The following is a 72,089-nucleotide window of genomic DNA, read 5'->3' as shown; positions in this document are numbered from 1 at the left end:
GCGTATCAATAACTATCACTACACATATCGTCTTTCTAGTTTAATTATTACCCACAACGAACGGGGGTCCGGGGGCAGCGCCCCTGGCAGCGGGGTTCTAGGGGCGGCAGCCCCCAGCGGGGTCCAAGGGGCAGAGCCCCTGGCTGGGGTTAACATTTTGAATCGTTAATTAATTTGCTACTTAAAAGTTCAAGGGCCTAATTGTAATCAAATCATTCTTTTCTAAGTCCAGGGACTGTTATTGTCATTCAGTTAAACTTCAAATTCGTTATTGGTTCATAGCGAATTGGATTATCCTAGCGAACTGGTTCTTATAACGAATTGAACCCTTAACGAACTGGACTTCTTAACGAATCAGTCCATATAGCGAATTGGACCTTCTAATTCGTTATTTCTTTTAATTAACTAATCATAACGAATCAAGGGTAATTCGTTACCCTTTTCCCTTAACGAATCGGAGACGAATCATAGACGAACTAGAGCTAGTTCGTTGTGCTCCCTTAAGCGAATTAACTAACGAATCACCTTCAATTCGTTAAGCCCCCATAGCGAACTAGGGTTAGGTCAGGGAATGTCAGAACATTCCCTGACATTCCTTATCCTCGTACCACTATTCCGGCGCCGCCTTTCCGGCGCCGCCTTTGCCGGAAAGCCGCCGGAAAACCGCGAACACATCGGAAAAACGAGTTTTAACTCGTTTTCCACCGTTTTTCGTCCCGTTCGATCCAGATCTGAGCTAGGGTGACCCCTAAGCTCATCATAGGTTCGGTTTATACCCGATTCCACCCGGATCTCGTGACTTTAACGGTTTAACGGTGTCGGCTCGTCGTTTAGTGACCATAACTAACGGATTTAAGCTCATACAACAAAATACTATCATACCTTGGGTCGGGATCCGATTCTTCTTCTATATTTCGGCTAGAGAGGCTAGAGAGAGAGAGAGCTTAAGTGTGTGTGTTTGAGAGGTGTAAGGGATATGTGTAAATGAATTAAATGGAGGATTAAGGGTATATATATTTTTTTGATCATGGGCTTAAGCCCATGGTCTTTCCTTCATTCCTCCATAACCCAAGTCCATAACCCATATCCATTTACCCAACACAAGTCCATCTCGTATTCTATTCAACTAACCCGATAACGACCCGCTATAAAATAAACGAACTTTATTTTATTAACCGAAAGTAGGATGTTACATACTTCAATCACCGAGTCTTCAAAGGTTGTTATGTCTTCAACCGGGTCTAAACTTTCAACTTCATGACCTAAAAAATTTGAACTCTCTCTCTTTATATCATCATCTTCAATCACAACCATTGCAGTTTTTTACTCCTCAATGATTGATAGAGTTGGTGTGGTATTAATCTCCACAACCTCTTCCTCCACTTCTTTCTCTGATTGATCAAGATCCTCCTCTTCCATGTCTCATTCAATTTGAGCCACCTCTTCTAAAAGTTGACTCACCAATATATCTTGAGCATCATTAAACGTTTCTCGGAGTTCTAACATCTGATTTAAAGCCTGATTCTGAGCTTCTTGATCTCTCTTCATCTCCTTAAGAAAATCCATAACGTCTTTCCAAGACTTTTCTTTGTTACCCGAGGATTCTTCTTGATCTTGCTGATAATTACATTGATATGTACAACCATGATAATAATATTGAGGGACTTCCTCGTATATTGGTTGAGGATGTTCATGGTAGTAGTAGTCCTCCTCCTCTTGATAGCTTACAAAAGTTGGCATCTCGGGCCCATCACTATCCTACTCTGAATCATCCTCAAACTGGTAACCATTAATTCTCTTCTCAGATTGATAACTGCTTTGATACGACTTTTCTTGGTTACGTATATTGTTGACCCAATATAATCAGATTCAGGAGATGAATAATTTTGGTACTGCATGTTACGACCATGCTGGTTGAAGCTCCTTTTGATATCTGACTCATAGAAGCCATGAGAGTTTGCTGAAGGTGGGCCATGATATGAATGTGTATGGTACGAGTCTTCTTCTATATTTCGGCTAGAGAGGCTAGAGAGAGAAAGAAATTAAGTGTGTGTGTTTGAGAGGTGTAAGGGATATGTGTAAATGAATTAAATGGAGGATTAAGGGTATATATATTTTTTTTTATCATGGGCTTAAGCCCATGGTCTTTCCTTCATTCCTCCATAACCCAAGTCCATAACCCATATCCATTTACCCAACACAAGTCCATCTCGTATTCTATTCAACTAACCCGATAACGACCCGCTATAAAATAAACGAACTTTATTTTATTAATATTACCGAAAGTATGATGTTACATACTTCAATCACCGAGTCTTCGAAGGTTGTTATGTCTTCAACCGGGTCTAAACTTTCAACTTCATGACCTAAAAAATTTGAACTCTCTCTCTTTATATCATCATCTTCAATCACAACCATTGCAGTTTTTGACTCCTCAATGATTGACAAAGTTGGTGTGGTATTAATCTCCACAACCTCTTCCTCCACTTCTTTCTCTGATTGATCAAGATGATCCTCTTCCATGTCTCATTCAATTTGAGCCACCTCTTCTAATAGTTGACTCACCAATTTATCTTGAGCATCATTAAACGTTTCTCGGAGTTCTAACATCTGATTTAAAGCCTGATTCTGAGCTTCTTGATCTCTCTTCATCTCCTTAAGAAAATCCATAACGTCTTTCCAAGACTTTTCTTTGTTACCTGAGGATTCTTCTTGATCTTGCTGATAATTACATTGATATGTACAACCATGATAATAATATTGAGGGACTTCCTCGTATATTGGTTGAGGATGTTCATGGTAGTAGTAGTCCTCCTCCTCTTGATAGCTTACAAAAGTTGGCATCTCGGGCCCATCACTATCCTACTCTGAATCATCCTCAAACTGGTAACCATTAATTCTCTTCTCAGATTGATAACTGCTTTGATACGACTTTTCTTGGTTACCTATATTGTTGACCCAATATAATCAGATTCAGGAGATGAATAATTTTGGTACTGCATGTTACGACCATGCTGGTTGAAGCTCCTTTAATTATCTGACTCATAGAAGCCATGAGAGTTTGCTGAAGGTGGGCCATGATATGAATGTGTATGGTACGAGTCATCGTCCTTCACGGCCTTATATCCTTCATGTGGGTCATTGACCCAACTCCACGTCATCCTGAGTTACCTACACACATAATACACACAAATACCAAGCGTAAAACTGACAAAAATAAAGTAAAAGTAAAAGTAAAAAAAACACTAAACTAGCACTTTGTGCGTTGAATCCCCGACAACGGCGCCATTTTGATCGATGTCGAAAGGACAATCAAAAACATTTATAAAATACATTTACTAGCAAGGGCAAGTAAGGTGTCGAATCCACAAGAAATCAGTGGAAAAGTGCTAATAAAGTTCAATACTTAATACCTAATTATGCTAGGCGGACAAACGATGTCAAGCAGATTAAATGTTGATTTGGTTGTAAAACAATTAGAGAAAAAGTAACCAACTCCGGGTTTCACATTGTGAAGAAAACTATACCAATTGACTATACCTCTTTGGAAAACTCGTTTGATTACACATATAATCAAATGACTATATATTTGACCTTGTTGATCGTCAGAACTTAATCCGAACAATTGACTTAGTTGAATAATAACCTAATTGATTACTAGTATTAGGGTTTGATAAATATACGTGATTTAACGGCTAAAGATAAACGGGTCAATGACTCAAAGAACATATTCCTAATAATTGTTGACCACAAATCAATAAACTGATAAAATCATAAAGCATTCAACTACGAAAAATTGTTGAAGTCATAAACAAACATACAAGGTTAATCAACTGAATGATTGATCAACTCTAGTTCCAATATAATGATTCAAATACCAAAAGTTCTTGCTTACAAACACAACCCTACTCCCGAAGATGGTCAAGAAAGGTTTAGCCTTGCATCTTGATCTTGAATAGCTTCATTGATTGTTGCAAGGATGATAACATCGATGATTATGATGATTGGAAGGTGTTATAATGGTGGAGAATGGCCCTAAAATCGCCCAAGGAAGTCAAGGTATGAAGCATAATCGATTTAGGGTTTAATTGGGCTTAAATATGGAAGAAAAACAAGAAAAAACGATTTTCCATAAGACCCAGTCGTAGCTTACGGCCTGGCCACCGTAGCTTACGACCTGGGCATAGCCTACGGCCTCTGGTCACTCATTGCCTTACGGCGGCTACAACACCAAAACACCATTTTCTTCATAAAATCTTCATTTCTACTGCGTTTTCCTCCCCATTTGCGGCGACGTCTTCGTATTTCAATTCTCTATCATATCATATTTCATTAATTTCATTTACACTCCATAATGAATGCTCCAAATTAGCTCCTTTAAGCTCCTTTAAGCTCTTTTAAGCTCTGATCACCTGCAAACATAAAACCAATCAAAGTACTTGTGTTCGATACATATAAACAAGTAAAACACACAATATAAAACACTTAAAGCACGTTCTGTCATCCTTACATCACTCCACCTTTGTGATGGGTTGCATAGATCAGAAGCTAATTTGGGTTGGTTTTGTCTAAATAGGAATTGGTGTTTGTCGGTTCAAGGGTTTAGGTTAACGAGGATGAGGATGGTAAATACAAATTATACCGATTGTCGGGAATTTTAAGATGTGTTCAATGGTTAGCTTCTTTTTCTCCTGATTTTTTTCAGAAAACTAGTGACTCTTTTAGGGTCAGATCGTCAAGACCAGTTTTGTCGAGGATGTGGATCAGTTCTTCATCAATCCTGCTCTGAACATAACTCCCAACTCTAATGGATCATTAGGCTTTGATCCTAATAGCCCCCACCCTCATTAATTTGGTATATTCATGTTGATACTGGGTTTGACTTTTTCTACATCTTCTTTTGTGGGACCAGTTTCCGCATCCTAAGCATCGTTCGTATCTTTTTGCTCATCTTTTTATCGCGCTTTTGGAAACTCCACAAAATGATGGCCTTTGTTCGTCTTAGCGGCACTTTTCCTCACCTTATTGCTAAAGAGAAATATTCTCACCCTAAGTTCTAGAGGCAACCTAGGTTTTGTGAAATATATGCAGCTGAGGAAATTGAAATCGAAATAATGCATTTCCAGTTCTTTAGGGTCTGCCGGTAAAAGACCAGTGTTGTATTTTACCAGTGAGATGGATAAATTGGTAAGGTTTTTGGAAGGTTTTTTTGGGGTTTTGTAATTTGGAGAATGGTTTGAGGGAATTGTGATAATATTACCTTCTTATTTATACAACGCTTCGTGCGGTTTTGAAATGAACACATGTGACAAGTTCTAAATCATACGAACCATATGACTCACTTACAGCTTCGGAAAAAAATATTTATATGATATGAGGTTTATCTCACAGTAACGGAGGAATTGGGTATAAACGCCATATTTTGCATAAAGTTATTCTCAATATTACAAAACTTCTTTTTATTTCTTCACTTTTAGTTTATAATAGATTTTTAGTTGGTTATTTGCAAAAAAAAAAAAAAAAAAAAAAAAAAAAAAAAAATTCTTAGATTCTTTTTATTTTGTTATAAAAATAGTTTTTGTTTGCTACAAAAAATTTATTTAAGAGAATCCTATAATTATTTGAGCAAACAATTGGTCAAGTAATTCCTCTCCCCACACTTAAATCTCACATTGTCCTCAATGTGAAAAGATTCATAATAAGATTCGAATGATGTATGGTGGGTGATGTGCTAAAAGTAGTCAAATAATTATTAACTAAATTACGCTAATCTAGACACTAACTAATAATCTAGACTCTTGGAACTCGACTAAACTACTAACCGACAAGTGAACCGATCGACTCTAGTATAGCAAAGTAAGTATGGATATCGAACCCACGAGACTCTTTAAATTACGAAACTAGAAAATTAGACTCGACTAAAAGACACGACTATTTAATAATATTGTTTAAGGGGGAATTTTAAACTAAATACTAATAAACTATAAACTAAACCCTAACAGGTTAAATAATAATAAAGCATAATGATTACTTAAACCTAATTAATTCATATATCATTAAACTTAACCCTAATTAATTAAAATATAATAAACTATTAAAGCACTAAGATTAATTCAGATAATGGAAGTAACTACCTAGGCTAGAATCCCCTAAGTTATTGCTATCAATTAACTGTGAAACTTAAGTTATGGAACTGGGATCGTAAGATGAACCCTCGACAGAAAACCCGAACAGGATCCTTGACCTTCAAGAAGACACCTATGGATTTCTAACAAGTTTTAAGACTCACCAGCTTTGTATATTAAACTTCCTTATGGTTATTTAATTATTTATGTTTAGGTATCTTTATGGTGAAATCCTACCTTACAGCGTGGAAATCAAAGATAGCTAAGTAGACTCAGTTGACTTAATTGACTAAGCTGACAATCAAACCTAGACAGACTCCTTACTAAGAACTAAATCTAGCAATCCTGACGAACAAAGATCTATTAATAACCTATCGCCTTACAGCTTTCTAGGCTAGCAGCTCACTTTTGTATATTTGATTCGTTCTATTGTTTCTATGATTATAATTAATATCAATCATAAACTAGTCAAGAACACACAGTAAATGACCTAACAAAACCCTATCCTATGAAACAATCAACAAGGGTGATGTGAAACAATAAACTTAAGCAAATAAAACTAAGTAATCATATGCGTCAGTTAAATCAAACTCAACAATTTACTTAAACCATAAAATCCATAACCAAAAGTAATCCCAATCAAAATCAAACCAAACAAAAGTTGATCACGACCTAGGTAGTTTATTAAGTTTAGCCAAGCATCATGTAATCAAAATTAAACAAAGTAAATAAATCCGAAAACATGGTGAAAATATGAGAAACGAAAGATTAAAGGCGATAAAACCCGTAGTCTTCGATCTTGAACGTAAAGCTCTTCATCGGATGCTCTCTTGCCTTCAAAACCGCCAAGAATATCGAATAATAGCTCAAGTAAACTCTACATTCATCTAGTGGCAGCATGGTATGTTCAGTTTAAGGTTAAGAATGTTTATATACCAAAAACAGCGCCCAAAACTGAACAAAAACAAACTGAAAATAACAGCTAGTATCCCTAGGCACCGCGCGTCCATGAAGTGCCCCCATGGTTGTGTGGCGCGGCGCATGGGGGGGGTAGGCCGTTCAGACCGGCCTGGTTTGACCGGTTCTCTGTCCGGATCCTTCCTGACGCGCTACGGATCCTCGTTTTGGCTCTTTTTAACTCGTTTTTCGCCCTTTTTAATCACGATCAACTCTCGGAACCTACGAAACATAAAAATGTTAGTAGTATACAAATCTCGAATAAAAACGAACAGAACTATTAAAATATTAAATAAAATATACACGGGAAACATATATATTTAGCTTTATATCAGTGGGTAAAATGGAAAGGAACTTCCCTACAGGTTAAAGAAATTTCGACAGAGCGTCCTCTATTTTTCATCCGTTTTCCTGTATTGTACCTAAATAATAAAAACTTCAAACAACCACAAACAACCAAATCATAATACTACTGAAAATTGGGTATGAGATCATTCATATTCTGCCCACACGGGCTAAATAAGTACCTGCTGAAATTTCTTGGCACCCACGACCATAAAAAGTACCAAACTAACAAACAACACAGTGTAAACTGTTTCAACAAACATCATATAATGTCATAAAAGTACTACCACCCATACCCATGCCCATACCAGACCTACCAGTGCCGCTGCTTGTCAGTTACCCGTGTAATCCGGGTCAAAGGTTCCCCACTGCCTATCCATACACTCACTCAAACAGTTTATCTCTCGTATCGCCCTTGCATAGTCTGCAGCCCTTTGTGGGTTTGAGTCCGCAATATGTCCTTATAACCTGTCAAAAGAGGCAGTAGTGTGAGTCTGGAACTGGTCAACGAGCCCTATAGGCCCTCAAAAGAGTACCGGCTGTGGTACGACTAGCTGGAGCTGGCGTCTGATGATGATGGGCCGCCCTGCTGAGAGTAAGTGCGGCGGCGTGTCTGTCGGGGTGGTGATCCTCCTATCGTCTCGGCTATGTCCTGGAGGGGCATCTCAGTGGGGTCCGCAGGATCCCAAACTTAATTTGAGGGTATCCTGAAACCTCCACTGGTTCGGGTTTCTGCCTATTTGCTGGACCATCTGCATACTGATACAGTAGTTAAGATCAAGTACGATTGGGTTTGGGCTTCGTGTTCCTTTTGTGTCGACACGATAAGCTTTGTAAAGCTTATAAATTCATGCACCACCAAAGATCGGGGTATTCGGGCTCTTTGAATTTGCATTGGCTCTGAATAGTTGACAGAACAGGAATGTGATGTTACAAGGTATATCATTCTTGATGCAGTATAGGGCCCATAAATCCTTTAAAGTCATGAACCCTCGCTCTGACCACGTGCAGTGATTGTGTGGCTCAGCAAGCGGTGAATGTATATCATGAATGGGTCACGTAAAGCGGTGCTTTTGGTGCTGCTTTCACAATATATTTCTTCATCAAAACTCAATTGTTCCCATGCTTGCACTCTGATGTCACCTGCTTCTACTTACTCATCAACATCTTCATCTGCAAATGTGGTCATGGAGTCGTACCAAATGGGTGTGTCGGTTTCATCACTCGTATATATACCCAAATCAATCCTGAGTTGTGTGACCAATGTTTTGTACCATTCTCCCCCACACCTAAACTCAACGGTATCTTCATCCCACATATAAAAATCCCTCGTCTTGATAGCGAATGAGGCCAAAAACTCCTTGGTTTGTTCAATAACTGCTTTTCCCTTTTGGTTTAGAACACGCGTCCATGGCTCTTTGACAAGCTCCTTGTATCTCCTCCATTGGTTTACTCTCTTTAAAGTTTCCTTACAATCATAAAAATTTGGTTCTGGGAGCCGATTGTTCAGGTAGCCCATTCTTTGTCGGGCGCGTTCGTCTCTTTCTGTGTCCTAGTGAAAGATTAAGAATGCATGCTCATCCTCCACATATTCAGCCATATTTTGTTGGAAATCGAAGATTTGAAGCAAATATTTAAGTAATTGGTTAAGGGGCGCCGGTTTTTTATGTTGTAGGCGGAGTTGGTTTTAGGGTTAAGTTATGAGGAAAAATTTTATTTTATTAGAAAGCTTGTAACTGTACTGTTGAGTGTGGCACGACCCCGTGCTTCATGAAGCTTGGCCCCGTGCTGCATGTAGCATTCAGGTTCCATTTTGTTTGTTGTTTATTTAACGTGCTTGTCTGTTTTTAACTGATTTTCTTTGAAGATTATTGTTAAAAAGAAAATTCAAAGTCCTGAGATTTCATTAATATGCCAGACATTACAACGAAAATTGAAAACACATGAACCGAGAAACACGAAACTAGCCTAAACGAGAACAAATCCTAACAAGACAAGAAAAAGCCTGAGCTATTAACGACCACCATTCCTGAATAAGTCTTGATTGTGTGGTGGGGCTCTTTTGGCTTCCAAGAGCTCGGAAAACTTTTTGTCAAGCTTCGCGATTTCTCGGTTAAGGTAGTTGAGCTTGAAATCCACAACCTTGTTGTAAATTTCAACGATGTGGAAATTCTCAAACCTTAGCAGCTCGACTTTGTTTGTCAACTCGATCAAGGAGCATCAGTTTGGATGTTGCTTTCGACTTGATCTCTCACAATGCTTTGAAGCCTAATGATTTTTTCCTCAAGTTTTAAGGAAGAATCACCATTTTTACATTTTCTCACTGGTTTCCATCCCATAATTTTGCTTTCCATTTTAGTAATTTTTAGTTCAGTATGATTGGAATAGTGAGTTGTACATGCATTATGTTGAGACTGGATAGTCAACCACGACCCCGTGCTGCTCAGGAAAATATATGTTTCTGATTTAGAGAATTGTACGGAGTCAGCACGTATCATATTGGAGATTCTATGGTCATCACGGCCCCGTGTAAGATGAAGAACGACCCTGTGTTTTTATCACTAAGATGTTTTCTTTCTTGTTTCAGCAAAACGCGAGAACAAGAATTTTTAGAATGATATTTAAGATATTAACTGAACATTTTAAACATCCTAAGATTACATTTTCATAAATAAAAGGTCCATTTTTTGTGAGGGAGTTGGAAATTTAAATGGTTGTCGGGTTAGTTGGGTGGTTTGTTTGATTAGTTTGATTAAACGAGTTGTGTCGGTTATGCTAAACAAAGTAACGAGTCGGGTTTTTAAGTTCAAAACTTTAAAATCATTAATTTATTATTATTTTAATGATAGTGATGTTTCGAAATTAAACAATCTTTTTGAACTTGATTTAAGAATATTTTAGTAATATGTTATATTCTAAACCCAACTTGTCACATAATTCGTTGTTTACCGGCATGGGATTTGTTTGTTTGCAAATTAATCGAGACAATCAGTCAGTTCGTCTATTTTGATCGCGCCAGTTTGTTAATAGTCGCCCGTTCATTAATAGTTAGAGTCGAGTCTTTGTTGAGTTTGTTAATCTATTTGTGGGGATACGTGCTGGTTTCGGATTTGAATTGAAAATTGATTGACCGCTCGTACTCAATCTCCAATCGGGCGGGACAATCAGGTTTTATAAAATATTGAACAGAGTATCCCCGATTTTTTCATTTTTATTTTATCATTTTATTATTATTCTAATGTTATTTTATTATATGGGACGGTCGCGACCGAAATGCTATTCGGTCGTCGCCACAGTTTATTGTTGACATATCTAATTTCAAGGTTTTGATTTTGCAGATATGTCTGATATTCCTGAGTCAGCGGGCGTCACCGAGCGCAAGAGGCTAAGGACTCGGCCTGAGGGTACGGGCCGCCGTGGTCCCGTTGCTGCTCCTCGGGGTGATCCCGAGCCACACTTCCCTATACAGCGGAGGCCACCTTGCATCATCTAGTATGAGGATCAGGAGTTTCCGATCACTCCGGATATTGAGCGTGAGGATATCGTTGGTGATGGTCGCCGTACCAACCACATGGTACTCAGGTTCGGCATTCTCACCGATGAGTACACTAGGCTGACTAGGATTCGAGATATGCAGCTCATACATTACCGTTCTTTTGATTGGACGCTGCTGCGGAGTTTGGGTGTCGACACCCAGGTACGTGCGTATTTGACTGATCGGTGGACCTAGGTGCTTGTGTGTGACTCGATCCCATATGTCGAGCTCACACGTGAGTTTTATTCGACTTTTACCTACGCGTCCACTGATTTTCTTGAACCACATGCGATATTGGGACGACATATGTATGAGATGTCGGTTCCCGACTTCGCTGTGGCCACAGGATTTTATACTCCGGAGGAGGTCCAGGCTCCAGAGTTCCTGCATAGCTTTCGTGGCTACACGCAGCGAGCTCAGCGGGACCGAGAGCACTGGTTCACAGAGGACCAGCTTTGGCAATTTTGGGCAGAGATTGCCGACGGGGCCCCTCCAGCATCGTTGTTGAGTTGTCCATTAGGGACCTCGTCCATCGCAATATTCACAGGATCGTTGCATGTACTATCATGAGCCGTCATTCGAGCCACGAGAAGTGTAGCAACCTTGATCTGTTGTGTCTTCTATCTATCATTAGTCGCTGAGAGGCCAATGTGGCGATGTTGCTGCTCTTTTCGTTCGCACGAGGTCGCAGCCTATAGGGATCCTCGGCACGCTTGTCATTGGGGCCTTATATCACGAGGATCGCTGAGCGATTTGGGGCATTCGACCGATATCCAGTTGAGTATTTTACTCCGGGACCGGCTACGGGAGCATATGGACTGAAGGAGGCTCGTCGGTCCGGGATTTCTGAGCTTCACAATCCACCTGCGTCACTGCAGCATACGTGGCTATGCTGATGGGGATTCCTACTCATCAGCAGCACGTGCTGATCCTGCGTATGATGTAACCTCAGCAGCAGTATCCACTGAGGCAGCCAGCATCTTCATCATCACAGCCGCCACTGCAGCAGCAGCAGTAGCCTGTCACACTTGAGATGATATATCAGTAGCTGTTGGCGATGCAGCAGGAGACACGGGCCCACCTGGCCCGACATGATGATTATTTTCGACTACTATTTGTTAGTTTGCAGGTACCGCTCCCACCTTCACTGATCATTACATTAGAGAAGCATGCAGACCCACAGGATGGTGCCGAGGACACACCTCTAGCACGATAGACTTTGGTTACCCTTTTTTCTTAATTTTATATTTTATTTTGTTTTTATTCTCATGGTTTGTATATATTAATATTATATTGGGAATATTGTATGGGTTACTGGTTGGGCTTATATGTATATATTTATTTTGATGTCTGTTGAGTTTTATTTGTTGTATATTGTGTTGTATTTGGAAATTTGTGGGTGTAGTTCACTAGAAACCCTCACGAGACCTCACTCGTCCACCTGGGCTACCAGGGGTTTAAAGGGCTTGTTGCATATGCAATCGTGATTCCTATGAAAGTGAGTTAAGTTTTTTAACGTTTGTAACTTGTTTAACAAAATTTATTATGAAACGACTTAATTCGGCTCGGTAATTGTTTTAATATAATTAACAGAAAATCATTTTTGTAACTCTTAAAAGACATGTGTCTTACACTTGTGAGAAGCTTGCTTCTACACGTCTCGAGATTTTGCAGGTTTGGTTGTCAGTTTTTGGTATTTGGTTGAGACAAGTGTGTATGAGTGGTTACGAGAGTTCGCGAGCCAATTGTTCCATTCTATTGTCGTTGATATCAGGTGATTTCAGTTTCATAATCTATTTTGTTTTTATTAGTTTGAATGTTAAAAGTGTAATTGTATAATTGTTTAGTAGAACTATCACATTTGAGCCACGAGTTTTTAAATTGTAAAACAGTCAATTTCAACCCCGTCCCTCAAATGTTCATTAATTGTTTAAATATTTTAAACATTGAGGACAATGTAAACCTCAAGTGTGGGGATGGGGGAAATTTGAAAATTTTAGCCCGATAATACCTCGAAGAGTGTTCGGATTCCAAAGTTGTTAACTGTTAATTATTATCATTAATCCCAAGTTATAGGTTTCTGGTCATGGTTGGTTTTTTAGCTTCTCGATAGTTTTACACACAAATGTTTTCAAAAAGAGAAGTTGAAAATAAGGTTGTTTAGGCGAGGATAACGAGTCAAGGGGACGGATATACATGTTTCATATCAGGAACCCATAATTCCAGACATATTGTGAGATAGCCCCAATACTTAATACACATATTATATAATAAATATAAAACATATCTTAACATTTATTGAGGGAAACCGGTATGTTTACAGAGTTAGAACTTGCTTGTCACATGCTTATCTAGATCTTAATACCACCACCTGTATGGAGATTAGGATTTTAGAAAACCCTTACATACCTTTTTCCTCCACTAAATAATTTTCCTTACCCAACTTTATCCCCCTAGGAGCCCGTTTGGACCTTATTCCTTTTTATTTACTAAACCGAACATTACACACCATTTCAGCCTTGGCCTTCATTTTATTTAACCCCTGTGTGATGAAATCCAGTTCGTTATCGAGTTGTAATTAGTCATTTGTAGAGCATAGTACACAACGCACGTATGTGTCGGTTGAGTTGTAAATATGTGTTTGTCAGAGTTGTATATATTTATTTTTGTGTATCTCTTATTGATGCAAAAAAAAATCCAAAAAGAAGTTATCAGTTTTTGATCAGTTTGTGTAATTAGCAGTTTGTTTGTTTCTGATTAGTTGTGTATGTATTTGTTAAACTGGGTTTCATCCACTTTAGTCACTAAATATGCCTAACACATACCCGAACCTAAGCCTCAGAAAAACCTTAGTCTGAGTCTTTATGAAACCGATGGGTAATGGGTGGAGATAAGACTGGCTTGCAAGCTTATTAAGTTGTGACTCATATTTAGTATTTAAGGGCAGAGACATATACATGCACATCTTTTGCTAGTCCAGATATTTTACCGAGAGGAGTGTTGATAGCGTGAGGGGTATGAACATGTATGCCTTAACCGGAAACAAAGTACACTGGTCTGGGCGGCTCTATTGTTTATATGGTAACATTTAACCTTATTTGTGGGATGTTAATCTAGAAAGTGTCAGTTTGGAAAACTAGGTATGATCTTAAACCTTACTAGTATTAATGGCGATAATTCACACACCTATGATGGAGGTTAATGTTTACTTTAGAGTTTGCTTGAGGGCAAGCAAGATAAGTGTGGGGATGTGATGGTTGGTTAATTTGTATATATTTTAGCTCATTTATTTGCTAGTTTTAACTGTTTATTGTGGGAACTTCAATACTTCATACGTGTTTATTGTATTTCAGGTCATAGACGTTAAAGTACTTAATTTGGACCTGTTGATTCACTAGATGAAGACCCGGGACATCCAGCACGCGAAACGAGAAAAAAATATAAAAATCCTGCTGAGAAGGCCCATCGCGATACGCGATGGGCAGGCCTAAGGACCCATCGCGTATCACGATGGGAGTTAAAAGTGATGTTGACCAATGGTCCATCGTGATACCCAATGGACCACAAAAGACCCCATCCCGTATCGCGATGGGTGACGCAGACGGGGAAGTTAGGGTTTTATGTTATTTTCCAAAGACATGACCCTATCTTCCATTATCTTATTCCAGGCGATTTCCAGAGCAAAAGGAGGGCGATTCTTCCATTCTGGATCATACCAAGGCCACGTTTATGTTCCATATCATCACTATTGAAGATTACATGATGTAGAGGCTCGGCTAATCTCTCTGATTCATTCCCGGGATGTAAAGTTTGTATTTCATTCAATTTTTAATGTAACCAAGAACAAACTATTTGTAATTATTGTTGATTGATCTATGAGCATTGATATTTAGTATTGTTGTGCATTCAATCGGTTTAGGTTTACAATGATCAAAACGATTAGTTTGTTAGTTGCTATAGTAATTGCTCATAGGGTTGTTTGACTAGATTGAATACAATAAAGCACACAATTTCCCTTAGTTGAGTCACACTGGCCATGTGTTAGCGATTGTTGGTGCCTAAGGTTTAATTCGTTAATCAGTCTTTAGTCAGTCTGTGATAATTAATTGGTTAGGTTGCATGAGAAACTGTTAAATTACATTCTTGAACCCTGGGGATGATTCAACTTTGTTAACTGCTTGAATTTGTAAATTTTCTTAATTATTATTAAAAACCAACTACTTGCTTGTGCGATCAACATAAAAACATATTACTTCATAATATTGAAACTTGTTTGCACCATTTACATTGACCACATACTCCTTGTGTTCGACACCCTACTTACCCTAGCTTGCTTAGGTGATTAGGAACTGATTTTAATTGTTTTTGACTATATAGAGACAGTCTAGCATCAAATTACACAGCACTGGAGACTTTGTGTCGGCGTCGATTAAAGCCCCCAACTTGTTTATAAACCCTACCGGGAATCAGTTTTGATTTTGATTCCAATTTAGAGTGGAATCAGTTGAAGGTGTCAATCTCATTTAAACAGAACTCGTCGCCTGCAAGTACAACTAAATAACCCCACCACCTCACCACCCCCTTCAGCCCATAAATAACCCCTTTATGGACAAGTCTACATTTCAACTGAAAGAAGGGGATCTAGAAAGATTAGAGATGTTACAAACCTCAAATCTATCTGGATTCCACCACCACCATCGCGCCACGACTCTACCCTTGTTTAGATTTGAGTCATAATCGATCTATCTTCTGCCACCACCACTGACTAGCCGTCGCTGACCACCACTTGACGACACCACTGTCGGCTAGATATAGGTCGTAATCTATGGTGGTGGTTGTGGTTGGTGGACTTGATGGTGATGATGATGGTGGCCAGATTTATGGTGCTCGTGTTCATACATAATGAGGTTGTGATAGGCTTGGCAGTGATTATTGGCGGTTACATGGTGGTTTATACTAGTTAGATGGTGGGGGTTGGTGGTGGTGGATAAGAGAGATAAAGAGTGGTCTGAATTCTGAGAGATAATTTTGAGAAGAAAGAAAAAGAGGGGGAGAGAGAGTGTGTGTTTATAATCTTTTATATATATATATGGTTATTTATCTATTTTTTTTAAATAAATAAGTAAAATTACCAACTTACCCTTATATGCAAGGCACATGACCTAACTTAACGATAAAATTTAACGAGGCTAGCGCTAAATGATAAACACTGTTAGATTTGGAAACGTTAAGGACAAAACAAATCAATGTTGAAGATAAATGACAACGAGTGAAATTTGGTACAAACGTAAAGGAAAATTTTGGTAATTCTGTCTAATTAATATTTTAAGTTGTTAGGAAGTCACTTGGCATCATTCATATTTGCAATATAATGACTACCTGAAACACAAAACCCGAACATAATATGAATATTTTGGGTTTCACACGACACGACACAACACAACACAAATAAGCATATAAGTCGAATTAGTTTTGAGTAATTAAATCCTTTTGACTTTTCAAATTCCTATGGTAGACTGGAATTCACTACTTTGATATAACAATCTTCATAAATAACCCATGCCATCAAGAGGAGGACCATTGGACCATTTTTGGTCTTTTGCTGAGTAGTAGGTGTCTTATTACTATTTAGGATAAAATTGACCTGGATGTTGATACCGAACCCACATCGATTGTTCTATCTCCTGAAAATGGCATTTAACGCATTAATTACCATGATCAGAAAATGAACAATAATAAATTCGTTAGGCTATGGACCAAAATGTCTATACCAATAACACGCTATCCACATTAGACTTTATTTATCAATATATTCCACATTAGACTTTAAATATCAACGAAAGAAAAAAAATTTGTTATGCTATGGACAAAAATGTCAATACACTAGATGTTCCGTCTTTTTCGTGCCAGAACAAAAAACCCCGTTTGGGGTTTACATGCCAATCGTCTAACTCCTCTTCAACGGTATTGTGACCATTCAACTGCTACTTTTTATTAATAAAAATAAACACATAAAATATATAAATAATTAACATTTCACACACCTAAATCTTCTAATAATAAAAGGATGAATCATTCACGCAAAGTTAGAGGTTCGAATAAACTGAGAATCAATAGTTCTCTTAATCCCAAATAAAATCAACAAATATTGTCCCAATTACAAAACATAACACAACACATTGAACTCCACCGAACCAACCTCCGGGATTCATACTTTTGGGTAACTCTTTGTTGTACATGTATTAACTACAACAATTCCAAAAATCTCAACTGTTCCAACACCTGCAACAATTCCAAAACCAACTAGGATTCCAAAACCCGCTGTAGGGTCCCATTTTGTATGTATTAGTCTTTTGTATTTACTTGTTCTATTCACGTTGCATATTAGTTAGCTTGTCGGTTTCGTATTGTATGTTTGGGCCCGAGGCCTTGTAATGTTGAGCGCATTGGGTTGTTTATAATACAAAGAAGCATGACATGAATCTCCTATAAATAGGAAGCCATGCTTATGCACTCACCAACCTTTTGCAAATTATCTTATCCTCTCACCTACTCTCCTCTCCCTCTCAACCTTCTACCATCGGGTAATAATAAAGCCAAGCAAGATCCAAGATCTCAGTTCTCTACTAGTGATTTCCGCTAGCTAGTAGTGAGATTGATACAAGAACACTAGTTATTTGTTGTTGGATCCGTTCATAGGACCTACAATGGGTATCAGAGCTTTCTGCTTTACTAGTTGTGGATCTTGGGTCAAAACATTGGATTTTGGTCTTGTTTGTGTGCTGAAAACTTGTATTCAAGAGTTTAAGTAGGTCTATGGGTTCAACTGTTAATAAAAATTGTGTTAGCAAGCTTAAAAGACGTGTGTTCTTAGCTTCGGGTTTGTGAAAAAGGGTGTTTGGGTGTTTTGATGTTGATTAAAAGTGTTAAAATTCAAGAAGATTAAGTTATTTGAGCTCAAAAGATTGTGTTTCTAGATCTAGTAGTGTTGAAGTGGTTCCATTCGAGTTTCTAAAAGTGGATAAAAATGTACTTTTGTGAAAAGAAGTGCAAAAAGTGCAATCCGTACTTTCCTGAAAACAAATCTGATCGAACTACAAACCATTCGAATCGAGTTGTAAAACCAATTGAATCGAATACAAAAACCATTCAAATCGAGTTAAAAAACCATTCGAATCGAATCCCAATTCGATTCGATTCAATTGAAATCCTATTCGATTCGTTTATCAATTGAATTTCAATCGTTTCAAATTCAATTGGTTTGTACTTAAAGCTTTCAACAAAGCCTGTTTGTGAACTGTTTAAAGTAGAAACTGATTGAAATGATGGCCAATGATACTAAGACCAATTATACTGATTGACATGATGGACAACATGCTCTTCTTAGATCAATTGAGATTGGTCCTCACTTTCCCACCACCAATATTACTGATGGACGAGTTCCCAAACCTATGACGGCCTATGATGATGATGATGATGATGATGATGATGATGATGATGATGATGATGATGATGATGATGATAAAAAGATTCTAAGTGATGATCAAAAGGTCTATGGTGTCCTAAATGTGTGCCTTTCTCTTGAAATTGCTCAAACTTTAAGAGAACACACCACTGCTAAAGGTCTATAGGATTCCCTGGTTAACAAGTTTGAACGGAATGTTGAGATGAGGCACAACAAGAAAGCCATGTTGAATGGTGAATTCAATATGTTCAACCATGTACAAGGAGAAACGATTGGAAATCTTATTCATAGGTTTGAAACATTAATCACCAAGATGAAGAGTTCTGGCATTAATTATGATCAGATTGAAATTAATGATAAGTTGTTGAACTCCTTACCATACACCAGGAACAGTAGTGTGATCACTATCAAGAGAACAACGAACTTACAAATCACCTCTCTTTCTGATTTGACATCCACCATCAAGTCATTTGAAATGGATGACAAACTCAGAATGGGTAACCACATCAGTTCTTTAAATCATGCTGGAATCTCTACTGGGTCTGGAGCTATTACAAATTTTCTTAGCGAAGCACATCCCACCATTCATCTAGTTAACGGGGTGAAGATGTTTTCAGTACAACCAACACAGAACTCCATATTCAAGTCTACCGCAAGTCCACAAGCACCGTCCGGTTCAAGCTCTTTTTCAGGAATGCGCGACACACACAAAAAGGTCTTAAAAAAAACAACACCTAAGACTTGCAACACCCCGACCAAAGGCAGCGGAACATGACGAGGTGCAACGGATTGCTCAAGAACGCGATGACACTATTAAAGTGACAATATTTACTCAACTTGTTTATTTCATTCAATAATCACAAATACAATCTTGTTCACAATAAAATACAAACAAATATATCAACACAGCATGCGTCAAAGTATCCTAAAGGTATGATCTACGTGATGAGTCTTCAATCTTCACAAGCAATCAAATAGTAAACCTGTAGCATGCATAAAGATAGATTTGATCAACACGAATGTTGGTGAGAAATACATTAATTTTGATGTATGTATATATATTGAGGCAAAAGTCACAATTCATATGTGTACATCGAATAAAGTAAACAAGCATTGTAAATGTAAAGTAAATAGGTGTGGCTCCTTTCTATTTGGTAACAACCAAAATACTCGAAGAATGAGGCCCTATTCTATCCGCACTTAAGGTAGGATACTTAGGGGAGCATATGATCATACTTATTGAGGCTCAACAACAACATAAAAGTAAACACTCGTGCACATAATCAAATTGAGACATAAACAATGATCAAGAAAATATTCGTACGAACACAGAATGTTGAATTGTGGATTTGATAATGAGATCATAAAACAAGTAAGTTTGAATATGGTATGCATGCCACCCCCAAAAGTATAAAAGCGTAAAAAGGGGGAGTGTGATTACTCACGTGAAATAAATAACTTGAAGGGTTGTTTGTGATACACCGGGATAATAAGTTCAACGAGTGAGGTCAAGGTTAAAATGGTTTCGATTTAGAAGATGGTCTTGAAAGACTTTAAAGTAAAATAAAATGACAAGTTAAATAATTAATCAAAGTTTGAGGTTTAAAAATGTAAATCCTTGAGAAATTAAAGTAACGGTTTTTGAAAAGTAAGTTTGCTCGAAACCGGGTATCGGTATTCTATTCATTAGTTTTACTTAACCATTGTTAAGTAAATATATAGGTTATAGTTGCCATAATGCAAGACCCTTTATTAAATAGATACTAAAATGAGATTTTTACGAGTGTTCGGTTTAGTCGGTTCGGGTCTTGATAAATTGTCAAACCCAAACCCGATATTTCCAAAGTGATACATGTCATGAGATAACTCAATAAAATCAAAAGTAAACTTAACCAAGTTTGTTGTTCTATTGAGAAGAACCTTAACGCCTGTTAAGCGATTGTTTGGCTATGTCGGTCCAACCTTGTTATAAGATCAAGTTGGATCCGACATACCAAGTATTTTGAGAAAACAATTAAAATTAGTTTTATAATATAATCTTAAAGAAAAATGAGATTCGGTGGCCCAAAACACATTTAGTGTGTCTTAAGCGGATGAACCCGGTTTAGTTTGGTCTTGGTTCGGTCCTTGACTCGGTATAAGAACGATGATGGTTGCCACATACCCAAATACCATTGAACTATTTAAAATGATTTGGAAATTAAAATGGTTAGGACCTAAACAATAATAATAAGCTTAAATGTAATTTAATTTGTTAACAAAGACATAATAAACTGTTTAAACTAGAGTTCGGTTTTGGTTCGGTTATCAACTCGGAATAAGACCGAAGATGGTTACCGCATACCCAATTACCATAGAACTATAAAAATGATTTTAGAAATTATAATATTCAAATCTTTTATTTAACTATTTAAACAAAACTTGTAAACAAGAGTTCGGTTTCGGTTTGGTTCTCAACTCGGGATAAAACCGAGGCTATTTACCACATACCTAATACCATGGAACTTATTTAACATGAATTAGAAACTAAACTACTTATAATTTAAACAAGACTGGTAAGCATTTAATGAAATATAGTATAATCAAGAACTTTAATGAGTCCTCCATGTTGCATTGTCTTGTAGCGTATCACCTCAACCGACCATGGCCGGAGAAGGTGAAAGCCGAAGGAAAACAAGGGGTGCATATTATATATATGTTGTACAACAAGCTTCAATTGCCATGCAACAAATTAAAATTAAAGAATGTTTCTTGTTTGACTTCAAAGAGTCAAACTAGTAAGAAACTTGAAGATGTGAAGTTATGATCATTAATTGAGAGGGAAAGAAAATGAATTAACAAGTTGAAATGATGGAAATGAGCTTGTTTATATATGGTAATGGTCAAAGTTTATTTATATGTTTTATTTGCATGTGTTTTGATTGGTAAAACAAGTCAAATAATGCAACAAAACAACATAAAAACCACTATCTTTATTAATATCAAAGAATCCGATTTATAAAAAGGGTCGGGTTTATCGTACAAAAACGAATAAAATTAAACCGAAAATGACGAATATCACAGACTACATATACTACACATGGTCTAAACCACAAGTGCTTACACCATCATTCAATCCTTTGACTTCAAATTTCCACCGTTGACTGAAAGTAATCGTTTGTCAAATTAAGATTATTTTATCAAGAGGACCACGGGGCCCTTTTTGCTCAATTAGTGAGTAGTTGTAGTCTTGTTGACGTACGGTGAAGGGTGTATGTTTTGCATTTGTGGTTAACGTTTATTGTTTAAACACCTACTAAGGGTGATGTTAAATATTTAATATGAAATATAACACGAAATATCTTAATACAATTGAGAGAGAAATTGGACCGGATCTTGAAACCAAACACACATCCATTGTTTTATGACATGATGATGACAGTTTGTTTCCAAAGATGATGGCCACGCGATGAATAACCCCCTTTTGTCGCGGTACAGAAGTGACTAGATTAAACACAAGATTTCTATAATTAACAAACAAAATGTCATAATTTTTTACCATGAGATGTCACATTTAGACGCTCGTCATTTTCCAAACAAACACACATTGATGTTTGGAAAATTTGGGTCAAGTTACAAATAAGACCTTAAAAAGATTTTTTCTACCTCTAATGCAGGGCCGCCTCTAAGGAGGGCCTTGGTTGACGGACCCTGGCCCGACACCCCGATAGTCTTGGATTTTTTTCATAAAAATATTATATATATATTTTTATGAATAACAATACATATATATAATGTTTAAACAAAATTACACAACCACTGGCTTGCTTTAGTGACAAAGGGGTATGACTTTTAATCAAAATGTTGTAGGTTCTAAACTCATTTGAAACATTTTAAACCTATTTTTATATAAAAAAATGTTTTTTACACTACCAAATCATAAGGCCAAAAAAATTAATGCTCATTTAAAAATTAAATTGTTTAAACCCAACAAGATACCTCTTTTTATTAAGACCCAAAAAAATTTCGCCTTCGGCCCAAAAAGTTTTAACAGTTCTCGTAGTCGGGTCTGCTCTAATGGACGACTAGTAGTTAACGTAAACAAACACAAATAAATAATCCATATATGAACCTTATGTGAACCCTTATTCATTAAATTACTCTTTGATTCATGCCCATAATGAATGTTGAGTTTATGAGATCATATGACGTGAACAATCGAGTTCACTAAGCCACTAAAATACATAATTAGGGAAGCCAATTATTATTTTCACTATAAGAGAAATGAGTATAGCTGACACTAGCTTATTCACTTACAGATTAGATTACTGGCGAAAACCCGATGTGGTAAGTCCGGCTCTAGTCGTTATCTGTGGGAACTGGTTTCCAAAGAACGATTCCTCAATGATTTTACGAAAATCCAACATGGTTAGTCCGGCTCCAATATTTTTTAACGAGGACGTGCATTAGTGATCATCCATCATTAATTTGAGGAGAATATTTTGAGTAAGTCTCCCACACAAATTTTAATTGTTTGTGTTGAACCTGTCAAAGGACTAATGGCAAAAAGACCAAACAACTATTAATATAAGGTGTTCTCCTCTATGGTAAAAAAATGAAGTCAGCTCCCAAATTGCTAGCATCAAACAACATATCAAGATTACCTAAGACACAACAATCTGCAATATATTGAAGATCAAAGCACAGAAGACTTACAACTGAATCAACAATTGTTTTAAAAGATTAGTAGTTTAAGATATTATTTTTGTTTATCAATTGTTTGTAACATAATTATGTTAGTCACATACACCTGTATATAATGAAGAATAGAGTCACTTCTTCAAAAACACTTTTTTTCACACAAATCTACCTAATAAGAGTGTTTTCTAATACTGAAAATTAGTAGATCCTGATGAGCTAAGGTTAAGGGAGCAATACGTGTAGTAATATTTTGATTATAAATGAAAATGTTGTTCTTCCATATAATTTCTTCCAAAAGCTTATCAGTTTGATTTAATTATGCTGCAAATTGCTTTGATAATGCTAATTGATTCATTGTTCAATACGAATTTAGTTAATGAAAATCTTATCAGTTCAAATGATTAGATCAATTGTTTACTGTTTCATTGATTAAGTGTTCAAACCTGATCCCAATAGTTTGTCAATGTGAGCAATTCGGAATGAGGAATGGACGATAATCGGCACATATGCGTGTGTGTGTTTGTGTAAGGTAAACTGAAGAAACACTAAGTGACCCCGACAGATTAAGGATAATCTTAGGGTTAAGTAGATGTTTCCCACGAGGGTTAGGTCCGGCAAAGATGGCTATTCTTCTCAACCTGCAAAACAGACACCGTAAGCTCGTCACTGGGAAGGGGGGGGGGGGGGTTCCTCCTTGTGACCACCCTCCGGCGTGAGAATCAGACTAGGTTGCTCTGAATATAAGTGTATATAGAGAGAAATAGCTAGAGAGAAGATGATGATACCGTTCCAAGGTGTTGGAGTATTTATAGCCGAAGGTAGGTTTCCAAGCAGGTACGGCCAGCTGTATATAATATTCCTTTTCCACCAACTATGGGCTACGTTTGTGCCACGATGGGAGTTGGTGGGTAGGCAGCGGCTGATAGTGACATTTTGTACTGGAGCGTGCTCCTCCTCGTACTATTGTCAGTGAGCTGTCACCCTGTGATTGGTTCATGGGTTGCTTTTGTCAGATCTTGTCTATTTGTCCATACCTTGGTATGTATAGTACAAAAGATCTTCTAGAAGCGTACGGACTGGCTCTTTTGGGCGGGAATATTCCCGCCCTGCTCATTCCTTCTTCAGGTGACATTGCTGAAGTATAAGATTTAGTGCCTTATGCGTGTAGCCTTACTGTTAGTGCGGGTAGCCTTCCTTCTTGGCTTGTACCCACAGCTGCGGGGACAGGCAGGGTACTGTACCAAGGGAGGCTTTCCTGCGGGGACAGCTGGCTTATTGCGTGTAAGGTCTTCATCTCTAAGCATGGTGGGTCCTGCGGATCCAGTTGGTCTTTGCGCAGACGTACCTCTTCAAGGTGAGTCTTGCGGGTCCAACTGGGCTTTGCGGGGACCTACCTCTTCAAGTCCCCCCAGTCCATTGTTCTTCTCATGAATTGTTAATAAGTGAGGGGAACTTTTGGACTTTAAGCAAGGGGTTTTAAGAGGGGTTTTCGTTTTTTAAGGTTCTCCGTGGGGATTCTTCCCGCAGTTTTCCTAATGTCACTTGCCGAAAATTCCCGACTTTTCTGCCTGATCTTTGGGTATGATGCGGGTAGGTGTGTAACCTCTTCGCAGGTCGGGAGCGTTGAGTTTCACTTGTGTAGATTCTCCACGAGGTTTTGGTAGTTTTAGACATAGTGATCAGTTATGTTAAACAACCAATTCCACCTTGAAGCTTCAAACAATCTAGTTCTCAACGTTCCCGCCATGCGGGGATGTTATTTCTCTTTCCGCAAGCATGGCCCATAAGATCGATCTTCTTGGCTTCAATTCCCTGCAAGTGCTAAGTATGTGAAGGGTTTCGCCTTGACACTGTACCCGCACTTGTCTTATGGTTTCTTGCTTTCTAAGGTAAGGGGGTATATTCCCTCTTATTTTTGAATCTTTTTGAAATTCGGAGAGTTGGTGAAAGGATAAGGACAGTCCAAACGGTGGAAAGGACGTTGGCGTCTTCTGACGGTTTCAGGATGTGCAAGAATTTATGACGACGTGACAGCATGTGGTCAATCAGAACGCTTTTTCAGGCGCGTGGGCGCGAGTTTCATTGCACGCGCCATTCTGACATCTGTTGCCAGCTTGCATTCATTGCGATGAGTATATAAGGTGGAGAGGGTGTATTTCGTCCATTATCCTCACTTCACTCTTCTTCTCCTTTTAAGCTATTTCCGGGAAATACTCATCTTTTCCGGCGAGCATTCTCCTGAAACCGCTTTCTTTCCTCCTTAACATTAAAAAATGTCTTCTCATGACCCAGAGGTTAATGTCGAGGAGTCCGACGTTTACCCCGAGAACCCGACGTCAACGTCCGATAAGGACGATAAGAGTACTGCTGGTGAGTGTCAGTGTACTCTTTCTGTCGATGTATACAATTACATCGTCAAGAAATTCATGCTGGAGTCCTATGAGCCGGAGTTACCGGAGGCCAACCAGACGGTATACGATGCCCCTAAGGGCATGATAGGGGTTTACCCTTCGTTCTTCCTATATGGGAATCTAAGATTCCCATTAACAAAGTTCGTATACCGTGTTTTGGAGAAACACGGTGTTCATCTGACAGAGGTGCACCTAATGGCAATTGCTAAAGTTCGCCATTTCGAATGGTTGTCCGTATTTTGGATATCGAGCCTCGAGTCGACCGCCTGATGACCTTCTATACTTGGAGGTGCGTCCAGGGTTGGTATACCCTTGTCACTCGGATCAAGGGTTTGAAGATCTGCGCTACTAAGCGTAGTCTTCGCTCTTGGAAGCGTGAGTTTTTCTTCATTTCCGCTAGTGTCGTTCCCATCGCGATGACGTTCAAGAATGGGAGGGCGCTCCCTAATCTTCCGGCTTCCAATTACCAGGAGACGGAGTGGTTCACCAAGATTTCCCAGATTCAGACTCCTGTTTATCGCTTCGCGGAATCTGGGATGGTCATGCTTGGGATGAGTCGCGTGTGGAAGGACGCCGGGTCTAGGACGCCGCAAATACCCATCGTTCTTGAATACGGTTTGAACTATATTCCTTATGGTATGCCCCGTCTTTTGTGTTTGTTTAGGGTTGTCCTTCTAACATTGTTATCATTTTTATTTCAGAAGGGAACGACTTACAGTCGCTTTTGCACCCGCGGGAGACTGGTGGTCCAGCGCGGTTGGGTACTCGTGATCTTTATGAGAACGAGTTGCCCATTTTGGAGAAAACCGCGGATAGGTTCGTAGAGGTCTACCCGCCAGGCCATGACATTTTAAGCGCCACTCGGCCAGGTAAGGAGTTATTTAATCCTCGTCCTCTTCATGCTCAAACTTCTGCTGGAATTCCTCTAATCTTGTCATCTTCTGATGAGGGATCCGCAGATGGGCCTTTTATTGTAAGGAAAAAGAAGGCGTGTGGCGTGAAGGGCAAAACGAAGGTTGCTCCCTTCGTTGACTTGGGGGATCAATCTGATTCCGAGACTGAGAGTGAGGAGGCGGCGAGGAACCTTGGTGGTGGTGACGAGACCATTGTCTCAGAGGTTGAGACAACAGCTGTCACTTCCGAGCCGCCAAGCGTTGCGAAGGTAACTGGCGTGAAGAGGCCAGTTTTATCGGGTCCATCTCCGCCTATCAGGGCTTTCAAGATCAAGAAAACCAGTAAGTGTACTTTTTGTGTACCTTTTCCGCATTTCCTTCCGCCTTTGTTTTGATATCTTGTTTTTCTTTATGCAGAAGTAGACTTGTCTGTTTTTGAGGGGAGTGGTGCGGGAGGAAGTGGTTCGGGACCCACGACGATAGGTTTGGTCAACCTATCCGAGGCGATGACCCAGGCGGCTGCGCCTGTTTCTGTTGCTTCTACTGTTGAAGCAACTGTTCCGGTGATGACGTCGTCTGTCATGGCTGCTGTGCCGACGATGGCGTCCACATTCGTTGCTGCGTTGAGCAGTTCAACATCTTCGCCAGCGGTTAGTGCCATATTTACTACATCATTCACCGGACCGGCGGTGACTTTTTCCGTGAGCTCATCTGCAGCGGCTGCCACGGTTATGAGTTCATCTCAAATGAGTTCATCTCCGATGGTCTCTACCTCTGTGGCTTCTACGGTGTCACATTCGGCGTCAACGACTACTTCGTCCTTGGCCGGTTCTTCAGGTATGTTTAGAGTTGGGACCTCTAGACTTACCTCTGTTGATGAGGGGGTCCAATCTTTGCCTCCTTCTCATCTCCTTGACCACTTGGATGGATATCCTTTAGGTTCGGGTGATGGGTTTAGCGGCTATCGGCCTGTTATCGACCCTACAGGTGCGTGGGGTTACTTTGGCCTATTATCCATCCTTGTCATTTTTTCCTAACTGTTTTCTGTTTTCGCAGTTTCGGATTCCAATGAGGTTTATGCTCCAAGGTGGAAAACCTGCCGAGGAACAACTCTCAGGACGGCCGCAGACTGCGTCGACTGGATGCGCCATGCCGCTCCAAGTGGTGCATTGGGGGAGGCAATGGTTAGCTACTAGGAAGGCAGGTTGTCCACCGAGCTCCGAATTCTACTTGCCCGGATGCAGCCGCGTGTCGAATTACTTTGTCGTGAAAACAATAAGTTAAGGACTGCGCGTAGCTTGGAGGGGGCTCAGGTGCGATCGCTGAGGGAAGAGAACAAGAAGCTTGCCGCCACCGCTGCTGAGAAAGAGAAGGCCTTCAAGGATCTTGAGGCCGAAATGCAAGCTAGGCATGAGGCCCGTTCCAAGGCTACTCAAGTTGTTAACGAACAGCTTAGGTTGGCCAGGGAAACTGCGTGCAATGCGACTGAAAGGGCCTCAAAAGCTGAAGCTGTTGCTGAGCCTCTACGCGCTGAAAATGAAGAACTGAAAGCTAAACTGGAGAAGCATCAGCAGGCTCATGAGGCTTTGGCTCTGGAGGACGCCAAGAAGCTACAGGAGCTCTTGGACCAGAAGGGTGTGCTTGATCGTACTGAGCGTAAGCTTAAAGGCGTTGAGGAGGCTGCTGCCAAGGAAGTGTTGCTTGCCAACCTAAACAAGAATGAGGCCGAACGCGCACGCGATCAAGCTCAAGCTACCCTTCAAGAGGCTCTGTCCAATAAGGATTGGCTTTTATGAGAAGCGTTGCCGCAGGTACGCATAGCTCATTTATTCTTTGCTTTTTGCTATTTTTGCTTTTTATACTTAGAAAAGTTTTTTTTTTTTTTTTTTTGTAGGTTGTACATCGGATTTTCGCGAACACATCCTATGATGATGCCATGAGCGCAGCCCTCAACGCTTCTCATGAGGATGGAGAGAAAGTTGGTTTCTTGCTTGGCCTAGGATTTGCAGAGAAAGGCATCTCGCCCTCCAGATTTCCTCTACACGATGTTGATACTGAGGCTGCCTATGACCAAGCAGTGAACCAATATGTTGCTTTCTCTCATCCGGTCGTGGAGAAGGTGAATGAAGTTGCTGCTGCTGATGACGGGCTAGCTGTTCTCAAAGCTTTTCTTGAACTGCCACAGCCAACTGATGGTGCGGGTTCAAGTGGGTTTGGAGGGAGTGGTCCCGAAGCCTGAATCTTGAGATTCCTCCCAGCCGTTAGGATAGATTTGCACTTTTTGTAGGCGGGTAGATACCTAGCCATTTTCTAATGTTTGTACAGCTTTTATCGTAAATATAAATGCCTTGCCTTGTAAACATTATATGACTTGCTCATGCATATTTTAGTTTAACTTAGCAATTTTCCAAGTGTTTTGAATAAGTTAACCTTTCGACGCGTGTCAGATAATAGGTTAATGTTCTGTTTCCTCTATCATGATTGTGCGGGTAGGACCGTCACTTTCACTTAGTAGGATGACCAAACTTCATCTATATCTGACCTGCGTGAAGGTTTTCCTCATCTTCCCCTTAGAAATTTTTACTGTTTATTTGTGTTTATGCGGGTTGTGCCGCTTTCCACACACAACGACTTACTTCCTCCCTCACTTATTTATGCGGTGAATACCGGCATATCAGTGTGGTCAGTTCATAAGTAAAGGTAAGGCTATCAACATCAATGTGATAAGGAGAATTGTAGGTTCCCTGGACGGATCGCACGAGATATCTCGGTCTACTCAGGTGCGGAATCCCTGCGTAGATCGTTACGAGTATAGAACACGAATCACACGAACACACGAAACGAACACACGTTATATATTATAACTCAAACACGTGATGTAATATCACTGTTACAGACTCTCGTCCTCACGTTACAATGAACTTGAACAACTGACACGAACTTAAAACAACGATTACAAACCAAGCCGTAACCTAGGACTATTTATACACGACAACTTCGCCTGGCATGTTCAGGCGAAGTTGTCCTTAACTTCGCTTGACTAACAAGTTCGCCTGTTAAGCGAACTTGTCAGTAACTTCGCTTAAACATACAAAACATAATTAAACATTACAGACTCGATTACAGACACTAGACTATGAACTACTGACATTATGCACCAACAAGAATCATTTCCATTAGAAGTGGCTCTAGGCCTGTTCGTTGCAAGTTTGGAATTGATCTACATATAGCATCTGCGTAATTGAGCTCCATTCCATGTTCTTGGGATGGGGGTACCATCGAGCCTTTCGAGCCGGTATGCGCCCTTTCCCAGAACTTCTTTAATAATGTATGGCCCTTCCCAGACCGGGGCCAGCTTTTCTGGGTGCTCCTGGTTCGAAGCCTCGTTGTTACGCAGTATGTAGTCTCCGACATTGAAGTTGCAGAGTTTCACCCGCGTGTTGTAGTACTTTTGCATTTGTCGCTTGTAGTTCTCTTCACGCGCTGCGGCTAAGTCTCTGCGCTCTTCGGTCAGCATAAGGTCTAACCGTCTTTCCGCATCATTGTCTTCTGGTTTAGTTATAACTCTTGGTGAGGGTAGACCAATCTCGATTGGAACCATGGCTTCAGTGCCATAGGTGAGGCTGAATGGGGTTTCGCCCGTGCTTGCTTTTTTCAGCGTTCTGTTTGCCCAAAGACATGTGGAACTTCGTCCACCCAGCCGGATCTATGCTCCAAGAGTTTTTTCTTTATGCCATCGACGATGCTTTTGTTTGCTCTTTCCACCTCACCATTACCCTGCGGGTGTGCCACTGAGGTAAAGGTGTGGGTGATTTGAAGCTCTTTCAGCCACTTTTGTAGCTTCTGGTCAGCAAAGTTGGTGCCGTTATCGCTCACCAAATTCTGTGGAAGTCCAAAACGACAAATAATAAATTCCCAAATAAATTTTTTGATATGTTTTGCGGTTGTTTGGGCTAAGGGTTTTGCTTCTATCCACTTGGTGAAGTAGTCGATGGCTACCACTAGGAACTGAACGTTCCCTGCTGTTGTGGGAAATAGGCCTGTAACATCGATGGCCCACTTCTGGAATGGCCATGAAGAAGTGACTGGAACAAGTTCGTTTTTCGGGCGATGCGTGTTGGGTGCGTAGAGCTGGCAGGATCTACATTTTCTGATGTAGGCCAGCGCATCCGTATGCATCCCTGGCCAAAAGTATCCCGCGTTGTTTAGCTTAGCTACAACTGCGCGTGGACCTGCGTGTACCCCACAGATGCCTTCGTGTACTTCCCTGAGGAGGTAGTCGGCATCTTGGTCGTCAACGCATCTGAGGAGTGGGCCAAGAAAATTACGCCTGTAAAGTATGTCATCAACAAGTTGATAGTTCAGTGATTTACAGCGTATCTTTCTTGCCTGTGCCTTTGACTCTGGTAGTACACCCGTCGCAAGGTAATTTATGATTGGTGTCATCCATGTTTCCGTGCCAGTTTGGATGACACAAATTTCCTTGTGCGGGACTGATGGTGCTCCAAGAAGTTCAACGCGGATGTCCTTTCCCAAGTGGGTGAAGGCTAACGATGCAAGCTTGCTTAGCGCATCCGCAGATTTGTTTTCGCTTCGCTTGATGTGCACAACTTTGCAATCGTTGAAATCGCGCATAAGGGTTTTTGCTTGTGCGAGGTACAGGGCCATTGTGTCGTTCACGGTCGTGTACGTCCTGTTTATCTGGTTGGCTACTAGCATGGAATCCACGTGGGCTTCCAAGTTTTTCACCCCCATCTTACGCGCAATTCTTAATCCGGACAAGAATGCTTCGTACTCCGCTTCGTTATTCGTACTTGGGAAATCCAGCCGAATAGCGTAACTGTATTCTTGGCCTGATGGGTTAGTTAGTTTCAACCCTGCGCCTGAACCTTCGTTGTTGGCTGCTCCATCAGTATAGAGTCGCTAGACATCGTTAATGTCTTGTGCTGGAGAGGGTTGAGCCTCTTCCTGGCACTCTTTTTCCCGCGAAGCGGGGACTTCTGCAATAAAGTCGGCCAAGACCTGGCCTTTTATGGCTGGTCTTGGCTTGTACTTTATCGTGTATTCTCCCAACTCAATTGCCCATTTGGCTAGGCGCCCTGACAACTCGGGTTTGCCTAGGATGTTTGCAAGTTTGAAGTTGGTGAAAATGGTGATTGGGTGGCCTTGGAAATATCGTCTTAACCTGCGTGAAGCCTGTACAAGCGCTAAGACTAATTTTTCGAGGGTGGAGTACCGGGTTTCCACGTCTGTTAAGACGCGGCTTACATAGTAGATGGGCATCTGGATGCCCTTTCGTTCTACTAGTAAGACTGCCCCAGTTGCTCTGTCTGTGGCGGAGAGGTAGAGAATTAATTCCTCCCCCACTTCTGGTGCTGTGAGTGTTGGGAGTTCGACCAAGCGTGACCGAAACTCTTGAAAGGCTGCTTCCGCTTCTAGTGTCCAGCGGAAGTGCGTTTTCTTCAAACAATTTCTTAATGTTGACACGTATGGGAACGACCTATCCGCATGGTTTGCCAAAAAGCGGTTAAGTGCGACTAGTCGTCCATTCAGTGTCTGAGCCTGTTTGATGGTAGTAGGTGATTCCATTTTCATAATGGCTTCAACCTTTTCTGGGTTCGCTCTGAAGCCATCTTTGGTAACGATGACTCCTAAGAACTTCCCATCTTCCATCCTAAAGGAACACTTGCTCGGGTTGAGCTTCATGTTTATCTTTCTGAGCGTGTTGAAAGTTTCTTCGATGTCTTTCAACATCGCCTCTGGCTCGAGGCTTTTGATGACCAAGTCATCCATGTAAACCTCCAAGTTCCTCCTGATTTGGGCATGAAACTCTTTGTCCATCAGGCGTTGGTATGTGGATCCGGCATTCTTTAGTCCGAATGGCATCATTTGGTAACAAAATGTGCCATCGGGCGTCCGAAATGCGGTTTTATCCTGATCTTCAACAGCCATGTGGATTTGATGGTACCCTTTATACGCATCAAGGAAGCATTTAAGGCGAAACGGTGCTAATGAATCTACCTTAAGGTCAATTTCGGGTAACGGGTAACAATCCTTGGGGCATGCTTTGTTTAGGTCTTTTAAATCTATGCACATGCGCCATTGTTTGTTGGACTTTGGTACCATGACGGGATTTACAACCCATGTTTGATATTTACTAACGCGTACGATGTCTGCGTCAAGGAGTTCCTTGACTTGGGTTCTACACGCGTTAGCCTGCTCAGCACCCATTACGCGACGCTTTTGTATGACCGGCGCAAACGCCGGGTCACACTTGAGCTTATGCTCAGCCTTACTTCGAGGTACACCAGTCATGTCAGCTGGTGTCCACGCGAAGATGTCGGCATTTTTTTGCAACAAGCGTTTGAGTAAGGTGCGTGTGGGATTAGTGATCCTTGGGCCAATGGTAACGGCCTGGTCAGGGTATTTGCCATTGAAGGCCCATTCTTCTGGCTCAGAGGTGGTTGGTTTAGCCATTTTTGGTTTGGGTTTAGATGAGACAGATGTGATGCATACCTGGGGAATGCCCGTGATCATAGCGACGTCCTCAGCTGTTGGCCATCCCATCATACCATGGACCGAAGACACCACTGCATTAAATCTTGCCATCCCATCACTCCCGAAGAGAATGTCGTATGTGTGGTGTGGCTTCCTCATTACAACGAAGTCCACGTCTTCTGTGCGGGAGTATTTCCCGTCCGTGAGAGTGACGGGGAAAGATAGGATTCCCAAGAGGGTGTTTGTGCTGCCGTCGAACCCTTCCATCGAGGCGTAAACTGTTTCTAGGCGTTCTTTGTCTTCGTCGTCTAGCTTGTCGAAGAACTGCCTATACATGACCGTTGATGAAGCGCCATTATCAGCAAGGGTGCGGGAGGTGATGTAGTGCCCCAGCTGGCTTTTGATGACTATGGGGCCTTCTTTGTTGGGCCCCCCGGCACACGCGGGAAGCGCACTTCTGCTTCCTTCCACGCACTGGCTCTGTTCGTCGTTTTCTTTCTCTGATGTTGCCGTGAACCATGTGAATGCTGATGTCGACGGGCTTCCGTCCATTGCCCTTGTACCGATTGTCTTTCCTCCCTCCGTTCCTGATTGACGCCACGAGGTGTGTGAGTTTCCCATCTTTGACGAATGTTTCGACGACATCCTTCAAGGATGTGCATTCCTCAGTGGTGTGGCCTTTTGTCCCGTGGAAATCACAGGATTTGCTCTGATCAGCGTTATGACGCTATCGGATTATTGGAGCCTTTGGCCATGGGAGTTTCTCGGTGGCAAATATCTCGGTGACACTTTTGGTGAGTGGCGTCCATCTGGGATTCCGGTTCGACGACTGCATGTTGTCCCTTCCGCCCAAGAGAGGGCGAGAGCTGGATGAGGTGTCAAAGTTTACCCTTGACAGCCAAATACCAAGCTTCCTCTTTTTGTTATGTCGGGCGGTACGGACGTTATTTTCTCTTGTTCTCTGAGTGTAGAGGTTTGTGCTCTGGGGAAGATTTCTACCCAGTTGCTTCTCCGTTTCGGCAAAGCGTGTAGCTGCCGTCATGATGGCATCCCACGTGGATGGCATGCCGTCTTTACCTGTCAACGTGCGGATGAGCTCTGGGTACTCAGCACCCTGGATGAAAGCGGCTGCGAACAAGATCTTCGCTAATAGTGCCCAGACTTAGCTTCTTTGAGTTGAAGCGAGTGATGAAGTCTAGAAAAGATTCGTCTTCTTCTCGGATGCAGTTGAGGATCGTCCATTGCTCTTCAGTATATTTTCTTTGTTGACTGAAGTGCTGGCTGAATTTGTGCTGGAAGTCTGCCCAATCGTAGATGTGGTGGACCGGTAGACGATCAAACCACGCTCTGGCTGCCCCGACGAGCTTCATTTGGAACATTTAACACCACGTGGGTTCCGTCCAATTACTGACGGTTGCCCCCGCTATAAATCTGTTCATGTGATCGTCTGGGTCAGATATGCCATCGTAAGTGCCTATGTTGGACATCTGTTTGGCACTCTTTGGGGTGATTGCTTCCGCAATGTCCCTTGCAAATTTGGACGTTCCCGCATTCGCAACAGTTGGTCTGAAAGTTTTGGAGAAGTCACGTGGGTTTCCCCCCGTGTTTTTTGGTTTGAAAGTTTCTCCGAAATTTCTTCTTGAGTAGAAGTCTGCTTCTTTACGCTTCCCTTTCGCCTTATGACCTGGGTTTGCGTCACTGTCAGATTCTTCCCAATCTTCATCATCCACATACTCGCAGTCGTTGCTCATGTTGAGCTGTTGTCGAGTGCTTCCGAATTCGTCATTGGCCTGTTGGAGTGAACGTAAACGTTCGTCCAACTCGGCTTGGAATTCTTTCTGACGTGCTTCCGTACAAGCTTTAACTTGTTCTTGTGTTTGTCGGGGAAGTCTCGTCTGTTGTTTCCCCAACTGGGTATCAATGAATCCCAGGAGAGGATTGTTTACTGCACTTGCCCCGGCTTGGGTAACCGGGGTAGTGTTCGTAACAATCGTGTATTCACCGGTGTTCCCCCCAGTAGCTGGGGTTGTGGTTACCGGAGTTTCTTGGTCACTCGATGGCTTTGGCATCGAAGTAACCTTAACCATCTTTTCAGAAGTTTGAAAAAACTGAGAAAAAGAAGAATTAGTTCTAGCTTAATGCACGGATGGCGCCAATGAAGAAACACTAAGTGACCCCGACAGATTAAGGATAATCTTAGGGTTAAGTAGATGTTTCCCACGAGGGTTAGGTGGCTATTCTTCTCAACCTGCAAAACAGACACCGTAAGCTCGTCACTGAGAAGGGGGGGTTCCTCCTTGTGACCACCCTCCGGCGTGAGAATCAGACTAGGTTGCTCTGAATATAAGTGTATATAGAGAGAAATAGCTAGAGAGAAGATGATGATACCGTTCCAAGGTGTTGGAGTATTTATAGCCGAAGGTAGGTTTCCAAGCAGGTACGGCCAGCTGTATATAATATTCCTTTTCCACCAACTATGTGCTACGTTCGTGCCACGATGGGAGTTGGTGGGTAGGCAGCGGCTGATAGTGACATTTTGTAATGGAGCGTGCTCCTCCTCGTACTATTGTCAGTGAGCTGTCACCCTGTGATTGGTTCATGGGTTGCTTTTGTCAGATCTTGTCTATTTGTCCATACCTTGGTAGGTATAGTACAAAAGATCTTTTAGAAGCGTACGGATTCCCGCCCTGCTCATTCCTTCTTCAGGTGACATTGCTGAAGTATAAGAGTTAGTGCCTTATGCGTGGAGCCTTACTGTTAGTGCGGGTAGCCTTCCTTCTTGGCTTGTACCCACAGCTGCGGGGACAGGCAGGGTACTGTACCAAGGGAGGCTTTCCTGCGGGGACAGCTGGCTTACTGCGTGTAAGGTCTTCATCTCTTAGCATGGTGGGTCCTGCGGATCCAGTTGGTCTTTGCGCAGACGTACCTCTTTAAGGTGAGTCTTGCGGGTCCAACTGGGCTTTGCGGGGACCTACCTCTTCATAAACTTACTACAAACGATAATTGGTTATAGCCCATTCCAAACCTGTAAATGGAAACCTTCATAACTTTTAAATATGGCAAATTAACAATTATGTTCTGGGTTAAGAATTTTTATACAAAATAAAAAATAAATATTACAATTGTGATGTTGAAATCTTTAGTTGAACTAATATGATGTTAGTGGCCGGGTTTGCTGGTCTCAAAATTTAAATACGATGTATTGGCACACATCAATCTAGCTCGATCGACACAAAGTCATTTGTTGATGACTTTGAATAAAAACAAAGCGAGGTATCGATGCTGCAAGCTAAAAGGATTCCTAACTATTGAGGTGTGAAACATATTTTTATGTAGAGAGGGTTTCCCAACTCCGCATGATTCTCCCATGCGTACATTGCACACATTTCTATATTATATATATATATATACATATATATATATAAACGGTTAATTCACAAAATTTACTATTCATGATAAGCCAATCATTGTTACAAATCACTTTGAGATAGCTATTTTGAGGGATTACACTATAAAATGGTAACTAAGTTTTAAAATTGTTCTAATCATATCATTCATAAAATCTTTTGTTACAATCAGGTTATTAAATTTTCTTTTTTATTCTAATCTTATATATTTTACCTAGATAGCAAGTTTTGTGGATATTGCAAAATATTTTTTTTAAAAGTTGACAAAAATAGTAAAAATTGAGAAAAAAATACTGAAAAATTGAAAAAAAAAAGTTAAAATTTTGTTTTGCAACTTTTGCTGTTTTTGTTATGCAATTTTCCAGATTATTTATTTATTTACTTTTTGCAATTCAAAAATATTTTTCTCAGTTTTTAAAAAGTATTTTGCAATGTTAAACTACTTAAAAATAATATAAAAAAACTCTACATGACCTACTATTAGGGGTGAGAAATGTGATCCATGGATTGAATGAGTTGTATTAAGATGTATATAATGAATCAGAATGAGTCAAAATAAAAACTAAAAAAAGAAAATGATTGAAACGGGTCAAAACGAGTTGACATTTCTCGAGTTTTTTTTTATTTATGAAACGATAAAACGGATGAAACTTTTTATTCTTTTACTTTTTTAGTTTTTGATTTATATTTCGACTTATGATTTTTTTGAATTGTTTAAAGAGGGGTTTTTGAAATGAGTCAAAATGAGTTGAGATTTCAAAAACCTTGATTAAAAAATAAAAAAAATAATTAAATACTTATAACTTGAAATATAACTAAAAAGGTAAAATACGAAAAAGTTTTCTTTGTTTTTTCGTTCCATAAAAAAAATCTCAACCTGTTTTAACCTGTTTCAATCGTTTTCTTTTTTTAGTTTGACCCATTATATAGATTTTAATACAACTCATTAAACCCTTGGTCACATTTGTTACTCCTACCTGCTATCTAGGTAAAATATCTAGGATTAGAACAAAAAGAAAAATTTAGTGACCTGATTAGAACAAATGTTTTAATTATGAGTAACCTGATTGGAACGATTTCAAAACTTGGTTACTATTCTATAGAGTTACCCAAGTTTGATTTTTAAAATTATTTTACGTTTTTCATATTCAATGCATTCACAAAATTAGACTTTTATAATTAACATTTGACATATTTTATTTTGGAAAATATTATGTGTCTTAAATTTTGTATACACAATTGTGACGTGAATATTTACATTTACGTGTCAGTAACCAATCTGGGTCAAAGATAATATGTATATTTTTTTATGTAGTAATGCTACTCTAAATTCTGAATACATGTGTCAATGTTTTTACATACGCCTCAATAAAAATTTTATTCAATACCAAGCTCACGCAATGCGTGACCAAAACAAATGGTTATATATTATATATTTTTAATGCTTTCTTCACGACAACTTGATTTTGTACAAATATTTTCTTATTTCTATCTATGTTTGATATAAATTTATAACTAGACCTGTCATTACACTCGTACAACCGTTAGTAACTTTATGTCTTAACGTGTATGAACGCGCTCACAGTTAACGATATAGCTTACCCATTCGCCTTTTATAGCAAATAAAGGCGAATGGCAATAAGCTATATATCGTTAACTCCTTCTGAATTGTAAAATCAAGTCTTTTATAAATTGCGTTGATTAATTTTAGAGTCATAACATTACTATGCATAACTCGTTGGACTTGGCTAAGTAGCTCTACACCCCGTTACAGATCTTGAACATCTAGTATAATGGGCCGAAATTCACGAAATTCACAAGAGGCAAAAACATATTTTCCCTACTAAGATTTGGGTCGGCAATCCGATTCGGGTCGGGTCAAACAATAAAACTATATTCAATCATTCAACAAAATACAAATTCAATAATTTAAATTCAATCATTCAAATTACCGTTCTTCTAAAAAAATCAATTTTTTAAACAAACAAAATCAAGATGCAAGGAGAATGATGAGTACTTGAAAAAGAATCATAACTCACCTCGGCGACCTTTAAGCTCTTTGAACTCATCAGTTATTCGTGAGATAATCATCGGACAACTTATTGCGAAGACGATTCTTGAATATTTTCATTGCAAAAGATCCTCTCTGTTGTTGCAGTAGAAGCCGGAAGTGCTAAGATTAGCCGAACTACTCTATCAAGCAAATAATATTCGCCACGTAAATGAGTGCCCGCAAGATTTTTGAATAGATAAACAATAAATAATGCACCACTTAGCTTGGGATTGGCTAAGTAAGCTGTTAAAAAAATAATTCATTTGGGTAACCGACTTTATTTTCTAACCTTTCGTGGCTAGCTCGGACTCAAATAACGTGGATGGCCCGGACTCAAATAACATGGTTGGGCCGGACTTCATACATATAGTTTTTTTTGGGATACTTTCGGTAAATATACACTACCAAACGAAAAAGATGGTGGGGCCGCGACCCGGTTTGGCCCAGAGAAAGGACCGCTTCTGTCTACACCGTCAGTCGCGAAGAAACCAAAAGTATAAAATGCAAATGGTGAGAACGACTGTATGTTTTCACCGCGACCCGGTGAGAACAACCAAAAGTATCAATACACGCTTTCTCATGTCAATTCGGTCACTTTCCAAAAAAACAACTTTTAAAGCAGTATGACCTACCATGAAAACACTAATCTACAAGCCCACAAGAGATGAAACCTCTATCTCCAAAATCAGATGTAGTTGGTCTGAGAGATGATAACGGTTTAATCAATAATTTACAGGTGCTTCTTTTTTGGAAAAAAAAAACTCGACATGCCTTGATATGTCAAAAAGAAGTAAGGAACATCCGTAACCAAATTGTGTCGATACTTTTAACCCGTGCTCTTTACATCGTAGAGGATGCTTTCCAAAAGGAGTCTAAGAATGTCTTGCGACAAACAGGGAACATGGCATATTAAAGTTATTATACATGTTTCGTTATGATGGACAAAAATGTTGCTAAACAAAAAATTAGCTCTATTTTGATCACAAGAGGTGTTGGTCATGGCTGATTCGGTGATTATCCGAGGGAAAAAAAACACATGTATTTTTGGATCTTATAAAAAATATAATATATGCGTAAATGGTACTCCTCGGGACCATCTAAAATGAAGTTTTGTATTTAATATTCCGAACTGAATCAAAATGTTCTTATTTGTAAATTCTAAAAGTATGGTTACTAATACATTAATGGCGGAAACAAGAGTGACTAACCGCAAGTTGATCTTTAGCTTCTTTGTTTTACTTTATGTATCAATATGTTTCACTTACGCTGCAGACACCATATCCGGAAACCAAATCATTAGATATAATGATACCATCGTTTCGCCACAAGAAACCTTCGAGTTTGGTTTCTTCAGCCCTGGCAACTCCACAAACCATTATGTCGGAATCTGGTACAAGAAAACAGCGTACATGACAGTTGTATGGGTAGCCAACCGTAACACACCACTCACACATACCTCCGGCGAGCTAACTCTCACCATTCAGGGAGTTTTAGTTCTCCGGGACACCACCACAGGCACGGTCCTATGGAACTCATCTGGCATGACATCAGTCAGCAATCCTACTGGTCGGCTTCTAGATACAGGCAACTTTATAATTTATGAAGAAGGCGACAGCATCAGTCAGGGAAACCCCATGTGGCAAAGTTTCGACTTCATCACAGACACTTTACTTCCCGGAATGAAGTATGGCAAGAATTTGGTTACCGGGTTTGAAAGGCGCCTCACGTCATGGAAATCTTACGTAGATCCAACTATGGGTAATTTTTCTTATTGGATTGATACCACAGGTTATCCACAGGTGATCCTAACCGAGGGCGGGAACATAAAGTTCCGGGGAGGTCCATGGAATGGACTCAGGTATACTGGGTTCCCTAATTTGAGATCGAACCCGATTTACAACTACACCTTCGTTATTAATAAAAAAGAAGTGTACTTCCAGTTTGATCTTATAAATACTTTGGTTTTAATGCGACTGGTGTTACAACCAAATGGTCATATAGAGCGCTTGTTATGGAGTGATGAAAAACAAAAATGGACCATTTATTTGGCCCCGGAAAGTGATGAATGTGAACAGTATGCTGAGTGCGGGCCGAATGGGAGGTGCAACATTGACAACTCCCCGGTCTGTGAATGTTTGAAAGGGTTTGAACCCAAATCTCCTAATCAGTGGAAGGATATGGATTCGTCACAAGGGTGTCAACGTTCTACCTATTTGGATTGTGGAGCTGAGGAAGGGTTCAATAAATATTCTAACTTGAAGTTACCCGACACTCAAAGATCATGGTATAACCAGACCATGACCCTTGTGGAATGTGAGAAGATGTGTATAAGCAATTGTTCATGTACTGCTTACACATATACCAATATCTCCGGGACGGGGAGTGGCTGCTTGCTATGGTTAGGCGACCTAAATGATATCAGAACGTTTGCTGAAAACGGGGACACTCTTTATATACGAATGCCATTCTCAGAGTTAAGTAAATCAACATAGTATTTTTATTTTTTATTTTTATTTTTATTTTTAAACGAGGACATCTTCCACATGAACTTACGTTTTCACAGACCCAAGCCCAACAGAGAACAAGAACAGCTCAAGTGCAAGGATAAGACTACGAGTTATGGTCCCCATAGCATTTGTGGTCTTGGTCATCGTAGTTTCAATATGCTTATTTTATCGTTTTAATAAGAAGCAACATCAACGGGGTATGAAGTTTTAATACGTATTTCTTTACCTATGAATGTGTCGGTTCATGTTTCATTTTACATCAAAATAGAACGGAAACTGTTCAATATTTACCCGAATACATATTAAATTGGATAAAACCTACAGATGAATTTTGTCACATACATATACCGATTGTTACCATTTTTTGCCTTTAATAGAATTATCTACTTCGCAGGGACATCCATAAACGAGTTTGAAAATGATCATGAAAACAGAATTGGTGATGACGATCTAGAGCTACCATTATTTGGCTTGTCTACATTACTTAAAGCTACAAATAACTTTTCAATGAGCAACAAACTTGGAGAGGGTGGTTTCGGCCCGGTTTACAAGGTATTCTACGAGTTCATGACCTCTTTGTTGTACATGATATGGTGCAATATTGATGATTTAGTATGAGTAAATTCTATGGATGATCCATCTGGGTTGGTCAAAACTTTAGATATCGTACTTAATGTTTAAAGATTCAATCTACAATCCCTACCTACCATCTCCTCTTTCGTATTTCCAATCAATAATATTAAAAGTTGGCTAAAACCAAACAAGTTATATAACACGTAGTCTTTGAAGATGTACTCGTATACTGTTCAATAAAATATGTCATGTTTCAGGGTGTACTTCACGACAGACAGGAAATAGCAGTAAAACGACTATCAAAAACATCCACTCAAGGACTTCACGAGTTCAAGAATGAAGTCATCTCGATATCTAAACTACAACATCGCAATCTTGTTAAGCTTTTAGGGTGTTGCATAGAAGGAGCCGAAAAGATGCTGATTTATGAATATATGCCAAACAAAGGCCTCGATTCCTTCATATTTGGTAAATGAACTGATTTATAGAAATACTTAGGGAGAGTATCAAATTGACAACTAAAATTCAAATTATACATAGATAAAGCTAAAAGCGAACTCCTTGATTGGCCCGCAGGTTACCTCATTATCAATAGAATTGCTCGTGGACTTCTTTATCTTCACCAAGATTCTCGTCTTAGAATCATACATAGAGATCTCAAAGCCAGCAATATTTTGCTTGACACGGATATGAATCCGAAGATTTCAGATTTTGGCACGGCTAGAATATTTGGAGGAAAGCAGTTAGAAGCAAACACAAACAGAGTGGTCGGAACATAGTGAGATTCATCTACCCTAACTTCATTTTATCTTGTGAGTTACTAATATTAGGTTTCGATTCCTCGTAGTGGTTACATGGCACCCGAGTATGCAAGAGATGGTATATTTTCAGCAAAATCAGACGTATATAGTTTCGGTGTAATGATGCTGGAAATTTTATGTGGATTGAGAAACAGAGGATTCACCCACAAAAAACACTCAAATAACCTTATTGGACACGTAAGTTCGGTCCTTATAATTTTTGAATTGCAAATGGTATAGAAGGTCAGAGTTAGTGGTATTTTTATAACTATCTTTGCATTTACTTGTAGAAAATCGTATGTGTGTGTATATCTATATATATATATATATATATATATATATATATATATATATAGGATCAGGATCATGAGAGACCTTTTTTGAAATTGAGAACTATGAGACCATTTTAAACCACAAAAAAACCAAAAATAAAAAAAATCATAAAATAAAAAAACACAAAAATCAGAAAAAGTAAAAAAATCAAAATTCTTATTTTATCATCCCGGTTTCATAAAAAAAACTCGGTTTAGCTAAATTATACACATATGTATAATATATGCATATATGTACTTTTACATGTTTTTTTTTGTACGCATGTGTATAATTTAAGATAATTGATATTGTACATATGTGTATATTACGTAACTAAAGATTATATAAAATTATACATATATGTATAATACGACGTTTTTATTTTTTAATTATTTTTAATGAAACCGGAATGAAATATAAGAATTTTGGTTTTTTTACTTTTTAAAAATTTTTATTATTTTTTTATGATTTTTTTAAATATTTTTTTAAAGGTGTTTTTAGTGGTCAAAAATGGTTCTCAAAGTTCTCAATTTGCAAAGGGTTCTCTTAGGATCCTTACCCTATATATATATATATATATATATATATATAAAGAGGATCAAGAGAAAACTCATCCTTAAAAAGAAAACTAAAATACTCCTAAAAATTATTTTTAATTAAAAATAAAAAAATATTTTCAAATTTTCATTTCTTCCATTCTTCTTATATTTTGTTACTCTTCACCTGAAAAAAATAAAAAAGAAAAAAGACGTTGTAATGGATATACGTATTACTGTGCGATACTATTGTAAAACACATGTGTATTTTTATGTTCAATAGTGTTTAATTGCATATATTCAATACTTGTATATTGTATATGTGCAATAGTGTTGTATTATATGCAAAAAAATATTTAAAAAAATAAAATAAAAGTCGATGTAGTGCACATGTGCGCATTAGTGTTGGATTACACATACGTATTAATGTGTATTCGATATGTGCATTAGTCTTATATCGCATGTATACAATAGTGTTTATCAAATATGTGAATTAGTATTGTATTATATGCAATACAACACTCTTATATATATGCAATACACACTATTACACATATGCACAACACCGATGAGATTACCAACGAGTTTTGTTTTTTAACAATATCAACATATAAGAATAATGTTAAAAAAAAGAAATTATTAATTTTTTCTTAAAAGAGTTAAAAAAGTTCTTTATGAGTTTTTAAGTTTTCGATTCGTTAGCGTATGTTATTTGTTTAACGTACATTAGGTGCAATGTTAAAGAACCCAAAACATTCAAGCCAAAATCCCAACCTTAAAACATTCAAGGTTAAACCTTAAAACGTTCAGGCTTAAAACCTAAGCATTCAGACAAAAAATCTAAAACATTCAGGCTTAAATCATAATACATTCAAGGTTAAAATTCATCACTCTAAACTCAAAATTGATCGATTACAGCTTCAAATTTATATTTAATTGGATCAATTTCAAGGTTAATTGATTCATTAGGTTCAACAATTTAAATTTCAATTTGTCAATTTGATCAACTGACATGTGAAAAACGATTTATGGTCGTGAAGGAAGAAGATCGTGTTCACGATGGTACCATCGATGTTCGCGACGGTGGACGGAATCGTAGACGGTAACGGATTGCTGAACGATGATGGTGAAGGTGGATGGAATCGATGGGAGTAGCGATGGACGAAGACCAGCTCGCCGTTGTTGTTTGCTACTCTGATTGGAGAACCCAGATCGCTAATTGAAATCAACCGGATCCTTTTTCTATATATATATACACATATATAAATATATATACATGAATATAGTACAAACAGAATTATTTTTTCAACAAATATTGTTGATAAAAAGATGAAACAAATATGAACTTTTAGGGGTTTTAATAAATTATAAACTAGCTTTATTCCCTGTATTACAGGGTTGTTTTACATTATTCGTTTTTAATATTTATATATTTTTTATGATTTTAATTTAGTTATTGTAAGGAAGTAAGTTAAAAATATAACTAAGATTTTATGTTGAAAGGGTTTCACAAATAAATAAGATATTATAACCTGGTTTAAAAGCTATCTGGGTTTGGTGAGACCCATGAGTCATGACCCTTTTTTTACTATAAATTTGTTTTTTAATTATAAATAATATATTTAAAAAAATATATTTTAATTTTTAGTATTCCTTGTTTATAGTATTTTAATATCAAATATTTGATGAAATTAATTTTTAAAATAATGAGATGTTATAACCCATGTAAGGGCTATATGGGGTTGGTGAGACCCATACCCGTGAATTTAGGACAAATGTATGAGAAGCCTCCATTTATAAATAAAGCAATCTAGTGGCTGGAGAGAATTTATGGATGTTTCGTTTTATATATACTAGCTTTTATCCACCGTATTATGGGGGTGGTTTACATAATTCGTTTATAATATTTACATCTTTTTTTGGATTTTAATTTTATTTATTTTAAGGAAGTTAATAATATACTTAGGATTTGATAATAAACGAGTTTCACAAATAAATGAAATATTATAACCCGATTTAAAAGTTATATGGGTTTGGTAAGACCCATGACCCGCTTATTATTTTATTACAAAATTGTTTCTTAAATATAGATAATATTTATTTTTAAATTCGAATATTTTTTTTTAGTATAGTCCTATTCTATAGGATTCTCATATAAAATATTTGGTGACATAAAATTTTAATTTAATGAGAGGTTATAACCCGTTAAGGGATATCTAGGTTTGGTGAGACTCATACCCGTAAGTTCGAGTCATATGCATGAGAAGCTTTCATTTACATATAAAATAATTTGGTGACTTGAGAGAATGTAAGGAGCCACCAGAGAGGTTTTAAAGGTTTCGTTTATAAATATTTAAGATATATATATATATATATATATATATATATATATATATATTTATACATACACACACACTAGCTTTTATCCCCTGTGTTATGGGGTTGTTTACATTATTCGTTTATAATATTTTTATATTTTTTTTGAATTTAATTTTATTTATTGTAAAGAAGTTAATAATATACTAAGAATTTGATAATGAAAGAGTTCAAAAATAAATGAAACGTTATTATCAGTTTAAAAACTATTTGAGTTTGATGAGACTCATTACTCGCTTATTTGTTTTACTATAAATTGGTTTTTAATTATAAATAATATCTTTTTCTAAAAATACATTTGGATATTAATTTTTAATATATCCCTATTTTATAGGGTTTTCATATAAAATATCTGTGAGATAAATTTTTTACTTTAATGAGATTTATAACCCGTTTAAGGGCTATCTAGGTTTGGTGAGACCCATAACTATGAATTCAGATCAAGTGCATTAGAAACTTTAATTTACAAATAAAAAAATTTGATGGCTTTAGAAATATAGAGAGTTACCATAGAGCTTTTAAATGTGTCGTTTATGTATGTATATATATATATATATATATATATATATATATATATATATATATATAAGTGTATAAAAGATTAAGTTTAAGATTATTAGGAAAAACTAAATTATATATATATATATGTATATATATATATATATATATGTATATATATATATATGTATATATATATATATATGTATATATATATATATATATATGTATATATAATGCACCACTCTTGAGAAAATTAAGACACTCTATTTTTAAGTAATTTACAAGATTCAAACACATAGTACAATCTTACATAGGGGTAGACTAAATTTCACGTGTCTTTCATATTTCATCAAATTATTTACAACATTGCCCCCTCGACTTTAATCAACTTTTGGAAATTTAAAGAATAGTTACATCTTTGACCCCAATCTTTTAACTATATATTATTTATAATTTCACTTTTAACCCAAATCCCCCCATGATTTTTAAACAGTCATAACTTTTTCATACGTTAGTATTTTTTTAAAAAAATGAACCATACAAAAGAGCATTTAATTCTCTTTAATTGTGTATAGGCGTTTGTGGTCCGGTTTTGATGGGTTTGAACTAAGCCGTGAGCCAAAAAAAAAATTTTCCATCGAAAACTGAAACCAAACTGTTGAAAATTAAAACCCAACAAAAACAAACCATTAACAATGGTTAGGTTTCGGTTTCATTTGTACTTCGATACTAAATTGAGTTTAAAATAAGAAATCTTAATCCACGGTTTCAAACGGAACGAGACCACCCAAAAATCTCTTACTTTATTACGAAGGTCTGTATTTCCCGCTGCATCATGCGGCACTCGTTTAGTGTATATATATGTGTGTGTGTGTGTGTGTATATATAGGATGGATATTTTGAGAACCTTGATGAGTTTGAAGAACTTTAAGAACTCAATTTTGGACCACACATTTAATTAAATGATATGAAATACGTGGCTGGAATTAAGTGTAATTAAAAATGAATCAGGAGAGAGAATAAATATTTTTTATAATTACACAAGTTTAAATGTTGGTTATACATGTGTAATAAGTCGTTTTGGTGTGTAAAAAAATACTGTAATTTTTTGTACATTACTTACACTTATGTATTACACATGTGTAAAAAAATTCAAAAAAATTGTTACGTTGAGTTCTTTCGAGTTCTTAAAACTCAAAGCGGTTCTCAAAAGAAATCAGTCATATATATATATATATATATATATATATATATATATATATATATATATATATAGGGTAAGGTAACTAAGAGAACCACTTGCAAATTTATAACTTTGAAAACCATTTTGGACCATTAAAAATCCTTTAAAAAAATATTTAAAAAAATTATAAAATAAAAAATAACAAATTTTTAAAAGTAAAAAACCAAAATTCTTATATTTCATTCCGGTTTCATAAAAAAAACTCTGTAACACATATGTATAATTTTATTTAGTCTATAGTTACGTAATATACACATATGTACATTATCATTTACTTTAAATTGTACATATGTGTATAGAAAAAAACATGTGTATACATATATGTATATAGTATACATATATGTATAATTTAGTTAAACCGGGACATTTTTTTTATGAAACTGGGATGATAAATAAGAGTTTTGGTTTTTTTACTTTTTTTATTTTTGCGTTCTTTTTGTTTTATGATTTTTTTTTATTTTTGGGTTTTTTGTGGTCCAAAATAGTTCTCAAAGTTCTCAATTTCAAAATAGTTTTCACATGATCCCAATCATATATATATATATATATATATAAGAGATTAAGTTTAAGACTATTAGGTAAAACTAAATTATATATATATATATATATATATGTCAAGTTATTCTACAAAGGAGAACAAAAATGAGAATGATGAGAAGGATTTCTAGTCACATAAAAAACCTCTCAAAAAAATTTTAAAAAAATAAATAAAAAAATCATAATTCAAAATTTACTAAAAAACGAAAAATGTAAAAACACAAAAATGTTTCCACCATCTATCTCGTTCTAATAAAAAATACAATAGTAAGTGAAAAAAGTCGTTGTGTCTTTTTGTTTATCCATTGTATTTTGTGTTTATTTTCGTCATTAATTGTGTCTTTTTTTTTGACATTGTGTCTTTTTTTCTTTATATAGTGTTATATTTTGTTCGATATTGTGTTATTTTTTGCGATCTACTGTGTCTTTTTTTAGTTATAATAGTGTATTTTTTTCATTTTCGTAATTGTGTATTTGATCTCGCCATTGTGTCTTTTCGCCATTTTTTTATTTTGTTGTATTTTTTTAATTTATTTTTTGAACGGGAATGATGGTGGAAATATTTTAGTTTTTTTTATTTTTTTCCTTTTTATTTATATATTGAGTTATGATTTTTTATTAATTTTTTTGAATTTATTTTTAAGAGGTTTTTTGTATGGTTACAAATCCTTCTCACACTTCTAATTTTTGTCTCATTTGTAATTTAACTTTATATATATATATGATTGATTTCCTTTGAGAATCACTTTTTGTTTTAAGAACTCGAAAGAACCTAACGTAACAAAAAAAATTAAATTTTTTACACATATGTAATACGTAAGTGTAAGTAACGTAAAAAAAATTACAGTATTTTTTTACACACCGTATCTACTTATTATACTACCCCATTGGCAAACCATCATTGGTTTGCCACACTATTTAGAAAAAAAATTATTAAAAAATATTGAAATGATGGCAAACCAGTTTGTTCTAGCAAAAGTAGTTTGGAACTCATATTAATGCCACATGTCATCATATGAGTGGATATATTTTTAATTTCTTTTTCTTTATTCTTTCCTAATAATTTGTTTTAAGTCTAATTTTGAGTTTTACTAATAACTTTTAATAATATTGTTTTTATAAAAATTTAAAAGAACAGTCTTATTTAAATTTTTTTTTGTGTGAGAGTACATTTATAAATTTTATTATAAGATGAGTTAGTTAAAAAAATACTTTTTAATATAAAATTAATATTATTTATTTAAATATGTGTGATGAATATAGGTTTTTTAATATAAAACCATTATTTTTTTATATTTCTAGCCACTTAAAAAAATAGTTATAAATTATATTTATTGAATAAAAATAATAAGGTTGAGTTGCTAATGAGTGTGAAAAGTTTTGGGTTTGATTGGATTAGTTGGTTTGTGAATGTGGATTGTCTTACATATGTGATGTAAGGCCCCGTTACCGGTAGCCCTACTTTCGTGTTGGATTTACTCATAAACGCAGTTCTAAATATCAGAGTTAATTAAAACATTCGCGGAATATAAAAGCTTTCATAAAACATTTCATAACAAAACACATCTTTTCTTAAAACATCATTTTGTCTTTCAAAATAAACGAACATTATACTTAAACGTTTTGAGTCTTCGGATGCCAGCCTCTTATTCAGTGCCACGTGTCTCCTCAAGCGAGCTGCCTCATCCTACTCACCTGCGTGCATACTAAAAGTCAGCTACGCTGAGTGAGTTCTAGTTAATCATACATTATACAATACACATAAACTTATATTCGTTCATTCATAATTTCATACTTTCTAACTTTCCTTTTTTGTATTAACTTGCTTTCATATCTTACGTTACAAAGAGCATTACGCCCTACATTCCTCGAGTATTATTAGGGCTCGGTACCCTCCTTCCTCGAGTATTATTAGGGCTCGGTACCCTCCTTCCTCGAGTATTATTAGGGCTCGGTACCCTCTTTCCTCGAGTATATTAGGGCTCGGTACCCTCTTTCCTCGAATATTAGTAGGGTTCGGTTCCCTAGTTCTCGAATATTAGTAGGGTTCGATTCCCTCTTCGTTACCATACAACCATACATCATACCTCGATTATTATTAGGGCTCGGTAACCTTTTCGTAACCATACAACCATACAACCATCATTTCCTTCTTTTATTAACTTTATCACGTTCATACACATAAGCATACATATCATACTTACCTTATACATAGCGTTACAACCTGACAGTACGTGCAATATCCGAAGATCGTTCACGTACCATCAAGCAATCATTCATACATTTCACATTATCCACATAAGGCATACACTTATCTCTTAGGATAAGCGTATTAACAAACATATTGAGTATGCACACAGCCCCGAAAACATAACACATAAATGGGGCTAGAAACTCACCTGAATCCTGTTACGCTCTCCGTTAATAGTTATTCCCTTCTTGAGCTGTGCACGGCTAACTGTATAATATTTACACGTATTAATTAACTACTACTACTACTCATGTTGTATTTCTATCTTTATATGACCCACAACGAACGGGGGGTCCGGGGGCAGCGCCCCTGGCAGCGGGGTCTAGGGGCGGCAGCCCCTAGTGGGGTCCAAGGGGCAGAGCCCCTGGCTGGGGTCGAGCTGCCAGGTCAGCTTGGAAAAATTTTATTTACATTAACTGTCTTAACACATTTTCCATTAGGGTTTTAATTTATTTTCTAAGCGAACTTAACTTTAGGCGAAGTTAAACCTTAAGCGAACTTAGCTTTAGGCGAAGTTATCAGTTAGGCGAACTTGGCCGTAGGCGAAGTTATCAATTAGGCGAACTTGGCCTTAGGCGAAGTTACCAGTTAGGTGAACTTGGCCGTAGGCGAAGTTAAGCTTTGAAGGCGAAGTTATGCTTTGAAGGCGAAGTTAAGCTTTGAAGGCGAAGTTATGCTTTGAAGGCGAAGTTAAGCTTTGAAGGCGAAGTTAAGCTTTTGCAGGCGAAGTTGTTCAGGTCAGCTACGGGTTTGGTTTTTATCAATCATTTTGGCGATTTTAATACCCTTGTTATGGTTTGACATCACCCCCTACGTTCCCTAACCGTTTTCGTTCGTATATATATCCCGTATATACTATAAAGCTTGGACCTTTAAGGTAAAAACGTTCAATACTACGTAAACTTTAAAGGTCAATAACATACCTTTTATACGTTCGGTGTGGTCGCGGTTTGCTTGGTTATCTCGTATATTGAAGATTTAATAATGGTCGGCTTGATTCTTGGTCTCGGATGTCTCTCTCTCTCTCGGCCGAATATGGTGTAGTGTATGTGTGTGTTTTTGAGTGTGTAGAGATTATGATGGAAATGAAATGAGGGTTTAGGGTTTTAGGTTGGTTTAGGGGATATTTATATCCCTTAAAGACCATGGACCTACGGCCCATTCTCATTTAACCCATCTTAATTAATCTAAGTCCATGATCCGTTCTTTACTCGACATTAATTAATTAATAACGCGAAATCACTAAACGTAACTTTCTTTATTTAACATTATAAATTTTAGGATGTTACATGTGAAACTAATATTTAAACTTGTGTAATTATTAAAGATTTTATTCTCTCAGATTGATTCAATACCCATTTAATTGATTGTGTGGTCCATTTTGAATTCTTAAAATTTTACCATATATATATATATATATATAAGATTAAGTTTATTAGAAAAAACTAAGTTATATATTAAAAGCGCATCACCTTAATGAACATCATAAAGAAACATTATATATTAACTAGGTAGCAACCCGTCACGTTGCGGTGATGAACATGAGTTCTGTTAGTAACAGCTAGGTTCGCACCCGTACATACATTAAACTCAAAACACAAATTAGTAAACACCTATAACAGTAGTGATACCCGTATAACATATGATACTTAAATTTTACATATTTAAAACAACGATTATTTGGTCGATAAAACATAGTTGTTACATTTGGTCGGTATCATCTATATTTGTTAGGTTTCGGAACTAAACCTAAAAAATAGTTACGTCAAGTTAACATTATTAAGACAAATACATTGGCTTTACGGCGACGACTCGATGCGAACTCCATCGATATCAATTAGGTTCATTACGTGCACGAAAACTAAACCTAAAAAATAAATTCGTCATATTTAAAAAATAAGTAAAAAATCTAATACAACAATCAATACATGGATAACTATAAAATGCCCAAAAAATGAAAAGAAAAAAAATAACCACTACAAAATGAAGACTTGAACTTGAGCATACAGTTGGGACAAGACTTAGAAAGCTTATTTGACCATCAAACCAATTTAATAATTTGAATAATTATTGAAACTAATTATATAGATCTTTTAAGTCATAACCTTAAAACTTTGTGACACCAAATTTATCAATTATACTCATTTATAATTTCGTTGTTTGGGGGATAATAAAACATTAATAAAACAGTTTTCAAAAGAAAAAAAAAACTATACATATTAGAAGGAATCTGTCAACTTTACCATACCGTTACAAAAATTGCAACTTTGAACATGTTAACTTTTTTCGTACTTGGTGGACAGCTTCAAAATGAGAACTTATGGTAGTTAACTTGAGTTAAAATAAAATTAATTATCTAAAAAGACCCGAACATAAGACTTCTATTTGTTGATCTTGATAGGCATGGGGGCTTTATAATGAAGGCGGATCATTGCAATTGGTTGCTAGGTGCCTTAGTGAATCAATTAATGTGTCTCAGGTTCTACGATCGATCCATGTTGGTTTGTTATGTGTTCAACGTCACCCAAAAGATAGACCTACTATGACTTCCGTGATCCTGATGTTGGGGAGTGACGACCCATTGCCTTCACCCAAAGAACCTGGGTTTTACGTTGGAGAATATATGCAAGATAGCGTGCAATCTTCAAGCTCGTATGGAATAAGTTCTAACAACGAACTAAGCGTTACAATGTTGGATGGTAGATGATAGAACCAAACGTGGAATCAAAATAATGTTATTGAATAAGTTTGTTTATATATGTTAGATGATCATACCAATCTCTTTATATGTAGAGACCAGAGACAGAAGATATTACAAAGAATCGATAATAATGAAACTACGAAATAATGATAAACTCACAAAGTAAAGAGATAGCAATGTTAGATTATCTCTAAATTAACTATGATAATGATACATATAGTACATTCTTTTAATATATCTCTAATCCTCTCAAGCTAGATGTTAGGACCAACGTCTTGAAATGAAGAGTATCAAATTGAGTAGACAATTTGTTATCAATTATCTTTAAGTTTGTTTGTTAGTCAATATTCTATTCTCTAGTTGAATATCATAGTTATTGGCATTGTACATTCTTCACATAAAAAATTGGTTCGCTAGCAATTCTTTGATACTAGTTCCTTTGCAAATACTTGTCATTTCGATCACGTGATGCATGTTGGAGCCCATACAAGGATTGATGAATGTTGGGCCATAATTTGGTTAGACTGACGCATATCAAAAGGCCATGACATGATCAAGACTAAGGTTACATAAACGAAGACGAGTTGAAGAATTGCATTATGGTTGTGATGGTGAAATACCGAAATCCCTATGGATTTCGGTTTGTCTAGTAACACCGAAATCCTTATGGATTTCGGTTAGGCTAGTTTAGGCTTACTTGGGCTTGGCCTTTGGGCTTTGTATATGGAAACCCTATATATAGTTAATGTTTAGTCATTAGTTAGGGTGAACCAGTATTGAATCAGCAATAGCCACCATCAAACTATCAGAGTGCTTAGAACGATAGGTTTATGTATCTGACGATTTATTGATAATAAAATCATATGCATTGAAACTGTATCATATAATCTTGTTATTGTTTTTTGTATTATTGTTCTTGAATCACCACGGTATTTGGATTCCGCCCAAATATCGTGTTCGAGTTGATATCATATTGTAGTGATCCAGATTCGGGACTTATAATTGGTATCAGAGCCTTCTAAACCTTTCAAGGCTCCGTTTGATATCAACAAATTCAAGATCTCGGGTGTTTGGTGGTATTTTGCGTTTTCCGGCGAGTTTGTGATCGGAGAAGAAGACCAGAGGATATTTTGACCAAAGATTGCTTTATCTTTGGAAACAGTTTAAATCCCACTAAAATAGGGATTTAACTGCTACCAAAATCAACTGGTCAAACGAGTTTTCTAGTGTTCTCGGCTGTCTTTCACAGTTTTTGGCCAAGTCAGCTCGTTTTCGGCTTAAGACTAGTGTTTTCGGCCAACATCAAGGGTTTTCGGTCAAGTGTTTTCGGCCATTATTAACTGTTCTCGGTCAAAATTGTGGGTTCTCGATCAACTGAGTTTTCGGCCTGAAGTGTTCTCGGTCAAGCTTTAGGTTTTCGGTCAAATCTTTGAGTTCTCGGTCTAGTTTTGTTCTCGGTCAACAAGGGTTTTCGGTAAAAAAAAAGTTTTTTGGCGGGAAAATTTTTCTTGAACAAAATTTTTCCTGAATACTCCTTATAAGCGAGACTTCATTTGTGAAAATTTTGGCGAAAACATTTTTTTCGGGTGATTTTCGGTGAATTTTTGGCGGGAAAATCGGAAATATTTGTCTTGAACAAAATTTTTCCTAGACGCTCTTTTGAGTGGGGCATCTTTCTTGAGAATTTTGGCGATCATATTTTTTCCGAAAAATTTGGCGGGAAAATCATATCAATTCCTTTAACTACTCAATAGATTCTCCAAAACCCATCTCAATGATTCGAATTACTCTAAATCAGTCTGCTCCCTCACAAGTAGAATTTCATAATTCATCTGAGGTAAGTTTTCAACCATGTTCTCTAGATTGTGTTGATAAGATAGAGTTATATAAGCTCCATAATGATAACTTAATTAGAGACATGGAAAGAATAAAATCTGAAAATTTCAAACTTAAGAAAAACGAAAAAGGCTTTCTAGATAAAATAGAAGCACAGAAAAATGACATCTCTAAGCTTAAATCTGATTTCAGTATTAGATGTTGTCACCACCTAGATGCCAAGCAGGAAACTGCTGAACTAACCGCTAAACTGGAAGCCTCCAAATTAGAGATTTTAAACTTAAATGCTAAATTTGAGATAGCTGAACTTGATTTCAAGAAATTCGAAGGTTCCAGTAAAGTAGTCAATTCAATGATTGAAAATCAATTATGGTGGAAAGAAAACGAAGGCGAGGGTATATGATATAGTCAAGTACCCCCACCATACAATGATAACTATACTAGTCTTCCCTTTACTAAAGAGCAGGAAGAAAAGGTAAAAGACATGAAGTATGGTAAACAGGTTCAATATGAAATTGTTGGATCAGGATCCCTAGAGGAAATCAAGCCTGTTTTCAAATGTGTGAACAATTTTGATGCTTCTACTTCATGTGTAGATATAGTAAATGATGTTGCTTCTGATAGTAAAGGGGTTTTGGCTAGTGAAAATGAATCTTATTCTAACGTGTCATCAAACTCAGATGACACCACAACACAAAATTGTACTAATAATACAGATAGTCTTCGCAACAAAGGGAAGGCACATAAGAAATCAGCACAACAAGGACAGTCTCATCCTCATAGATCCTCCGGATCTCCATGTGTTGATAAATCATTGGGTGCTACTTATATTAAGAGGCAAACATGTTACCATTGTGGCACGCCGGGACATATAGCCAGAAATTGTGTTCATCGTCTATATGTTCCCTATTACAAGAAAAATCAGAAGGCTGCACCAAGGGGCAAGAAGAGTGGAAAAACCTTTCCTAAGAAGGAATTCCAACATGAGGCAAGTGCTTCCGTTGACATTAGAAGAAGGATGAAGGCGTGTTTGGTTTGCGGGAACGGCGGACATTTGGCAAAGGAGTGTCACTACCATGCTGTTAATAGACAAGCTTCTCAAGTGAAAGGTAACAGGTTTCAACCGAATCCAGTGGTTAAACAAAATGCTTATTTTACAAAACCACGAGTATTTGTACAACGGGTCACAAAATTCAAGGATTCAAAGTTAATATGACAGGTTTACACTCAAATGATTTAGAAACTGTTAAAAGAAAAATAAATTTTCAGAAATCAAAGAGTGTTGAGAGTTCTAAGAATTTGAATTCGAATTCAAATTTCTCCATTCCAAAGTCTGTTATATCAATTTTCACTTAACCAAGACAGATTTGGAAACTTAAAACTCAGCAAACAGAATCTGTATTAACAAATGATTCTGTTAAAGATGGGAAAGATATGAGTTGGCAAGAGGTCACATATGTTGATGCTCAAGGGAACCCAGGACATTTATGACTTGGGTTCTTATGTTCAACTGATCTCACTATGCGTGTAGGAACAACCACAAATTCATGGTTTATTAATTGGGTTTTTCCAGACACATGAAATGGCAAATATCCATTGTTTTTTGTTAGTACATGGTTTTGCGTCTTGAGTCTTTGTATTTATCGATAACATATGTGTCGTTTGTTTAATGTAATAAACAATTAATTATAAGTTAGTTCGTTAATGTAATGTCTAGTTCGCTAAGGATGTTTAGCGAACTAAGACCTAAGTTATTTCCCCTCCTGATTCGTTAAGGATGTTTAACGAATCAGGGGGTGATTCGCTAAGTTTATTTCTGTTTTATGTATGTAACGAAGTGGACTCTAGTTCGTTAGGGGATGTTAACGAACTAAGTCCATCTTCTATATATAGTGAACTTTGTTCACTGTTAATTTAAAAGTTTTTTGAGAATTAATTATCGAACCTCTGCCCGAATCTCTCTCAAGCTTCAGCTTAATACTAATATTATTATCACCATTCACATACATACAACTAATATATAACATATAATCGGTTAAGAGCAACAATGAACTAGATCCGTTAATTAGTTATTAGATCTTAGATCTGAGATAGATCTGAGGTCCAAACAAGTGGTATCAGAGCTTTCGGTGCTCTTTTGCTCTTGATTTGGTTATCAATTTGTTAATTTCGGAATGTTAATTATTAATTTGGTATTATTCCGTGTTCAGTTTGAATTTGATCAAACTCAGTGTGTATTTGATTAAGATATGTATTGAGTTTGGTTAATTTGTGGTTTGTTAAGGTATTGGGACGGATTGTTGGATTGTGACTGAGAACCGGTTTGGATCTGGAATTGGCCGAAAACAGAGTGTTGTTTTAATTAATTTGGGTTCAAGTAAAAGTAAATTGGGTTACAGAATGATTGGATTAGATTTGTGATTGGTAAGGTATTTGTGAGTTGTGGTTGACTGGAATTGAGGTTTGGATTGTGTTTGGATTGTTGTTAGTTGGATCGAGATTTGACCAAGAACAGGGGATCGTTTTTGGTTAGAATAGATGTGGATTATGGTGAATTGAGTTACGAGATTGATACGATTAGACTCGTGATCGATTTACGAGTAAATTGATAGGTTGATGTGTGATTTGGTTGGATATTGAGTTTGTATTACAACTTTGTGTTTAGGGTTTGTGTTCTTCGTTTCCAGAAATATGGAAATCTTCTTTGAAGATTTGAATACATATTTGGTTCGTTAAGTGTTCTACTTCATTCGTTAACACATTCACTTTGATTCGTTAACATAATTAGCCAATTCGTTATGAATTTTGGTTGATTCGTTAACCAGCGCTTCACCATCTGATTCGTGTCAACTGATTCGTGTGACACATGTCATACCTCGAAAACTGTTTTATAACAACCTGTGCCACGTGGCATTCGTTGTCAGAGTTTGTTACAAACCGTTGTAACAACCTGATTCGCTATAAGTTGATTCGTTATCAACTGTAGCCAGTTCGTTAGCTAATTCGCTAAGTCTCTCTTAGTGATTCGTTACAGAAAACTTTCTAATTCGCTAAGCTTATACTTAGTGATTAGTTTAGTCAATTCGTTAGTTTGACTTATTTGTTGACCATCTGATTCGTTTCTTAATTCGTTAACTTCAATTCTGATTCGTTACCTGATCAATCTTAACTTCGTTAAGGCTTGATTCGTTGACTACTGTTCACAGTTCTCTACAACTGTTCACAGTTCGTTACCTCTAACATTTTCAATTCGTTAATCTTATTTTCAAAGTTAACCCTTAAAGTTCAAAACTTGTCAAAAATGGCTGGTATGTATGCATTAGCTTCTCAAAACATGTTGATGTAACAAATGTTACAACTGGATACCGAGATAGGTTCACATTCGAAATGTCAACGTTTGATGAAATTTAGCGATTTTGCTAAATGGGAACCTCATTTTCGTGCTCATCTAGGGTCAGTTCACCCTGGTTGTTCGTACTATTTGGATGAGGTTTACATAGTTCCAATGGTTGGAGATGAGACCATAGGCTTCAGACCTAAAGCTATTTCTCAATACTCACAGGAAGAGAAGAAAAGCGTTAGAGATTGAAACAAAAGATTATTCTACTCTTACCATGGCTTTACCTGAAAACATCTTTCACCAAGTGGGTAGTATAAAAATTTGTGCTTCATTATTCCAACATATTCGTATGAGAAGTATGGGCAATACAACAGAAAGCAAGAAGGTAATGCTCAAGTTTCAATTTAGAAACTTTAATTTACTAAAAGGTGAGAGTGTTGAATAGATTATGACAAGGTTTAATCATTTGATTGCTGAGATGGATAAAATGAAACTGGAAACTTCTGAGGTTGATAAGATTGATACCATTAAGAGTGCACTACCAAGTTCGTACTCTACTTTCCTAATGGTGTTAAAAGAAAATAGTTATTTTAATGAAGACTTGACTGCAAGTGAGTTTTTACAAAAGATTGAAGCTCGTGAATATGATCTCAAGTGTTAAAAATATTCAAAGAAAAGTCAAGATCCTGCTTTCTATGGTGGTAGTATGCCTCTAAGTTCAACCATTTCACCGATCACTGCATTTCTTACACAGAATGCAAGTGAAAATGCAACAGCCATCTATAGTGATCCTAGAGCATGTTTTTATAATGCTGGTAACTCTGGATCAACAAATGTTTCTGCTGGTTCGGGAAGTTCATCCACTACAAATCAATATTCATCACCTCCGAGTGTAAACATGAAAGATGCTGAACAAAACTTTGCCTTTTTATCAGCTTTCATGACTTCTTATGAAAATTTGGTGAGTAGAAAGACTGCCACTAGTGATCTGAATGATGAAGATTATGATCAGATTGATTTAGATGACTTAGAAATCATAGATTTAAAGTGGAACATGGCAATGATTGTTCGTAAGGTTAAAAGATTTATGCAAAGGACCGGAAAAGATCTTCCTGCCTTGAACAAGAAATTGGGATTTGACAAGTTAAAAGTGAAATGTTACAATTGTCAAGAGTTCGGGCATTTTGCAAAAGAATGTGACAAGCCGAAAAAGGAGTATGCTGGTCCTCGTGGTCAAAATCAAAATTCTTCAACACCACGAGGTAATGATGCTAAAAAGAAATCGTCTACTTCTGGGTCACAAGCAATGTTAGCTGATGGAAGTGATTGGTCACAACGACTACTGTGTAATGATAATCAAGCAAATTTGGCTATGTTTGGGCTAACTAAAGACCTTCAAGATGTGAGTGGAAATGAGCCGTCTTCTGACAATGATTCTGGATCTGATTCTGATGACTCTTGTGACAAATCTACAATTGTCTTTGTTTGCATGGCTAAGATCAATGAGGTTAGTCATTATATATTGACTGCTTCTTCTGTTAAAGTAGCTTGTGTTGAATGTGAGACAAACAAACCTAAGTTAGAATCTTTGAAAAATAATAATGATAGTTTAGTGAGAGAAATTGCTTCACTAAAAGATACTTATCGACAATCTCTTGAATCTCAAATGAGATCTCGAGAGAAAATTGAAGCTTTGTCGATAAGTAATCATGATATTAAGGCTGAGTTATCTATGAAAATGACAATTAATGATCAAAAGTTTCAAGAAATCTTGAAACATCGTTCAAAGATAACCGAGCTTGAGAATGAGGTTCTTGAGTTGAAGAACAAATTGGGTAAATTTCGAAACTCTTCTTTCTTGCTGAATGAAATTATTGAAGTGCCTGGAAAACAAAAAGATTCAAAGAAAGGTATAGGTTTTGTTGAAATTCCGCCACCATTTCACAATGATTATAAAATTAACCCTTTTGCTAAAAAAGAAGAAGAGGTAATTGTGAAAGAACCTGTAATTTCAGAAAATCCTAAACCTATTAAAATTGAAACTGTTAAGAACCAATTTGCTCCTCAGAAGCCTCATGTTCAAAGCAACAAAGTCTTTGTTGAAAATGTTGACAACATAATTATTGAGGATTTGTTTGAACCCGAGGTTATACACAAGAACAAGAACATTCCAAGTTCTAATCATATTCTTTGCGAACCACACGAATTTGAGGAAGCTGTGTATGGTTCACACAAACCTCAGGTGAAAAAGGAAGATAAGATGAAACTTAAACCTGTAAGGGCAAAGAAGTCAGAAAAACCAAAAATTTCTGATGAGGACTTGATGCGTTTCATTAATCCTCCTAGTTCTATGTAACATCACGGAAATTTCGCGCCAAAAATGTCAACTCTCCAAATTAAGGGAATAATTCTGCCAAATTCAAACTCCAAAGTTAAAAATGAAAAATTTGTTTTCTTGTCCTATCGTGCTACACGATGGGGACAAGGGACAAGCCATCGCGTATCGCGAAGAGGTTTGGTAAAACCTTCTGGAAGGGTCAACAGCGATACGCGATAGCTGGTTGAACCTACGTCATCGCGTATCGTGATGACGTGTCCTGACACTTCTGGCACAAGACTGCCACTCGTCCACACGTGGCACACCTCTCGCCACGTGTCTCGACACGTGGCAACACGTGGCACATCGCCCGCCACGTGTTAACACGTGGCACACCGTCTGCCACGTAGCAACACGTGGCAGACCTACGTTGTGACTGTACGAAGCTACATCGCGCTACGCGATGGGTTACAAGAAGCCTATCGCGTATCACCATAGGATCAAAAATTTTGCCTATAAATAGCAGGTCCAGGGTCTTCATAACTCACACCAAATTCAGTTCTCAATCCTCTCTCTAAACATCTCTCTAAGCCTCGAAATTCGTGCCCACGATCCACCTCGAAAACCGTGCCCCGATTCCTTGATAAACGTGCCATACCTCGATATTCGTACCACTCCCCGACAACGTTCCAATCAAGTAGGTGGTGTCGTTTTTACAACTCGACGATCACCTCAAAGTGCGTGTCAAGAAGATTGGGTGTCTCGATTTTCGTGCCGAAGTGAAGTGGCGATCAAGGCAAGTGTTGGAAGGATTAAGCGGCGTAGAAGTGTTGCTCGAGTTTCTAGGAAATATTAAGCCGAGGAAAGGTAAGGCTTACTACCCGACTAAAGTAATAATAAAATATTATAAAGGCTTAATGCCCTAAGTCGGAATTATACTCGATGTTTATATAAAGAAAAGTAATAAAACAAAGAAAAGCAATAACGAAAGAAACATGAAAGTATATATATACATGTGTGTGAATTATATATAATTCTTTGTTATGATTATTATACTAGTAATAAGGATATTCTTATATGATAAAAGAAAAAGAATACGTTTCTTAGAAAAGAAGAAACGTCGGGTTTTTATAATAAACTAAAGGTTTATAAATATTGCTTTTAAAAATAAAGGTTTTAAAGTAAAAGAAATGAACTAAAGTTTCATCGAGATAATAAGACTAAAGGTCTTAAGCCGGATTGTATATCCGACTAATAAAAGTTATACTCGTACTATAGGTGCGAGATAGCAAGAAAGAGTACGCAAGGACGGTGTTGGAAACCGATCCCGATCAAAGGTGAATACGCCCCACTTTTACAAACTTGTTTTCAAATAAATAAACGTGTTATGTGTAAAACTTTACATGAGACTAAGTGTCTCTAAAAACATTATGAATAGGAGTAAAAGCCTAGCCCTCAGGCTGTAGTATACGTTTGTTTGGATCCTTACATATGTGGTAAAATGCGGTGGGCACATCGCACCACGCCTGGTCACGACCTCCATCCACGATGGGCCGAACCAAAGTATGTTCGAGTGAGAATGACCTTGTGTATATTTATGGTACCTTAGTACGTCAGGACGCTGCGGTGTCTTGCTGGGGTGACCTAGGTAGAGACTTGAGTTTATAATGATATTGTTTTAACTTTGTTATTCCTAAGCCAAGATGGGCCGAGGCGTGCATAACCCTCGAGGGGTAACAAAGTAAAAGAAAATGTTTTCGCGTCAGCATATTCACCAGCATTCGTTGCTGACGTATTTTTATAACATTTTGCAGGTAACCAAGATTAGAGCTAAAGGACGAAGGCCCAAGAATCCGATGGCTCGGATAATTTTTGTTAAATGTTAATATAACTAAATGGTGGTTTTGTAAACTTAAAACAAGTAAACACAAATGGAACTCGTTTCCATCTTTTGTAATGTAAATATTATATAACTTTGATCCTTATGTTTTATAAAGTCTTCCGCTAATTAACCGTAACTCTGATATATTTACAATTATGGTACCAACTATCGTGTCACACGCATAGGCCTAAGATGGGGGTGTGACATGTTGGTATCAGAGCCATCGATCTTAGCGAATTGGGTATCATAAAGCAATACCCAAGCTTCGATCCAAGCATAGGAAAATATTTTACTTGTTTATTTGAATAGGGATAAGATTGGCCGGTAACCCTTTCTTTCCCTCTTTATATTCTAAACCAACCATTAAAGATGTCGTATGAGAAGTTAATGGAGTATTATGATCGTGAAGCAAGAAGAGCAAGGAAATACTACAAATTCCCAAAAGACGTCATGGATGAAGATTACTTTGAGTCTTTCTTTCGCCGAGACCAATATATTGAACGTCCCAAACCGGTGTACTTCCCCGGAACTGAACAATTCCCAATCAAACTACCCGATAGTCCGCCACCACAAAGGATTGAACCCTCAAGACACTCGAGCTATTATCCACCACCCACAATGCCTATATATCATCCATTCGAAATACCGACGTGTCACCCATCGGAAATTCCCACCTACCAGCCGCCACAAGTATCACAATACTACCCAACCGGATATTTTTCAAATGCACACCCATCTTATACCATCCTTTCAAACCGACCCGTAAAGGAAGAACCAAAATCCCCATCCTCCGATTGGATGCAGTGCCACTCCAACCAGCGTAGGTGGCATACTGGAAGCTCTACCGCTCATGAAGTCAACTCACAAACCAACAATGGCGAAGGATCATCCCGTAAACCAAGAATGAGGGTGACGATGCCTTACGAGAGTTTCAAGATGCCTGCGATAATCAACGAAGCCACTCCGTATATGGGAGAGGAGGAAGATCCTATGGAGGAAGAAGAGGAGGATCCCGAATAGGAGGATCCTATGGAAGAAACCGAACCGGAAGAAGAGCATCACGACAACCCTAATGAGATATCAACATCCATTGATGGATCACTCACTTCCAACAACCCAAGTTACGGTTCTGTCGATCTGTATGTGCAGTATCTTGAGCAGTTAAGGATCCAAGCTTCATCAAGTTTCCCGCCATTTCAAGGAAGGATTCCTTCAATTCGAGAACAAGCTGATGAGATTCGTGAGCAAAATCAAGCCGCCAAGACATACCTCTACCTTGCAGCTGATCAAACTTACGTCCCGTACCCCGAACCGAGAAACCACTTCGAGATGGTGACGCTGGGTTACCATGACCCACCGCCACAATATGGATACCCCGACGTCATTCCGCAGTCATACGAGGAACACCTTGATCGCGCATTGCACGAGACTGATGACTGGAGAAAGAAGGTGGCAGAAGAAGGGAAAAAGAAGAAGAAGATAGGAGAGAAGCTTCTTCACAAATACAACAAACTGACAAGGGTTGTTAAGAAGTTTCTGAAAGACTGAGATGACGGTGGAAATGGTGTGTTTCAAGAGAAGAAGCGTGTGTGTGCTCAAATAATATGTGTGTAATGTAGTTTGTTTGTAATGTGTTGTATGGATAAGAAAATATATATACATCGGATATGAATGTATATATATAAGTGTGTGTTGTAATAATCCTTGTATATACCGTGTATGGTATATACAAATGTTGAAATAAATGTGTGTTTAATAAAGAAATTCGATAAATTTCAGATATAAAAGAATTGAAAGAAAAAGATAAATGTCTCAACAAAGTAATAACGTTGAGGTTTCCCGAAAAGAATACGAAAAGCAAAAAGAAAAAGGAAAAGGACCTGAAAAAGAACAAGAAGATCCAATTCCCGAAAAATTTAGGGATCAAATCCAAAAGATGATTAAAGACGCTGTTAGGAAGGATCCATGGCTAGGTCCCAATCTCGTCAAACGAAATATTCTCACTCTCACTCTGTTAATCCGTCCCGAAAATCTGTTTCCAAACCCCGTTCTAGGCCCTCGCATGTAGAGGAGAGTGTACATGAATCAAACACCGATGGAGGCGTTTGTCAAGAATTTAAAAGGCTTAAGATTGGTGGGTGTACGTTCAAGGACTTCAAGTACTATGGGCCGAAAGAATTTCACGGCGATAAGGGAGCCATCGCGACTATAAGGTGGCTTGAAGAAATGGAGACGATTGTAATCATGAGCAAGTGTTCGGAAGAAGAGAAGATTCAATACTCCGCCCTGATGTTCAAAGGCGAAGTGCTAGAATGGTGGAACACACTAATCATGAGCAAAGGAAGGGATGTCATGGAGCGAGTTTAAGGAACTGTTAATGTCGAAATTCTATCCGATGCATGAAACGGACCAAATCCAAACCAAGTTCCTAGCTCACAAGGTCGTCGGAACGAACCTTCGTGAGTATAATACCAAATTCCACTAATACCGTCTCTTGGTGCCCCAGCTGGTTACCCCGGAATCCAGCAAAGTCACACGCTACATATGGGGATTGCCACGAGAGATTCATGATATGGTGAGGTCGCACTTGCCTCAAACCACCGACTCCGCGATGGAGTTGGCCGGATACTTAATGGGCGGAATGATCCGCAACAAAGAAGAAGATAAGAGGGTCGTGTCGACGCAAGATACGAAGAAGGAAGGAAATGCCCGTTTCAAGGGTAAGGGAGTCGACCAACGAAGGTCTGGCTTCAGCTCTGGCATCCCACAATACAAAACTTGCAAGAAATACCATAGGTGTCGATGCCATCTAACTCCCCGTCCTTGTGAGTCATGTCACAAATTCGGTCACGCCCCGGCCGATTGCTGGAAGAAGAAGATGACTTGCTACAATTGCAAGGAGATGGGACACCTGAGCTTTGAATGCCCCAAGAATAACCCGCGGCTGGTGGTGCGGGTGGTAGCGGTCAGAAGAGTGAGCCCAAGAAGGGCAATGCAAGAGTTTTCATCCTAGATACAAAGAAAGCGGCTGACACACCGGAAACCATTACCGGTACGTTTCTTGTTAACAATACCTATGCTAGAGTCTTGTTTGATTCAGGAGCCAATTTAAGTTTTATAGATTATAAGTTTTGTAGTCTATTAAACGAACCCTTAATCAAACTTAATAAAACTCTAAGCGTCTAGACCGCTAGTGGTGAAATTGTTAAAATCTCCGAAGCTTTAGAAAACAGAAAAATCATATTAGCCGGTTACGTTTTACCTATTCAATTGCTTCCTATGACTCTTGCTGGTTTTGATGTTGTGTTGGGTATGGATTGGTTATCCGACAACCATGCCCGTATCCTTTGCAATAGCAAGACTGTCGAACTCCGATCCCCGAACAAACGTACCATACGAATCGAAGGGGATAAGGACGCTGGCCAAGTTAGCTTAATCTCAATGATAAAGGCTAACAAATGTTTAAATCAAGGATGCGTAGCATTCATGGCCTACGTCACCGAATAATCTAAACCTAAAGAAATCAAAGACGTTCCTGTAGTTTCCGATTTTTCCGATGTCTTTCCCGACGAACTCCCCGGCATTCCTCCCGATCGCGAGGTAGAATTTAGAATCGATCTCATTCTCGGCACTGCTCCGATTGCCAAAGCTCCATATCGCCTCGCGCCAACCGAGATGAAAGAACTGAAGAAGCAACTTGACGAGCTTCTCGAGAAAGGATTCATACGACCAAGTTCATCGCCATGGGGAGCGCCGATACTTTTTGTCAAGAAGAAGGATGGATCCATGCGAATGTGCATAGACTACCGAGCCCTCAATAAGGTTACGATCAAGAACCGATACCCACTTCCCCGAATTGACGACTTGTTTGACCAACTCCAAGGTGCTAGCTTATTTTCCAAGATCGATCTCCGCTCCGTCTACCACCAACTTAAGGTTCAATCCGAAGACATTCCAAAGACCGCGTTTCGAACAAGGTACGACCATTATGAGTTCACCGTTATGCCATTTGGACTTACTAATGCGCCGGCTGCGTTCATGGATATGATGAATCGTATCTGTAAGCCTTACTTAGATAAGTTTGTGATCGTATTCATCGACGACATATTAGTTTAATCTAAGACTAAGGCCGATCATGAAAATCACCTCCGAACGTTACTTGAAATTCTTAGGGCCGAGAAACTGTACGCCAAGTTCTCGAAATGCGAGTTCTGGTTGCACGAGGTGCAATTTCTTGGTCACATCATTAACATTAACGGAATTCAAGTGGACCCCGCTAAGATTGAAGCTATCTCGAAGTGGGAGATCCCAAAGTTGCCAACCGAGATTCGAAGCTTCTTGGGATTGGCCGGCTATTATCGAAGGTTCATTGAGAACTTTTCACGAATCGCTGTTCCCCTAACGTCCTTGACTCGAAAGAACGTCAAATATGAATGGGGAACAAAGCAACAAGAGGCGTTCGATATACTCAAACAAAAGCTTACCCAAGCTCCCATACTGGCCTTGCTAGAAGGTATTGAAGACTTCGTTGTCTTTTGTGATACGTCCCATTCCGGCTTGGGATGTGTATTGATGCAACGAAAGAAGGTAATCGCTTACGCCTCTCGTCAATTGAAAGTACACGAGAAGAACTACACAACTCACGATCTAGAGTTAGGCGCATAATCTTCGCACTTAAGATATGGAGGCACTAACTCTATGGAGTAAGATTTACCGTGTACAAAAATCATAAGAGCTTAAAGCACATCTTTGATCAAAAGGAGCTCAACATGCGCCAACGACGCTGGATGGAGACTCTTAACGACTATGACTGCAAAATAGTTTATCTTAAAGGTAAAGCCAACGTTGTGGCTGATGCCTTAAGTCGAAAAGAGCACGAAAAGCCAAAAAGAGTCCGAGCGTTAAGGCTAGAACTTCAAATCAATCTTGTTGACCAAATCAAATCCGCTCAAATTCAAGCGATCAACGAGAATCAAATTCCAAGATTCTCAAGTTCTAATGTTGTTGAAGTTCCGATCGATGCTCCAACAGAATATCTTGATAATAATTCTCCAGTTCTCTTTGACAATGCGTCTACTTCATTTGAAGATATCCCTGTTGTTGATCAAGTTATCGAACTTGATAGTGATGCTTCATCTAATGAGTTGGGTGAACATTACACTAATTTATTTGATAATGTTGTTGTTCCTGAGAATCCTACTCTTCGGATTCATGGTTATCATCCACAGGAAAACATCATTGGAGAACTTGATGTAGGTGTTCAAACTCGTCATCAAATTGCTTCATCAAGTGAACATAATGTATTGTGCGCTTATGCCGATTTACATTCCACTGGTATTGTAAATATTGCTAAATTCACTTGCTTTCTATCCCAAGTTGAGCCTACAACTCCTCGTATGGCTCTTCAAGATCCTTCTTGGGTAGAAGCCATGCAAGAAGAATTACAGCAATTTGCACGTTTGGGTGTTTGGGATTTAATCGACAAACCTGCTAGAGTCAAGAAAGCTATTCCGACTAAGTGGGTATTTAAATGTAAGAAAGACGATCGTGGGGTGATCGTAAGGAATAAGGCAAGATTAGTTGTGCAAGGTTTTCATCAGCAAGAGGGTATTGATTACACTGAACTATATGCTCCAGTTGCAAGATTAGAGTCTATTCGAATTTTTCTGGCATATGCTGCTTATAAGAATATCAAGGTGTATCAAATGGATATTAAAAGTGCTTTTCTCAATGGTGAACTTCACGAGGAAGTGTTTGTTTTACAGCCTCCTGGATTTGAAGATTCTGATTATCTGTACCGAGTTTACCGATTAAACAAGGACCTATATGGTCTACATCAAGCCCTGAGAGCTTGGTATGGCACGCTCGCCGACCATCTGACGGATAATGGGTTCAAACGAGGGACAGTCGATTGCACTTTATTTCATAAAACTGTTGGTGATGATATTCTCCTAGTTCAGATTTATGTCGACGACATTATCTTTGGGTCTACAAATGACACGTTATGTAAGGAATTCGAGAAGTCAATGCAAACTAAGTTCGAGATAAGCTCGATGGGAGAGATGAATTTCTTTCTAGGGTTGCAAGTTCACCAGTCTGCGAGAGGAATTTTCATTCACCAGACCAAGTATGTGAACGATGTCTTGAGCCGCTTCAAGATATATGCCAAAAAAATCCCTTCAACTCCTCTCCCCGTGGGTCACAATTTATCACCGGATGAATTAGAGGATACCGTTGATCCTACCCTCTATCGTGCCATGATCGGTTCATTAATGTATTTAACGGCTTCTCGTCCTGATATTATGTTTGCTGTTTTTCTTTGTGCTAGGTTTCAAGCAAGTCCCCGAGTGACTCACCTAGCTATGGTCAAGAAAATTCTTCAGTATCTGAGTGGAAATCTAGATATCGGGTTGTGGTACCCCAAAGATGATGCTTTCGATCTTACTGCTTATTCAGAATCGGACTATGGAGGTTGCAAGATCAACTTCAAATCAACGACGGCAGGGTGTCAATTTTTAGGAAACTGGCTTGTTTCCTGGCAGTGTAAGAAGCAGACAACGGTCTCCACTTCAACCACCGAAGCTGAATATGTTGCAGCCGTGAGTTGCTGTTCCCAGATTTTGTGGATACAACAACATCTTCGGGACTACGGTTTGAAGTTTCTTACTACTCCCATTTTAATTGATAATTCTTCTGTTATATCTATTACAAAGAATCCCGTACAACATTCCAAAACAAACATATCCAAATTCGATATCATTTTATATGGGATTGTTTTGAAAAGAAACTAATTGACCTTGAGAAAGTACATACTGATTTTCAGAAAGCCGATCTATTTGCCAAAGCCTTTGATAAAACGTGTTTTCAATTTTTGCTTGGTTTAAATGGATTGAAGACCCTTGCTGATATTCTAAAACATGTATAACTATCTTTCTTTTCAGTTAATTTTTCATTTGTTTATTTTTGGTTTTTAGGGGGTGAAAATCTGAAAAATACAAAAAGATTGTGATTTTCGTTTGTATAGATAAAATCCAAAAACATTGAAAAATTAAAAGATCAAAAATAGTGTGTTTTCATGTCTTTAATTCAAAAATTTGAAAAATCCAAAAACATCTTAAAATTTGAAAATTCAAAAAGATTGTGAAATTTTTAGTCTCTATTTATTAGAAAATTTGAAAAATCAAAAAGATTGTGAATTTTTAGTTTGTACAGAAAAATCCGAAAAGACAAAAAGATTGTATTTTAAGTTTGTAAAGAGAAAAACCAAAAAGATTTTTGCTTACGTCCGCTGAAAACTATGTCAATTACTTCTTGTTGAAGGACATATACTTGTATATGTTTGGTCCTGATAATTTCTTGTAAATATTTGGGATAACCATTTACCGGACAATTGAAAATATTTGAGGTGTTCGTGAAGCTTTCTAATTTATTTTCTCACTGAAAATTATGTCAGTTATTTAAGTTTGTGGAGCATGCTTACATGTTTTGGTCCTGTTATCTACTTGTAGATTTTTAGGATAGCCACTAATCTATAGATTTAAAGTAATTGGGGCGATTAAATTTTATTTTGTTTTATGCTCCTCAAAATTTTGAGTTTTTGAAGAAAAAAGAGAAAATGATAGTACATTGATTATTTGACCCCAAATCCAGCAAGAAATAAGCTTAAAAGACTGAGTGCTTAATCATTGGTGCATTGATAGGTCTTAAACAAGCTGTTAGAGTAAAGTAAGTGATATAAACATAAAGAAAAGCCAAATTGAAAGAGGTGTTAGTCTCTAGCAAAAGTCATGGTGAGGATGGTAGAAATGTAATAACCGGTCATACTCAAGCCTTATAGTTGTTTGATCACCAAAAATATAATAAAGCAAATAACAAGCGTTAGTATTTTGGACATTGTGAGTCTTTATGCGGCTTAATCATCTAGGTATTCATAAACATGAATATTTCATTCGCTTTTAGAGCAAACCCAAAAGTCATTAAACTTGATCACTGCTATACTTCGTACAATCCAAATTACTGACTTGATCAAAATCCGCTGTTAGTCATACATTTGTTCCTCCCTTGCGCGTGTCTTAATACCATTAAGAAACGGAACCCAGGGGATACAATGTATGTAAGCCGACAGATGGACTCGTGCATACTCACTCACAGTAAAGGAAACTTGATGCATTGCTCAAAAATTATAAAATTTACAATTGATGTTCAAAATCATGATCAACACTATAACAGTTTAAGTCAAGTTGGGGTGATTTGACAAAAATCAAATTAAGCTTGAACCGATATTAGAGGCTGATAGTTTCTGATATTCTGTGCATTAATTGAACTATTAATTATATCACAAAAATGCTTGACGGCTTGTTATAAGATTTAAGTGGACAACAATATCAATGACCGACTTAACGCTAGTCATAATATCGCTGAAATATAAAACTGTGATGGAAGATCAATTTGGTCAATATGATTATCTCCTCAAATTCAATAAAAATAAAAAAAATATGTACTGCTTTTGAAAATCATATAAAACTCAAAAAGATTTTATTTCTTGTTTCGGATATTTTTCATGAAAATACATTCTTTAAATATTCCAAAATATCAAAAATATTTTTCATTTTCGTTTTATTTTTTATTTAAATTATATTTAAGTTACGTTTCAATAACATGAAACGGTTTACGTTATTTGATGATCAGGTTATGGGATCTTGATAATTATTTAAGTTAATTGGATAATATTTAAATTCTTTCTTTAATTCAATTATTTATTTATTTATTCATTTAAAATTACATAACACAAGAGTGATTCGATAAATTATGACTAACGAATTAAGCCATTTATAACGAACTACATTCTAGTTCGTTATCCTCATTCGCTTCCGCACTCTGTAACGAATGGCTTTAATTCGCTAAGCATAATCTAACGAATTAGATACGAATCGCGTCGGTTTCGTCATGACACGTGTTAACGAATCAGCTGATTCGTTAATTCAAATTTCAAATGAATCAGCTGATTCGTTGTCTTGGAAATCGTGCTTGTTAGTGTATATAGGACGGCGTGCAACGAACCGTCCTACACTATTCCCTCATCTTCCTTACACCTAAAGTTACTTTGTTCAAATTTTTTCCAAAATTTCGATCTTCGAAATTCGGACTTTTGAGTATACCATTGTGTTCATAAGGTAGATATGATCATTTCTTTGTGATTTTCGTCAAAAATATCAGGTCTTTGATATGCTAATTATGAGATTTTAATATCAGGGTTTTAAGGTTTTGAAATCCTGCATAATCGGCTTAATACTCTGTTATAGTACTTTAGTTTGATCTCATTGTTATCGGAATGGATTTCCGATACCCTTGGTGATCTTTAATCATACTTTGAGTGATTGACTGTCAGGTGATTAGTTGATTGTCGTTTTGGATGTTTACGCTATGTTCGTATATGTAAATAACTTAACTTATTTTTGGTTTAGAACCTCAAAACGATACTATCTGCTTTGCAATGAGTTTCCAAGACTTGTATAGTCGCTTGTTCGGCTACTCATCGTCAATTATGGAGTAATTGATCTCCGATTTGCAACTTTGACTTTCTATGTTCTTATCAATTTTGACCTTGACCAAGACAGTCAAAGAGTAAGCCTTTAATGGCCATTCGTTATACTTAGCGAATTGGAACTTATTTGTGTCCAATTCGTTAAGAAAAAACACGAATTATAATAGCGAATCATTCACTTAACGAATCAAATGTGGATTCGTCAATTTGAAACGAACTAGAAGTTAGTTCGTTATTTTTAAATAGTTAATTCGCTAGTTCTTCTTCGTTGAAATATTTACTTGATAGCGAATCAGTCGATTCGTTATAATTCTGTAACGAATCAGACTGTGCTTTTAACGAATGACATTTCAAAATTAATTATTTAATTAATGTAACTTAATATTGTAAATTAATAAAATATTCCAAGGATCTAAACGCGTCGATACATCGATTACACACGACATCTAAAATTAAATATACTG

The 72,089-nt window shown here is 37.6% G+C and overlaps 1 protein-coding gene across 1 annotated transcript; it reads left to right on the top strand.

The window, feature by feature from the left end:
- Nucleotides 1-39,553: 39,553 nt before the first annotated feature.
- On the top strand, nt 39,554-52,712 carry LOC143546932 (G-type lectin S-receptor-like serine/threonine-protein kinase At4g27290). Its single transcript, XM_077038477.1, has 7 exons — nt 39,554-40,847; nt 40,948-41,073; nt 41,271-41,428; nt 41,707-41,917; nt 41,990-42,227; nt 42,297-42,447; nt 52,407-52,712. Exons 1-7 carry the CDS (start codon nt 39,554-39,556, stop codon nt 52,710-52,712), a joined length of 2,484 nt encoding a protein of 827 aa, XP_076894592.1.
- The last annotated feature ends 19,377 nt before the right edge of the window (nt 52,713-72,089 follow it).

Source organism: Bidens hawaiensis, unplaced genomic scaffold (genome assembly GCF_021521415.1).
Source record: "Bidens hawaiensis isolate Kalapana, Puna unplaced genomic scaffold, B.hawaiensis_p1.1 tig00014522_1, whole genome shotgun sequence".
Taxonomy (NCBI): Eukaryota; Viridiplantae; Streptophyta; class Magnoliopsida; order Asterales; family Asteraceae; genus Bidens; species Bidens hawaiensis.
Note: the sequence above shows the minus strand (reverse complement) of the source record. Positions and strands in the feature narration are given on the sequence as shown.

Excerpts from the sequence above, each read along its gene's own strand:
- LOC143546932 (XM_077038477.1), top strand. The coding sequence starts at position 39,554 with ATGGCGGAAACAAGAGTGACTAACCGCAAGTTGATCTTTAGCTTCTTT. Across the intron at positions 41,918-41,989 it reads CCTCGATTCCTTCATATTTG|ATAAAGCTAAAAGCGAACTC; the intron begins GTAAATGAACTG and ends AATTATACATAG. Across the intron at positions 42,448-52,406 it reads CAAATAACCTTATTGGACAC|GCATGGGGGCTTTATAATGA; the intron begins GTAAGTTCGGTC and ends TGATCTTGATAG.